Source organism: Alexandromys fortis, unplaced genomic scaffold (assembly GCF_014885135.2).
Source record: "Alexandromys fortis isolate MF-2015 unplaced genomic scaffold, M_Fortis_MF-2015_v1.1 scaffold_63, whole genome shotgun sequence".
Lineage (NCBI taxonomy): Eukaryota > Metazoa > Chordata > Mammalia > Rodentia > Cricetidae > Alexandromys > Alexandromys fortis.
The window spans coordinates 8,106,002-8,160,080 of NW_026067953.1; the positions used below are offsets into that span (position 1 = coordinate 8,106,002).

The 54,079-nt window shown below is 45.5% G+C and overlaps 4 protein-coding genes across 6 annotated transcripts; 2 read left to right on the plus strand and 2 right to left on the minus strand.

The window, feature by feature from the left end:
• Positions 1-12,700: 12,700 nt before the first annotated feature.
• Positions 12,701-27,922, minus strand: Moap1 (modulator of apoptosis 1). 2 transcript variants are annotated; one of them, XM_050151500.1, is made up of 2 exons: positions 27,785-27,922; positions 12,701-14,392 (listed from the first exon to the last, which is right to left on the minus strand). In XM_050151500.1, exon 2 carries the CDS (start codon positions 14,289-14,291, stop codon positions 13,239-13,241), a length of 1,053 nt encoding a protein of 350 aa, XP_050007457.1. In that variant the 5' UTR covers positions 14,292-14,392; positions 27,785-27,922; the 3' UTR covers positions 12,701-13,238. The 2 variants fall into 2 exon arrangements, with proteins under 2 accessions (XP_050007457.1, XP_050007456.1); XM_050151499.1 differs by lacking the exon at positions 27,785-27,922 and adding an exon at positions 14,528-14,686.
• On the plus strand, positions 14,703-16,413 carry Lyset (lysosomal enzyme trafficking factor). Of its 2 annotated transcripts, none has more exons than XM_050151502.1 (2): positions 14,703-14,776; positions 15,652-16,413. In XM_050151502.1, the coding sequence occupies exon 2, from the start codon at positions 15,668-15,670 to the stop codon at positions 16,061-16,063; it is 396 nt and encodes a 131-aa protein (XP_050007459.1). In that variant the 5' UTR covers positions 14,703-14,776; positions 15,652-15,667; the 3' UTR covers positions 16,064-16,413. The 2 variants fall into 2 exon arrangements, with proteins under 2 accessions (XP_050007459.1, XP_050007458.1); XM_050151501.1 differs by lacking the exon at positions 14,703-14,776 and adding an exon at positions 14,783-15,204.
• Gon7 (GON7 subunit of KEOPS complex) lies at positions 24,459-28,060 on the minus strand. Its single transcript, XM_050151503.1, has 2 exons — positions 27,785-28,060; positions 24,459-24,933 (listed from the first exon to the last, which is right to left on the minus strand). The coding sequence occupies exons 1-2, from the start codon at positions 27,987-27,989 to the stop codon at positions 24,839-24,841; spliced, it is 300 nt and encodes a 99-aa protein (XP_050007460.1). The 5' UTR covers positions 27,990-28,060; the 3' UTR covers positions 24,459-24,838.
• Positions 28,061-28,189: 129 nt separating this feature from the next.
• Ubr7 (ubiquitin protein ligase E3 component n-recognin 7) lies at positions 28,190-47,543 on the plus strand. Its single transcript, XM_050151497.1, has 11 exons — positions 28,190-28,398; positions 31,209-31,342; positions 31,773-31,833; positions 33,361-33,456; positions 35,987-36,040; positions 36,482-36,587; positions 38,216-38,424; positions 39,497-39,646; positions 40,138-40,300; positions 42,241-42,302; positions 45,292-47,543. Exons 1-11 carry the CDS (start codon positions 28,249-28,251, stop codon positions 45,382-45,384), a joined length of 1,278 nt encoding a protein of 425 aa, XP_050007454.1. The 5' UTR covers positions 28,190-28,248; the 3' UTR covers positions 45,385-47,543.
• The last annotated feature ends 6,536 nt before the right edge of the window (positions 47,544-54,079 follow it).

The following is a 54,079-nucleotide window of genomic DNA, read 5'->3' on the forward strand; positions in this document are numbered from 1 at the left end:
CTTGCCAGTATCCCTGTGTATCTCCCCAGGGGAAAGGCTCAGTGCCATCTGGATGACAGCCTGTGGTGAATGAGGACCCCACAGATCATACCTCTGTGTGGCCCCTGGCTGCTGGGCGATGGAGGTGCTTCTCCTGGCGAGAACCTGGCGACCCATGAGGCTTTGCCTGCCGGGGCTGCGGAGTTAGAAAGGTGGACCCACCTGGATGCCAGGGCCTTGCCCAGAGTTTCCCCAGCCATCTCTAGCTTCAGTTTTGATGATGGTTACTCTTCAGTGTCTGCTTGATGAGATTTAAAATCACCATGGAAACACACCTATGACGGTGGTGTTTCCAGAAAGGTTTGTCGGAACAGGGAAGACGTGCCCTGAATGTAGGCAGCACCATCCTGTATGCTGGGAGCTCAGCTGGGGGCGGGGGTGAGCTAAGCAGGCATCGCTCATCTCCTCTGCTTCCTGTCTAATGGCTAGTTTCCCCGCCATGACAGACTTTATCCTGACACTGTGAGCCAGAATAAGCCCTCTTCCACAAACTGCTTCTCACCAGGCATGGGGCACACTAGTGAGAAAAGTAACCAAAACAACAGCTTCCCACTCAGCTGAGAGCTGCCTGCCCATCTCACCCTTCTCCCCCCCACACACAGTTTTCTCCCACCCCCTCCCTGCCCTTCTCCCATAACCACCCAGCCTCATGGATCTGTTTTGGGTTGGGGAGAATGAGGAACAGAGCTTAGCTCTCGGTATCTATGTTGTTCTTTGCTTCATACCACCTCTGTGTATCTGGAAATCCGAAAGGGGAAGACCTGGAGAACAAGCGTTGGCCGCCCAGGTGCCCACTTCCCAGCGACTGGTCGCAGGCAAACACACTACTCTCCAAAGGCCAATCAGAGTCCATAAGGAAAAGCTCCCTCCCTATTCTGGGTTGAAACTGTTTGAATTTAAGGACAAAGCAGAATCCTAGCATGGTGGATCACACTTGCAATCCTTACGCTTGGGATGCTGAGGCAGGAGCATCACTGTTAGTTTGAGACAATTTGGGACTACATAGAAATGTCTTTAAAAATATTAATAAAAACAATATAAGAAGCCGGGCGGTGGTGGCGCACGCCTTTAATCCCAGCACTCGGGAGGCAGAGGCAGACGGATCTCTGTGAGTTCGAGGCCTGCCTGGTCTACAAGAGCTATTCCAGGACAGGCACCAAAGCTACAGAGAAACCTTGTCTCGAAAAACAAAACAAAACAAAAAAAAAAGGGACTGGTGAAATGACTCAGCAATTAAGAGCACTGGCTGCTCTTTTAGAGAACCCAGGTTCTACTCCCTGCACCCACACGGCAGTTCACAACCATCTGTAACTCCAGGTTCAGGAAAACCCAGCATCCTTCTGTGGCCTCCATAGGTACTGCAGGTATATGGAACACAGATATTCATGCAGGCAAAACAACCATACACATAATATAAACATAAATAAATCTTTAAGAAGAAGAAGAAGAAGAAGAAGAAGAAGAAGAAGAAGAAGAAGAAGAAGAAGAAGAAGAAGAAGAAGAAGAAGAAGAAGAAAAGAACAAGCTGGGTCTGGAGACAAACCGGAAAGTCAGAATAGAGAGAGAACCAGTGTGGAGGAAAGGAGAGCCCAGAGATGGATGGGCAGGGGATTCTGACGACACTGGTGTGTGTGTGTGTGTGTGTGTGTGTGTGTGTGTGTGTGTGTGCTGTGTGTGTGCTGTGTGTGGGCGCATGTGTGTGTGCTGTGTGTGGGTGTGTGCTGTGTGTGGGTACATGTGTGTGTGTGCTGTGTGTGTGCTGCGTGTGGGCGCGTGTGCACAGGCTTGTGCACACCATGGCACTGGTGTGGAGATCACAGGACAACCTTGTCCTTGATGCTGGCTTGCCTTCCACCTCATTTGAGAGAGTCTCTGTTGTTTTTCTCCAGGCTCACTGATCCACAAGCTCCCAGGGATTCTCCTGTCTCCACTTTCCATCTTCCCAGATAGGTGCTGGACGTATAGACATTTGTGTTATGCATCTGGCTTTTATGTGGGCTCATATCTTTCTGCTTGCACGGCAAGCTATTTTACCACTGAGCCATCTCTCCAGTCCCCGATGCACCGCTTAAATGTTGTGACTACTACCACCAAGTTTTCTTAGGACATCCCTAGCTCCCTAGGGAGCAGACCTGGAAACAAACGCCCATTTGGCCCCTCGTTCTTAAGGAAGAGCAACCCCAGAGAGCAGGGACAGAGGGCAAGCAAGGGAGCTAAGTTGATAAGCAGCAAGTGAGAGAATGCCCAGACTCCCAGAACCACCCTCCCAAGGATACATTTCACCTCGGAGAAACTTCATGGGAAGGAATGGGTAAGGATTTACTCAACTTCTCCCATTGGCCAAATGATTGCTCAATGCGGTATTAATTTCTTATCCATCCCATCAACAGTTGGCAGGGGCAGTCTTGCGGGACTGCTATTGACACCGGGATTTGGAAGGAAGGCTCTAATGCTAACTACAAGGTGAGGCAGTGATTTTCGCTTTTGTATTTTTTTTTTAAGGGTGTATGCTTCTGTTTGGTTCGTTTAGTCTTCCTAGGTAGCCCACCTGGTTGCAGAGTCGCCTTGCCCATTGCTTCATTGCTGGGAATTACAAGCTGCCGTGCCTGGCCTCGGTGACGAAATTTGAAGTGTATTCTGAGCCCGGGTCAGGTAAGACATTTAAGGAGGCCCAAGGGAGAGCAGAAGGCAGCCAGGCCAAGGGAATGCAGAATACCAAAAGCCATGACGGGCGACCTACGAACCGTAAGGACCTACTGTGTTCAAAGAAAGGCAGCTCAGTGAGCATTTACAGAACACCAAGAATTTACCAGAACGTGGCCCCCTATTGTTCAGCAGCCCTGCCCTCTCCCCTTTTCTGGGAACTGAGCCTTCTTACTTCCTGCGCTGCCCCACCCCCACCACACATGGTTACCATAGGAACAACCAGGGTCCTACCATTGGACCGCACCCCTCTGTCCACAGTTGATTGGACTAGAGTGAACACCTCACCGAAGCTGGACCAATCAGAGGCCCGGGCCCTGGAGAATTGGGAAGGTTGGGACCCAGAAAGTGATTGAAGCTTTGCTTGCAGGGCTGGACAAGTTGGGTCGTTGGCTAGGCGGATGCTGGCAGCCAGCTTTTCAGTCGAATGAAGAGAAACGGTGAGAGGTGTTAATGAGGAAGACGCAAGATAGGAGTAATTGTGGGACCTGGTTCCTGGGCGCCCAAGACGTGGCTGCACCCCTGCCCTGGGGCTCTTCAGAACAAAGCCCGCTTTCTCTTTCAGTTGCATGCAGTGGGTTTCTGTGGATTGCAACACAAGTCTTAACGAATACCATGCCAAGTGCTGGGGCTTTATGGATGCATTGGTCTCTGCTCCCAAGAAGGTCATAAAACCAGCAGGAGGGCCAGACATACATAACTAAACATTAACCACGGGGAGGGGGGACGGGGGAGTGAGTGCTGTCATAAAAGGTCATTCAAAGCAGGAGATTGCCCAGGGATAAATGAAGATCACAGATGTAAAGGGGATTTGGAAAAGCCCAGCTGTGTAATTGGCATGTCATTATGAGAATCAATTGCATTTCCCCTTCCACTTAATCGGGAACGAAAGCACCTTCCTTTCCAAAAGATGCGGTCAGATAGTGCCTTTCAGGCTTCTCCTCTTTGGTAGTCCGCTTTCCCAAGGATTTGGGGAACGTCCGGCATCGGCCGGCCTTTGAGGTGAGCTGACAGGTTGTCGCCCTCTCTTCGCCGCCGCTTCCAGCAGCCTCTCCTTGACTCTGAAAAGGGAAGGCCGCTGACTCACTGAAAGAGGTGAATCACTGACTGAGAGCTCTGCGTGATTGACGCACCACCGTCCATTGCCTTGGAGCCTGGGGACTGTGACATTTATCTGGAGAGACAGGTGTGACTCTTGCCAGCTATCCAGTTTTCAAATCACAGAGACCTTTGCAGTGCTCACATAGTTAAAGAAAGAGCGAGGGCACCTTATTGAGATACGCCGGCCCTCCACCTTCTTCACACAGACACCTCTTGGTTCCGCCGAGCATCTCCAATCAGGACGGTGCTCAGGTACAGCAGATGCACCCTGACTTAGAGGAAGGGGACTCCGGTGTCCACCCGATGTCGATCCCAGGCACACTCTGCTGGTTGTCTGCCGTATGCGCTGCACGGTTTGGGCCATTTTATAAGCACGAACACATACACGCGCGTGCACACGTACACACAGGATCAGGCACCAGCTCACACAGCTGACCATTGGATTCCTGGGGACCCACATTGTGGAAGGACAGAACCAATTTGTGCAGTGGCCTCTGACTTTTTTTTTTTTTTTTTTTTCCAAGACAGGGTTTCTCTGTGTAACAGCCCTGGCTGCCCTTGAACTTGAAGACCAAGCTGGCCCCAGATTCACAAAGCTCCACCTGTCTCTGCCTCCTTAGTTCTGGCCCCTGCTGGAATTAATGGCATGTGTCACCATCATGTGGCGCATCCTCGGACTTCTGTAGGCATACTGGACTATGGCATGCATGTGAACACACGTCCACACACAGGAGCAGAAAATACATTCTTAAAGTCTTTAAAAACTGTCTACACTCAACACGCACACATTTCCCCCTCGCCATTATATCTTGAACAATCCAGTTTAGCAACCATTTACACAACATCTGCATTTATTAGGCATGATAAGTAATCAAAAAAATGGCTTATCGAGCCCTTTATATAGCCTGCGTTAAACCGCTTCTAGATTATGACACAGGGTCTTTTCTTGAACCAGGATCCTCATTTTCTCGGCTGTGCTGGGTTCCAGCACACCCCAGTGATTCCTGTCTCCTCTTCTGACAATGCTGAGGCTACAGAGGTGGTCAGTGGTCAAGACCACACCCTGCTTGCTACATGGGTGCTGGGACTGCTATGTGGGTGCTGGGATCCAAATTCAGGACCTTGTGGTTAAGCAGTCAGCGCTCTTAACTACTGGTCCATCTTTCCAGTCCTAGACGTGATCCCCCTGCCTCCCCCCCCCCCCGCCGCAATATCTTTTTTTTTTTTTTTTTTTTTTTTTTTTTTTAAATACTTATTTATTTATTATGTATACAATATTCTGTCTGTGTATATGTCTGCAAGCCAGAAGAGGGCACCAGACCTCATTACAGATGGTTGTGAGCCACCATGTGGTTGCCGGGAATTGAACTCAGGACCTTTGGAAGAGCAGGCAATGCTCTTAACCACTGAGCCATCTCTCCAGCCCCCCGCAATATCTTTGATTTCCAGTGGGTAGAATTATCAGACAGGGAAGCCAAGACTAAGAGGGGCTGGCTGTACTTCCCAGCAGAGGTAGTAAGATCAGTCTGACCTAATCAATTGATGTTAAAGCCAATTGATTTTGGTACAGGTGTCATCTAAAACTCTAAAGTTCAGGAATGCTTTCTTCTTAAGACTAATTCTGAAATTAGGGCATGACCCTCAGGAGTGTAGATTCTATAGCCACTATAGCATTGTGACTTTCTCAAGTTTTCGCTCCCGCTCGTGGGCTAATAACAAGCACTGTTGCAGTGCCTGGTTTCTCAGAGCACTTTCTCTCAGTTAACCTGCAAAATTGTTTATAACCCCAAAGCGTTCTGCAGTCCAGGTTCTTCCCAGACGTCCCTGCATAGCTCGGCCAGCTGTAGCGCCCTGGCTGCTGTGAGGCCTCTTCCTACCCGCTAGAGTGGCGCCACACTGTGGCACCATTTGGAATAGCATGCAGCACCACTAGATTGGGGTGGTATTTTTTTGTTTATTTGTTTGACTTGTGTTTTCCTCTGTGTGCCTGTGGAACTCAGGGACTGTATATGCTAGCAAGCAAACACTCCGTGGCTAAATGTCATTTTCACCCAGCCAGCTTTGAACTGCAGGAATCCTAGCTCAATTTTTTTGTTGTTGCATGACATTCCAATGATGGAGCATCATTTGAGGCTTTTTCCTTATATTTTTTTGAATGTATCCAAAGTCGATTGCTTAACTTCTAGCAAGGTTATAACCCCAGGCATTTCCTTCATAGCTTGACAATGTGAGTTCGCCCAACCCCAGCAAGAAGCGACATGCCATGTGGCTGTCAGGAGGAGCATGGAAAACATCTACTTCAGCAGGTTCTTGTCTTCAGCAGCAATAACAAGGACCTCCTATGCTGAGGGGGAATGTGCCTGAATTTGTAGTGTGTTCCTTCCATGACAAAAACAAGCCTCCCGCCTATGGCAGGCTTTTATTTGCCCGGGGGATGAACTTACTATGCATGAAACACACTTTGAGGAACCCTGGGGGCACAGCACACTCTCAGAGTGTGTTCAGCCCTTAGAACACACCTGGGTCCCATCCCCAGCACTACCTTTAAAAAAAGAGAAAGAAAAGACAGCATATTTTAAGTTTAAAAGAAAAAAAAGGTTGAAAGGGCAAGATGTTTCCCATGTATGCGTATCTTTCGGAATCACTGCACTTATCCCAATGCCTGTGTAAGACAGCTCTATGTCTTGTCTCCAGGATCCCTATGGATTGGGGCAGTGTCAGAGGTCTCAGGCGCTGGGCATATGATAGTGTTCTATCCCCCAGATGAAGCCACTGGGTGTACTGCCTTCTGAGGATCACTTACTAGGAGCTGCCCTGTCTCCATCGTTAGGAAAACACAGCACAGCCTCTCAGAATAAAAAGCCATTTGTGAGAAAATTCCCCTACTGTGTTGTAAGGAAGCCTTGGTCACCCAGTCTGTCCTGGCAGACAAAATCTTGGATGTTGGCACACGGAATGGCATGAGCTGACTCAGAGCCAATAGCTGGATGAGTGATGGGATGCACCTTCAGGGTCTTCTAGCTGAGGCCTGTGACGTCAGGCCACTGGCAAGCAACCCTGCTATGCCCCGGCTCGATCCTGACCCAAAGACACTGAACGATCCTAAATGACTGTATGCAAGTATGAGAGCGGTAGGTGAAGCAAGGTGCAGGGGATGTAGCCGAGCATCGGAGCGCTTGCCTAGCGTGCACAAGGCCCTGGGTTCAATCCGCACCGCTGCAACCAATAACCAAACACACAAGAATGGCACCGTGATGAAACAGGGGTGGCCAGACCAACGGGGGGGGGGGGGGGCGCTAACCCGGGCGTTTCAGTGGAGAGTCGGGAGCTGCGCTCTAGACAAGCTGCTCGACACTGTCACGTGCCCTCCTCTGAATCCATGGTTACCGACAGGAAGAATGCTGTCACCGCCCACCTCTACTGGGTGGCTGAACCGGGAGGGGAGAAAAAAGGTGACCTCAGCTCTGGAGGACAGCAGGGACCAACGTTGTTCCTGGAGGATGGGAACACCAGTCCCTTCAGCTGCCCTGCTCTAAGTTCAAGGGGACCAGGCAGTTGCCCAGGCTGGCCTTTTCTCCTGGGCGGCAGGCCTAGCCACTCCCTAAAAAGGAACCATCTGACCAAGCTTTAGAAGAAAAAAAAAGATGGCTTTTTTTGGTTTGTTTTTGTAATTCATCTCCTTTGTTTCATTTGCTTTATTTGTTCAGCCTCTGCAACATCACACAAATATGAAGTCTTCATTGGAGCAAAGCAGGAATATAACTTTTTTTTTTTTTTTTTTTTTGAGACAGGGTCTCTCTATGTAACCTTGGCTGACCTGGAACTGTCTACGTAGACCAGGCTGGCCTTGAACTCAGAGAGATCCCTCCTGCTCTGGCTGGTCTGGATCTACTCAATGTTCTGTGCAGTTTAGTGGGAATTAAACGACTATTACGACTACCGTTTGGGAAAGGTGGGTGCTTCTGTGTTCACGCCCTAATGGCTGATTGCTCTGGCTGGCATCCAGGGCTTGCTGTTTGCATGTACGTACTTCAAGGATGTATGTATTTCAGTGAACAATTTTACTTATTATTTTTGTTTCGAGACAGGGTTTCTCTGTGTAGCCCCAGCCATCCTGGAACTCACTCTGTAGACTGTCCACCTCTGTAGAGATCAGCCTGCTTCTGCCTCCCAAGTGTGGAGACTCAAGGCGTGCGCCACCACCGCTCTGTGACAGTGTGACAGTTCTTATCACATACTCAACTCCTTTCCCTACCATCTTACCTTACAGCTGTGCATGTGTGCCCTCCAAGACAAAAGATATCCTGCTATTAGTGTGCCAATTCGGTTTTTTTTTTTTTCCAACTTGACACAAGCTGGAGTCACCTAGGAAGAGGGACCCTCAATTGAGAAGATGCCCCCATCAGGCTGGCCAGTCTATGGGGGCATTTTCTAGACTGATGACTGACATGGGAAGACCCATCCCACTGTGGTGGGTGCCTCCCCTGGGCAGATGGTCCTGGAAAGTCAACTAGTAAAGCCACTGCCTTCTGTGGTTTCTGCTTCTGCCTCTGCTGCCCCTGACGCCGGACTGTGACCTATAAATAAGCCCTTCCCTCCCCAGATTGTGGCTGTGTTTGCCACAGCAGCAGGGAATTTAGGCCTCTTATTGGATCTTTTGTTTTTAGATTTATGTATATACATGTGTTTTGCCTGCACGTATGGTATGTCTACCACATGCAAGCCTGGTGCCCATGGAGGTCATAAGGCACTGGATCCCCCGGGAGCTGGAGTTATGGATGGATGTGAGCCACCCTGTGGGTGCTGGGAGACAAACCTAGGTCCCCCTGAAAAAGTAACAAGTGCCCTTAGTACCTGAGCCATCTCCCCAGCTCTGGGTTTAATTTCCCCCTAGTGTCCTTATGTGTTCAAGATCAGCTGCAGACTACCGTGCGACTGGAGTTACCACAACTCCTGCACTGCCTCTGGTCTGGGTTAGTTTTTCAGTACTTTTTTAAAAAGTCTCCAACTGGGCTTCTCTGGCGCAGTTGTCATCATTAGCCTGGGGTTCTGGCTTGGTCACATTGCTCTAGGGGTCCTCGCTGTATCACAGTGATGTCACTGATGTTAGTGCCAAGGTAGCACCTGCCAGGTCTTTCCAAGAAGTTACTGTTGTCCCTTTCCATATCTTTGTTCGTTTGTTTGTTTTGTTTTGTTTTTCAAGACAGGGTTTCTTTGTAGTTTCCGGAACCTGTCCAGGAACTAGACCAGGCTGGCCTTGAACCCACAGAGTGCTGGGATTAAAGGCGTGCGCCTCCTCCGCTGCCACACCACCACCACCACACCACCACGACCACCGCCTAGACTCCTTTTCAAATCTTCATTCTTAGACAGAAGCCACCAAGTAGAGCCTACACACAGAGGGCCAGGACCAGGATATACGTTGCTTCCTGGGGTGGTTTAAATGACAAATGCCCTCCATAGGCTCAGGCGTCTGCACACTTGTCCCCAGTTGGTGGCTCTTTTTGGAGGAATAGTATGGAACTTTGCTGGAGGAAGCATGCTCACGGGGAACCTACTCTGAGAGTTTGTAGCCTTGCCCTACTCCAGTTAGCTCTCTGGACTTCCTGAAGAACTAACTAGTCAGCTCCCTGGTCCAGCCTGCTGTCACGCCCTCCTTGCCCTCGTGGACTCTACCTCTGGAACTGCAGTACAAAACAAACAACACACTTTTTACTATAAACCGCTTCCGGCCAGCATAGTGTTTTATCACACACGCCCTAAAGGGTGAAGTAGCCACAGAAATTCTTCTGTAAGGATTTACCTGTTCTCCCTTCTCTATTTACATCAGCGGCAATGCACAGGTATTGACTTTGGGTTAGAACTAACACCCGGCTGTTTGCTCTGCCGCGGACACCGTGGGAAGGCTCTTCCGGAAGCCCCCCCCCCCAACTCCCCACCTTCCTTTCACTTCTTGAAGCATTTATTTAAACAAAAGAAATTCCCCTTCAAGTCCTAACACGTTAACACAGAATTTTAGTGCCCTTGTGGCTTTCTGTTTGTTGGTTTTTCAAGATAGGGTTTCTTTGTGTTGCCCTGGCTGTCCTGGAACCTCTGTCGACCAGGCTGACTTTGAACTCACAGAGAGCTGGCCTCTGCCTCCCAAGTGCTGGGATGAAAGGCGTGTGCCCCCACTGTCTGGCAGTGCCGTTGTGTTTTTGAAACACAACTGTTTAAAAAGGCATATGTGCTTTTATTATTTTTCAGCTTCATAAATATAAATCTTTTTTAATTTTCTCACTTATATATATTCACCAGATGCGTGCAGAGGAGAACAGCCGTCTGTGGGCTGGAGAGGTGGCTCAGCAGGGAAGGGGACTTGCTGATCTGGTTGACGACCCGCATTCATTCCCAGCATACACAAGGCAGCAAACAATCATGTGTAACTCCAGTTCCAGGGTTCCATGATTCTCTTCTGGCTTCTGTGGTCACACATACAAGCATGTAAGCAAGCATTTATACATTTAAATTTATTTATTTATTTTAAAGCAAAGCTCTCTGAAGTCAGACTGTGTCCCTCTCCTGGCACTGAATCTTCCTGTACCTTAAGCTTCCTGTCTGTAAAATAGAAACTGTCTTCGGATATATTCCTATGAGAAGTTAACAAGATAACATAAAACAGATTAAGATCAAGGACTCTGGGGACTGGAGAGATGGCTTAACCGTTAAGAGCACTTAACCTCTTGCAGAGGTTCTGGGTTCAGTTTCTGGCTCTCATGCTATGGTCTGCTGACTTGGTCTGTCACAAGACAAGCAAGCCCCGTCCACTCCCAACCCCTCCCTTCCTCTGAGGCAGCGGATCTCTGCCTCCTCCAGCCTGCCTGCTCTTTTTGTCCCTCTTCTGAAGACGTGGCTGCTGCCTCTCTCTCTTCGTCCCCCTTCTCCATTTTTGCCTTTCCCTTTTCCCTCCATAACCTACTAAGTAAACTCTATACCCAAACTCTCTCTGCATGGCATATCTGTTTGTCTCTTACTGACCACAGTCTCCCACCAAGGCCCTGGGTGACCCTCCGCTCGTTCCCACTAACTATATCTCTAACAACAACAGCTCATATGGTGACTCACAGCTTTCTGGGACTCCAGCCTTGGGAGCTCCATCTCGCCCTTTTCTGGCCTCCACAGGCGTTGCATAAATATGATGGATATATATCTGTACGCAAAGCTCTCATAAGATAAAAACAAGTCTTTATGAAAAAGGAAGAGCAAGGACTCTGCTAGTAGGCAGCCCGGAAGTAGATCCTGGTCCGTTGCTTTGATAGAAGACTGTTGCGCGGGGCAATCAGCAGGTGTGAAACATTGAAGCGCTGCTAAAAGCACTGCTAATAAGTTCTTTTTCTTTTACTGTGAGTATTCGTGTTGATGGGGCAATTTGACTCCTTAATCACCAGTTGCAGTCTTGCCCTCCCTGTCTTGGCTGTTTTGAGCTAAAGACTGTCAAATAGGCAGCCTGACTATCCTATGACATCATCACTGCTAAAGACTGTCAAATGGGGGCTGGAGAGATGGCTCAGAGGTTAAAAGCACTGACTGCTCTTCCAAAGGTCCTGAGTTCAATTCCCAGCAACCACATGGTGGCTCACAGCCATCTATAATGAGATCTGGTGCCCTCTTCTGGCATGCGAGCATACATGGAAGGAATGTTTTCTACATAATAAATAAATAAATCTTAAAAAAAAAAAGACTGTTGGCCGGTCGGTGGTGGTGCATGCCTTTAATCCCAGCAGAGGATTAAAGAGGATGGGAGGCAGAGGCAGGCAGATCTCTGTGAGTTCGAGGCCAGCCTGGTCTACAGAGCTAGTTCCAGGACAGGCTCAAAAAACCAAAAAAAAAAAAAAAATATATATATATAAAAAGACCCAATGCAGGGGAGGGGATTGGTTATATTATTATCTGTCAAACCATAGACAAGCTACTTCTTTGCCTCATCCCATTCATTGATGGGATGAGGACACAGCTTCTTGGACCAGATCATCGTCAGGTCTTCAGCAGGTCCTCAGTTCCTGGCCAAGGACTGTCCACTTCAGCTGTTGTAACTGAGCCTGAATAAGCCGTCAGGCCAGAGATTATCCTGTAGTTTACTTCCTCAGCTCAGGGTCTCACAGTGTTTCTCACACTGAGACAAATGAGTAACCTATAGGACAGTGCCTGCTGTGTCCTAAACTACCACACAAACAAGGCCGAGTCACAGCTTTCAGGGGTCCACAAGGCATTCTGTAGTGGGAGAACCTAAGGGAACCAACCATGTATCCTAACCTGGAGTACTCTATTGCACTCCAACATGCATGCACAGGGACAGTGGAGAGAATGCCAACCCTGTGACAGGGAGGACAGCCCTATGACTACTTGTTCCATCTTGGGCATGTGTCCATTTCCCCAGGTGCGAACTGAGTTTCCCCATGTACAGAATTTTGTCTTTGGAGACAAGGTCTCGCCACATAGTTTGGGCTGGCCTTGAAAGGCCAATCTTCCTTCCCCAGGTGTTAAGTGCTGGGACTACAGGTGATTTCACAAGATTTTGAGGATTGGAAAAATACAAAAAACCTTATTTTTCTTTTTCCCTCCAAATTCAGTAGTGATGGAGCAGGGCCTACTACTTGCCATCTGTGTACAGTCTGGTTCTTGAACAAGCTAGGTAGTGGTGGCACACACCTTTAATCCCAACACTGGGGGGCGAGGGGTGGGGTGGGGAGATACACGAGTTTGAGGCCAGCCTGGTTTACAGAGGGAGTTCCAGGACAAGCAGGGCTAAGCAGAGACCCTGTCTCAAGGGAAATGTAGTATTTTGGAACCCCAAAGTATAGAAAGATCAAACACAATATTTTATTATTAGCATTCCTTTATGTATTCAATGTAGTAACACCAAGAAAATGGCATTGAGAACCAGATACTTTGACAACATGCCAGACACAGCACAGACTTAAAGACAGCTGCTGCAGACTTAACCTCGGCATTCAATTTTACTTTTTGGTTGCAAAGTATAACTGATTTATTAAGAAAAAGAAACCCTAAATATTGTAGCCAGCCTTGGCTCAGGGTCTTTACCAGAAATGTGACAATACTCAAAAACTACTAAAACTGCTAACTTGGTCATATATGACTATTACACGTTTAAGTGAACTTTGTTTGGTCTGGAACACTGCACTAGTAGAACGACTGATCTTCTGACTGACATAATTATCAGTGTAGAATGACAAGTCCATGCTGGTAATACACTGGGGAGACATTCGATAGGGTGAACATGACAAAGGGTTAGTTACTTGGCAGCACGAGGTGGGAACGGGCTGATCCCTGACATGAATTGCTCCATTGTCTACCCATGACATCTTTGCTGGTCTTGGGTCAAGTCGAATACCCTTCTAATTCAGCCCGAAGAAGTCCTCTTCTTCCTCCTCCTCCTCCTCTGCTGCCTCCTTTTCTTTTATCAGCGTCAGTAACTGCAGTAAGCCTGGGGCTGGGCCACCCTCTGGCAGTCCAAGCTCTCTTCGGACTGTCTTCTGAACTGCCCCAGCAACAATCTGGTCTAGACGGGCCTGATTCACAACTTCTTTCTCAATTACTCCTTTCTGTACCAATTTCTGTAGCAAAGGCTCCAGCCTTAGAACATAGGCAGACAGCTTTTCATCCGTCTTTTGGTAAGTAGTAAGGTATTTGACCTGCAGTGACCTAGGATTATCAATAACCCCAAATATTGTCTCAAGAGTCTCCAGGCATTCAGCAACTGTAATGAAAGGATTGTTTATCTTGAGGGCTCGAATAATTTCAAACGCTGGGCCTCTAAGGCTCTCTATCAACCGCCTTCTTTTCTCTACATCCGACACCTGCCATGTTTTCATTATCTGAGAAGTATGAAACATCCAAGACTCAAATTCTTCTTCACCTGGTCCTGGAGGATTCCTGCCTGAGAAAACACCCAGCTTTTTGTACCTCAGATACTGCAGGGTAGGCTTAAAGGCCGCATCTAATGCCTGTGCCAGCATGGGGGCTCGTATTACAGGGATCATGCCCTGGGCTAAGCTGAGAGGGTCATTTCGATTCCCAAGAACTCTGGTCAGTTCGCCCATCGTCATGCCCTCTCCCGTTAAAAACTCATTTAATTTGCATAAAAACTCATTATCAGCATCAGGAGGCTTAAAGATCACTCTCCAGACACCTCCTTTTCCAGGTATCTCTTTGGGAACCAGAGCACTGGTAGTCTCTACCGCAAGCCCTACTAAGGCCACATTCTTGTTCTCATCCCTCCTGAACATCCTCCCCAGCAGTCTGTGTTCCCCCAAGGGTGCCAGGCCAGCCTGCAAGGCCTCCTCGATTTCTGCCACTCCGCAGGTCAGAGGGATGCCGGCAACCAACAGTGCTTTCCGAGGGCTCATATCCATCCCCCTGCACCAGTCTTCTAAGAGCCTCAGCGTCATGGTGCCAGAATACTGAAGACGTAGTTAGCCCAGGCGGCACCGCCGCCGCCACTCACAGTGATGTGCGCACTTGTCTCTTCAACTCGCCGAGGTCCAGGAGCCTGAGAAGACAGAACACCCACGAAAATTAACGGTATTCGGGCCGCCCTGCAGCGGCTCCTCCGCCCTCCCGCCTCCAGCGCTCGCAGACCCGCCGTTATAGACGCACTGCTCGGATCCCGGGGAAGGCGTCTGACCTTTGAGGGCTTCAGACGAGACCCGGTGCCAGAGCCCGCCTCGCCCGCTGAGGCCAGGAGAGGTTGAGGACCGACTGCTGCAACCACCTCAAAGGACAGACAATCGCCTCTGTCCGAGATGGTAGGAGGCGGTGAGGTCGAGACAGCCTGACGTAACGAGAGGCGGGCACACGTTTCCGGCCCAAGACGGAAGCTCTGACTGAGGCGGCATCCGGGACTGCGAGCGGGCGGGCCACTCAGGACAGGAAGGTGAGACCCGGGACTGCTTAGCTTGGCTGTCAAGCTGGCCCGGCGCTTCGCCGTGTGCCGAGCTCGGGGCTCTGCAGGCCAGATCTAGCGCCGCCTGCTCAGCCCGGGCGCCGCAGTGCTTGCGGCTGGGGGGCGGGCCCGGCTGCCCCGAGACCCCGGAGGCCGAGCATCTCCAGGTGGCTGCCCCCAACCGGGGCTCCCGAGGGCGATGGGGCCCTCCGCCGCGTGACCTGACCAGCCGTGGTCACGCTGAGCTTAATCACTATTAGCTCGTGCTCCCGCCGGCGGCGCTCAGCTTCTCTGAGCTGTGCGACCCAGAGGCTTTCTCTTATGGTGGCTTGTTCTGAAATGCCAAAGGTACCTGACTATTCAGAACTGAGTGACTCTTGCACGCTTGCTGGGGGAACAGGAAGATTTTCGGGACCACTGTAAGTGTCTGAGTTACTGTCTTAACTTTGGGGCTTCGACATTGGTTTAAAGAGTAGAACCCAGTGTGAATGTATGAATAGTGTTAAGTCAGAAAGCATTCTAACTGTCAAGTGCCATGTCCTGTGCGGGAACTAGATAACCCAGATAATCTGAAACAAAGATGTACTGTGTATATTCAAACAAGATGTGATGATTCATTCCCTCTGTGGGGCTCACACACACACACACACATATATATATAGTAGCACTCAGTGTATACTGAAACTAATATTTTTACGTGCTCACAATTGTTATATAAAACAACCACCTGTAAGTTGTTTACAGCTATTAAATCTTAAATATGCTCGTGCTTTCCAGAACTCAAATTTAAAACAAGTGCACTTGGAAGTTGCCATGGCAGCATTACTAGACCCTAACTGTAGTTTTTTTCTGTGTTTACATTGAAGGCACAGAGCATGGAGAATGATGAACTTCCGTCAGCGGATGGGATGGATTGGAGTGGGACTGTATTTGCTGGCAAGTGCAGCAGCGTTTTACTATGTTTTTGAAATCAATGAGACTTACAACAGGTTGGCTTTGGAACACATTCAGCAGCACCCTGAGGAGCCTCGGGAAGGAACCACATGGACACACTCCTTGAAAGCTCGGTTACTCTCCCTGCCCTTTTGGTTGTGGACAGTTATTTTTCTGATACCATACTTACAGATGTTTTTGTTTCTTTATTCTTGTACAAGAGCTGATCCCAAAACAATGGGCTACTGTATAATACCCAAATGCTTGGCAGTTCTCTGCAATCGCCACCAGGCATTCGTCAAGGCTTCTAATCAGATCAGCAGGCTACAACTGATTGACACCTAAAGCAGACACTGACTTCTCCTGATCACAAGACTGCAATCTCAGGAAGTTGTGGTGGAACAGAGACTTTAAAAAATGTGACAAGAGGACTACTTTATCTGAATAATAATGACTTTTTAAGCCCGAGAAACTTCTAAAGAATCATGTTGCTGACTTCAGATTTTGGAAGTGAAATAATAGCTTGTTATTTTGCAGTCTTTAGAAACTTGAAAAAGTACCCGAATTTTTATTTCTAGTCTATGTGCAACATAGTATGACCCAGATTTTTTCCGTTGGGGAAAACAATGAATATTTCCATTGTGTTAAGTGTAAAAGTCTTGCCATGATCATAAAATTTAAATTTTATACATTCACTTGGCTTGCTTCAAAATCCTTCAGACTAAGACACTAATTCATCCTGCTGGAGCTAACTGCTTTCTTGCTTTCGTCTTAAATGGGATGGGTTTAAAATTACTGAGGTGATGGCTACCACATTTCTGTTTTTTTTGGGGGGGGGCGAGGGGGAGAAGAAGTATGGAAAGAGAACCCAAGCCTTTTATTTCTGTTTGCTTTTTGAAGACAGGGTTTCTCTGTGTAATCCTGGCTGTCCTGGAACTCTGCCTCCAGAGGTGCTGGGATTACAGTTGTGCACCACCACAACTGGTGGCTTTTGTACTTTTACCAATGGATTATTATCACATCCATGAGGGCTGTTTAGATACACAGAATTTGTTCTCTCTTTTTGGAGTGGGGGTGGCTACCAAAATGACTCATCTTTTAAAAACTACGTAGGAACTGAACAGATTAAATGGTTGAAAGTCTAGAAATAACACACAGAAGAAATTTGGACATATAGTCCTGTCTGCATCAAACCCTGTGAAAGGTTATCATGTCACAATCTTTCTCATTCTTTTCTAACCCAAGTTGGGCCTTAAAGCCCAAGGATCAAGATATGATCCTTATACATAATCTCTGCACTTGGAACATCTGTGGCTAGTCACTAAAGAGACTTCCTGGGTGAGACCAGGGTATGCAGTGGTGACAATACTAAAACATTTCACACTATTTTATTAATAACCGGGGAATACAGCAACCCTATAAGATAGCAGCACTTTATTACCTATGCTTTGCAGATGTAGAACAGGAAGCAGAGAAGCAGCCTACCATAAGTCAGGTCATCACCCAACACCTGTTTCTACCCCATGCTCTGTACAATGCCTACTGACTCGTACCAAAAATGGAAATGAGTATTAGTGAAAGTTTTTCTCAATTTATATAACTGTAAGCTTTTGTGTGGGGGGAAGAGGGGGGGGTGGACGGATGGGAACAGCTAATGGTGTGCATGCAACACCATGCCTGGCTCAAACTTTAATCTTAAAGAGACTGAACTATAAGCTGGGCAGTAGTGGCATAGGCCAGCCTGGTCTACAAGAGCTAGTTCCAGGACAGCCTTAAAAACTACAAAGAAACCCCGTGGGGGTGGGGGGGGGGAAGGACGGACTGAACTATATCAAAACATCAGAATCTACTTTATGATCTCTCTCTTTCTCTTGAAACAGTTTCTCTATGTAACTGCCCTGGCTATACTGGAACTCATTTAGTAGACCAGGCTGGCACCGAGATCTACCTGTCTCTGCCTCCAGGAGTGCTGGGATTAAAAGTATGTGCCACTACACCCAGCTTTAGGAAGTGGCACATGCCTTTGAACTTGGGAGGCAGTGGCAGGCAAATCTCTGGGTTCCAGGATAGCCAGGGCTACCAAGAGAAATAAGTTACTGAAATAACACATCTTTTGCTCCAGGGAAACAGTCGGACATACCTATTTCTTTTCTTTTGTTTTTTGAGACAGGGTTTCTCTGTAGCTTTTGGAGCCTTCCTGAAATTAGCTTTTGTAGACCAGGCTGGTCTCGAACTCACAGAGATCCACCTGCCTCTGCCTCCCAAGTGCTAGGATTAAAGGTGTGTGCCAACACCGCCCGGCTTGACATACCTATTTCTGCAAATCAGTTGCATCTTTTGCGTGCTATTAGTAGGCACGTTGCAGGAAGTTCTAGAAGCCTTCTACATTAACTCTTCACTCCATTCCTGAGGCAGGTGTTATATTGCCACGAGTGCCGTTTTACAAGACTCTGAAGCATGCAGGAATTAATAACCTGTCCATGGACATGGCAAATGATTGCAAAAGCCATGTTAATTGGAAGAGCCATAGGTAGTATATGGTAGCACATGCCTTTGATAATCTAGCACTTGGGAGGCAGAGGCAGGTGGATTTCTGTGAGTCTAGTCTACATAGTGAGATCCTGTCTCGAAATAATAGCAAAAGTCAGAAAAGCCAAGATTTGAACCCAGGGTATCTGGATTCAGATACGAGCTCTGTACTTACAGAAAAATTAGTACTGAGGTAGTAATATTTAAAAAAAAAAGTCCGTGACAGGGTTTCTCTGTATAGCTCTGGCTGCCCTGGAACTCACTCTGCAGATCAGGCTGGCCATGAACTCAGCTGGCCTACCTCTGCAGGAATTAAAGGCATGCGCTACAACACCTGGCTGATACTTAATATTTTTAAGGCAAATTATTTTAACTACTCGTTCAAGTAGGATTAATATAGTTTTCCAAATGTAGTTCATTATTAATGTTTAGCTTACAGGGTTAATCTGCTTTTTAAATTACATTTGCTCATCTCTGAGGGTACACATGTGAGGCTGGATGCCACAGTGTAAATGTAGAGGGCAGAGGACAACCATGGCTGTGTTCTCTGGTGCTGTCTACTTTGGTTTTGGAGACAGGGTCTCTCTCTCACTGACCTGTAGCTCACCAGTGGCTAGGCTGGCCAGCCAGTGAGACTTATCCCAGGCTCCACTGGGAGCACAGCCTGGCTCCCCGACACCCTTTAAAAAACAGAAACAAAAATGTGGATTCTTGCAAACAAGTAATTCTGCAAGCACTTTACCAACAGTGCTACCATCATTTTATCTGCACTCCTCCCTTGAAGTGAAATAATCACATTTTAGTTTTTCATGAAATACCCCCCCCCAATGCTGGCACAGAAATAGGTAACTACAGAAATGTCTATGGCATTTTATTCACCATTATACATTTTTGACTCCAGAGATGTTCTAGTTTTAAAGTAAAAATCTCCCGAAGTATAGAATCTGATTCTACTTTATAATCTTTATTTATTTATTTTTTTGGTTTTTTCGAGACAGGGTTTCTCTGTAGCTTTGGAGCTTTATAATCTTTAAAAGGAATAAAGTTTGTCTTTGGTGGAGTATGATACAAAGTGCTCACGTGAGTAACTCACTGCTCCTGTGACACAAACACATGTTTGTATGGCATGTTGGTCTTTTCTTAAATACCCAGTGCTAATGACCTAGCATCTTCAGCCCCTAAATTCCTGGCAGAAGCACTTACTGTGATACTTCATTATTCATCCTTTCATCAAGTATGCACCACCATGTGACAAATCCTCCCACATATGAAGTCCTAGATGACTCTGGACTATGGGTGGAAATCACCATGCATTAATATTTCTTTTGTTGTAAAGTGATGGGGAGAAAAAAAGAAAAAACTCACACACAAATAATGTCAAGGTCCATGGAGGAGGCCTCAGGTCATTTTGTCTTAAATACTTTTCAGATGCTTCCATTAGGGCTGAAAAGAACTGGTCCACGGTGCTTTGGTGCTTTCATGTAGCATTCACTGAAGAGTCAAGTTAGAGCTGTGCTTATCTTTGGAACAGTAACAGCAAATCTGTACAAAGTTCACTCGAGTCATCTGCAAATTTACCTACAATCCTTAACCAGGTCTTGATTCTAGATTTACTTTTTGGAGTTTCTGACACTGCATCCTTGACATACTTTCTTCAGCTGGCTTTTAAGTCAGCACCATCATTTCTGATGGATGTTCCTTAGTTGCCTACTCATTCAGGAGCCATGAGCCAAGAGGAGCAGCCACAAGTGGTCAGTAGCTGCATATATTGAGTGGCTCCGTTCTAGATAATTCCTGTTTTTTCTTCTTCCTCTTAGCTGTTTGCTGCTGCATGATGATGAATCCTTTTGGGGAATCTCCTCCAATACTACGTGTTGGTGTGCTTCAGGTCTCTCTTCTTAGCCTGTCATTTCGTCCAGTCTTGTGGTTTTAACTGCCCTTCTCCAGAGTTACTTGAATTCCCACCACCTACTTGTTGCTTTCTGAAGTGGACTCTCCCTAGGTTACCTTGGATGGTTTTGAATTTGATCCTCTTGCTGGGATCACTTGCATGCATGCACCTCTACACCCAGTTTCACTTCACTGCCTGCCTAGACTTCATACATTTACTAAAAGGCTCATGAAATTTAACCTGCCGGAAACCAAGCTGCTAATGTCAGCCCGCAAAACCTGTTTTTCAAGTCTAGTACCAGGTACACAGTTCAAGGACAACCTAAGTCAGGCAGCAAGTTCGAGGTCCAGTCTCAGGCTGGGTGTAGTAGCCACACCCTTAATTTTAGCATTGGGGAGAGGCAGGCAGTTCTAGACTGAGTTCCAGGACAGGCAGGACCACACAGATAAATCCCATCTCAAAGAAGTCCTAATCAGCACCCCATTCCTTCAAGCCATTCCCCACTCTTTTTGCTCAATTCTGCTCCAGCCACACTACCATCTTTTCCTTTTCTGAAAGTCTTATACTATGTAACTCATAAACTTAGGATCCTCCTGCCTCTGCCTCCAGAGTGCTGGGATTACAGACCTGTGCTTCCTTGCTTGGCTCTAATTCTTGATTTTGGAACATTTCAGAAATTCCCGACCCAGGGCCTTAGTGCTCTGTGTTTTCTTCTAACTGTGGCTCAAATGTCACCTTAGTGAATCTCTCCAACTGCCTAACTGAAAGAAAGCATTCTTCCCAGTTTAACTTTTCCCTACAGTACTTACCTATTCTCACACGATCATATGTACATTTCCTCAAAATCTTGGATTTTTGTCATGTATTGTGATAAGCCCTATGCTTACAATAGTAACTGGCACACAGTAGGTGCTCAGTATGTATTCATGAATGTATACATCTCATTATATATACTGTAAAAATCAACCTAATTCATTTTCCCTAGAGAGCAAAGTCAAGAGCTAATATTTACTATTAAGCCTGTGGCCTAATCTATCAGGTGTTCTAGGTTAATCCAGCTTTTAGATCTCAGGATTTAGTGATATACTCTTCAAGGCCAAGATTTAAACTGTCCCTCAATATAATTTTGTTTTGAGTTCTTGTGATATCAGTTGGCTTAGAATTTTCCTTATTGGTGTTGAGTAAAAAAACATATACTAGTTTTTTTTTTAATTGAGTGGATGGCTACAGTCCTCAATAAATTTGTTTCAGTCATAAAATTATAGTTTCTTAAGCCACCCAATATGTACAAAGTCCAAGGGCTCTTAGAACTACATAAGTTTCAGTCCCTGGTGTTCCAGTACCGTGGATCAAGAAAGCATTCATAAACAACTACCACCTCTACCAAAACTCTGGCTAGAGTAAATTTCTATTTAAAACTATACTCCAGTAGCCTGTTGATATCTCAATGTGAGATGCTACTTTTTAAGATTTAAACAGCTTATTTCTAGAATTCACTGTTTCCTGAACCACAACTTTAAATAAAGCAGTTTTGATCCCAAAGGTCACCAGAGAACTAGAATAGTTACAGTATTTTTATACTTGGAAGTTAACACACTGGTTTAAAATGACTGTTTTCAAGGTTAATCCTAGGCATATATAATCAACCTAGAACCTCTACTCTTCTTTATTTGATGGTACCCTGCTTCGTACTTGACCCAGTTCTCCTAACCTATACAAAAGTTGCAATAAGAAAGGGGGTACTGGCCTTCTCAAAACAAATTAAATACACAAGGTGCATGACTTTAATCCCAGCACTTGGGAGGCAGAGACAGATGGGATCTTTGAGTCTGAGGCCAGCCTAATCTACAGAGAATTCCAGGACAGCTAGTGCTACATAGTGAAATCCTGTCTCAAAAAACCAGAAAATATAAAAAGACCCATCAAACCTACAACTCAGAACCCCAAAGCACTATATAAACACAAATACTATATTGAAATGTCTTTATTAAACAAAGAAGAAAATATAAATATTTTAGGAGCAAGTTGAGCTATCAATTTAAACTATTTCTTTTTTTAAAACTGCACGTTCATCTGTGTACCATATGAGGAAGTCAGGTCCCAAGGATTGGAGTTACAGAGGGTTGAGAGCCACCATATGGGTGCTGGGAACTGAACCCAGGTCTTCTGTAAGAGCAGCCAGTGCTCCTAACTGCTGAATCACCTCTTCAGCTCCCTTAATTTAAACTATTTAAAATATACTATTTTAAATTATATACAGGCAAGTTTTTTTCTTTAAAGGATTATGTAAATCTAGAGATACTTGAATATTAGGAACATCATTAAACAAGTAAGAATCTCTGGCCATTAGTAATTTTTCCTAGTTGAAATTACCTTAGAGTGCTTAGTGGAATGTCCATGCTCCAGGAAAAACAGTTTTAAAATGTAAAGTGTGTAAAGTGAGTGTCCTTAGTAACATCAAGTGTAATTTCAGGTATTAGAACATGCAAATTGCAGCTGTGCATGTTAGCACAGCACTCAGGAGGCAGAGGCAGGCAGATGGTCGAGTTTGAGGCCAGCATGATCTAAGGAACAAGTTCCAGCTAACCAGGCTACATGGTGAGAGCCTGTCTTTAAAGCAAATGTTCTACCACAGAAGCACATTCCCATCCCTAAAGACTATTTTCATTTTTATTTTGAGATACGGGTGCAAACCCAGTGCCTTATGCATGCTAGACAAGCACTACTACCTAGCCTCAAAAGTTACACAGTAAACTGGCAGAAAACAATCATTGGCTCTGTAACCTAAGGCAAATAACTACTCTGAGATTTAATTAATCTCTGAAGTAATAAGCCATCTAAGATTCAATGAGGCCCAGAATATGTCTATAATCCCAGCACCTAAGACATAGATGCAGGAAGATCACAGATTTGAGAACAGGCTGTGTTACATTCAGGGAGTTCTAGATCAAACTTCACTACATGGCAAAACCTTGTTTGAAGAAAACAACAAAAAGCCAGGTATGATTGCGCAAACCTGTGATCCCCAACATTCAGAAGTAAGATATAGCAAGTTCAAAGCCAGTTGGACTATGTAGTGAATTCCAGGTCAGACTAGCCACATATATAGCAAGACCCAATCTCAAAACAAAATAGATATTATAACTAAAACAATTAATCTAGAGGCTGGAGAGATGGCTCAGCTGTTAAGAGCACTGGCTGCTCTTCCAGAGGACCCAGGTTCTATTCCCAGCACCCACATGGCGGCTTAGAACTGTCTGTAACTCCAGTTCCAGGGGATCTGACACCTACACACCAATGCACATAAAAATAAAGTCAAATAAAAAAAGAGAGAAAGAAAAAGGTCAGCATGAGGACCTATGGTAAAAAGTCTAGTCAACCCCCCAAAAGAATTATTCTAATTTCATTAGGTACTTGTTGCATTTCAATTGTCAAAACTAGGAAAGATGCACTGTAAATTTAAAAGTCTACTCTGGTTCCAATGATAGATAGCAGAAAAATACATACAATGTATTTTAGGAATTTATATTTTTAAAACTATTCAACAGCTCCTTTTTGACTAAAAGAATATGCCTACAGGAAATAGCTAAATTGGAATCAATGAATTTTATTGACTTGGGCCTCATTTTTATTCTTGTATAGATGTATACACACGCACACAATATTATACTGCTCTCATCAATTCTTTCCAATAGGATTGTCTAGGACAGAGTTTTTTTGTTTGTTTGTTTTGGTTTGGTTTTTGAGACAATGTTTCTCTGTCCTGGCTGTCCTGGAACTCATTCTGTGACCAGGCTAGCCTCCAAATCACAGAGATCTGCCCGTCTCTGCTTCCCAAGTGCTGGGATTAAAGGCATGTGCCACCACCACCACCAAGCAGTTTTTTTAAAGCTAAAAGATGCGGACGTACACCATTAGATTTAATGTTTTGTTTTGTTTTTCAAAACAGAGTTTTCTCTGTGCAGCCTTGGTGGTCCTAGAACTGTTACGCAGACCAGGCGAGGCTGTCCTTGAATTTGGAGACCCCACCTGCCTCTGGAGTCCTGGAATTAAAGGTAAGCCCATTACCACCCAGTGATTCAAAGGTTATTTTATTTATTTTATCATTTATTTATTTGTTTGCTTGTTTGTGTTTTTCAAGACAGGGTTTCAATGTGTACCTGTGGCTGTCCTGGAACTCACTCCATAGACCAACCAATCTGGCCTCTAACTCAGAGATTCACCTCCCTCTGCCTCCTGAGTGAGTGCTGGAATTAAAGGTGTGCGCCACCACAGCCTGGCCTCAACACTCATTTTAAAGGAGAACACAAATCTAAAAAATTGTCAATTTAAATTTTATTCATTATGAATGGTTCCATTCTATTTTTGAATGAGAAAACAAGACTTCATTCCAAACATTTATTGTACTTTTCTTTGTTTGAAACAGGAAGTTCTCCTTGTTACAAACTTTACCAAAGAAAGAAAACAAATGAGTTCCCCAACTAAATCAAGGGTCTTCTGCAAGTACTAGCACATGATGATCAGGAAATAGTAGTGCTCTGATGTCTTGATCTATTTTTATTTGAAGCAAGGTCTTGACATGTAGCGCAAGCTAGGCTCCAACTTTGGATCCTCTGCCTCAGCCTCTGAAGAAGCTGGGATTACAAGTGTACAACATCTCACTCAATTTATTAGCAGTCTTAATTTCATAAAAGCTATTGCTAAGATGTTGGTTTAGGTCGTTTTGCAGATGGTCCATCTGAGTTAGTTCTGCTACCACTGTTATTTTCATCTTCTGCATCATCTTCATCATCACCTTTTAAAATAAATGTTTGTTGTGTGACATTATGTTTAGTGGTTGAAAGAAATACAGATAGGTAAAGTGATATGAGCCCATTTCCCTTTGGAGACTAAAAACCATGCATACCTCACATTTTCTAAACTGCAGAAGCCAGTGGATGGCTCAGCAGGTAAAGTAAATACAGTGCAAGTTTGGTGACCTGAGTTCAATCACTGGAACCATGGAAGGCGAGGAGAGGACGAACTCTATACATATAACATGCTACCCGCATACACACAATTAAAAGAATGCTTATGTTTTACCCTGGTGCTGGGCATTTGTATTATTTCCATTTTATAGCTATTAATCAACAGTGCTGCTACAATCAGTGTATTGAGTTTTGGTACAAACATATTTCCAGTTAACTGTGGAGGACTAGTGGTGTAACTATGTGGTATTATGGTTAAGTTTTTTTGAGGAACTCTAAGATGGATACAAAATTTTATACTTCTACCAATAATGGCCTCTAATCTCTTCACATCCTAGGTGATTGCTAATCTTGGTTGTCAACTTGGCTACACCTGGAACTGAAACCCAAGCAGCTTGACCCATCTGAGGAATTTTTCTCGGATTATCTGAGGTTAGAGACTCACTCAACTGGCCCACACCTTCTGGTGGCAACCCACGTGGAAAGTAAGGAAGAGGAAGCCTTTGTTATTTGCCCGCTTGCCTTCACTCTGTTCCCCTTACGAGTGTTAGAACCTGCCTACTTCTTCTGGACTTCAACACAGACTGAAAACTGGCAGTTCTCAGAGCTTCCCTGAGACTGTAGCACCAGATTAGGACTGCTGAGACATCCAGTCTCAGAGACTGAACTTTAACTGGATCCTTGACTTTTCTGTCATGAGATAGCCATTGCTGGACTACTAAGACCACAAGCTGCAAAGGCACTCATATATATATATAAAATCAGTTTTTCTCTTTTAGAGAACCCTGACTAATACACCTAGCTAATGCATTTTATTGAATTTTTTTTTGAGACAGGATTTCTCTGTGTAGCCTTGACTGTCCTAGAACTCAATCTGTTCTGTAGACCAGGCTGGCCTCAAAATCACAGAGATCCACCTGTTTCTGCTTCCAGAGCATTGGGATTAAAGGTGTGCACCACCACCATTGACCCGCTTTTACTGTTCTTTTCAATGACAGCAATATCCATATTATAAAGAAAACTACAGTGTACCTTCCTCTGTAGAAGAGCTGACTCCTTAGCTCAGGGTAATAAAATATCTATTTTGTTGATCAAGATTAAAAATAAATTTAACAAAGGTCAGGTATAGTGGCACATTTCTTTAATCCTAGCACTGCTGAGGCAAATTCAAAGTCAGCAGGTCTAATAGTTCCAAGGACAACCATGGGTACATAGAGACTGCAAAATGTTTTTTCTATTAACAAAGTTGGGGCTGGAGAAATCAGTGGTTAAGACCACTGCCTGCTGGGCTTTGATGCCTTCTTCTGACCTTAGAAAACACCACAGAGAAGTGATGTTCAGACATATACCCACGACAGGCAAAATACCCATCTCTGAAAAAACAAAAACCCGAACTAGTAGTTAATTTCTACAACAGCAGGGGGGTGGTGGTGAAAGTAGGAGCCAGAGGAAGGGAAGGGCTGTGGTTACCCGCACAAGATGGCAACCTTAACATTCGATCCTGGAAGGGAAAGAGGCTTATGAGCCTCCCCCCTCCCCGCCGAGTTTTTGGCAGTTAATAGTTGCTGGGGGAGGAGTCGACATTTTCTTCGATGGTGTTGTCACCTCGGGTTGCCCAGGCTCCCGGAAATAAACACCCACCCACCCAATCTCATACAAATAAACCTGGTGAATGGCAACAAAAGGCAGGAAAGAAAGGATGAGGGAGGCCCTGTTGAGAAGGGGTTCAAGCAAAGGATGAAAGACTGTCATGGAAGGAGAAAATAACCACAATGCATTACATGTATGAAACCATCCATTAATTTTTTATGGTTTATTTAACTTTATTTTATGTGCATTGGTGTGAAGGTGTCAGATCCCCTGGAACTGGATTTTCAGACAGTTGTGAGCTGCCATGTGGGTGCTGGGAATTGAACCAGGGTCCTTGAGAAGAGCAGTCAGTGCTCTTAACGGCTGAGCCATCTCTCCAGCCCCACCATCCATTAATTTAAAAATACAAAAAAAGCACCAGGCGCTGGTAGCGCATGCCTTTAATCCCAGCACTTGGGAGGCAGAGGCAGGCGGGTCTCTGTGAGTTCGAGGCCAGCCTGATCTACAGAGTGAGTTTCAGGACAGGCTCCAAAGCTACAGAGAAACCTTGTCTCGAAAAGACAAAACAAAACAAGAACAACCTTCTTCTTCCAAAACAGCCACGAGAAAGGACTTTCTGAGGATTAAGACTCCCTACAACAAAGTCGGTCTCGACCCTATGAAACTGTTCCCATTCTGTCAAACATGTTTCTAATTTCACACCAGATAAAACTCCTTTTTGCCTTTCAACACCCAGCTCCAACGTTCCTCCCTTTAGATCTTCCTTCCAGCTAGCAACGGTTACAGACCACCCGCCACACGTTCCACTCTCCCACGAGGTCTACCTATCTCAACCCTTTGCGTCCCCCAGGAGCGGAGGCGTCGGGAGGACTGAGTTCGTCGTCTAGTCCCTAGCTCAATGCTCGCCACGTTTTTTTTTTTTTAATTGTTGTTGTTTTGGCTTTGGTGATGAATGAAAAGTCGTGAGGACGAGGGACAGAAAAACCAGACAAAGAGGCAGCGATCCCCGATCCCTCCTCCTCCCTAGGCTGCCCTTCACACAGGCTGCCCAAGCCAGACACCCCCCCGGCGCCCCGCCCCCGCGCTCACCATCCACAGCGTCCTCCGTATCCGCTGTCGCGCCCTGCGCGTCCCGCTCCACGAGGGGCCCGAAGAACTCGGCTACCAGCTCCTTCATCCGGGCCACACCCGCCGACAGGCTCTGGAGAGGGTTCGCGTCCCCCGACGCCTCACAGGACACTCGCAGTCGCCGGGGCTCCCCGTCACACCCGACGTACTCGCCCGTCAGCTCCATGGCGACCACTTAGCTTCAACAGCGCGCCACAGAGACTCGCCACCCGGAAGCGGAAGCCCACCCCACGGCCGGGGCGGGAGGGAGAGGCGGGCAAAAGGAATGACTTCCGATTCCCGGGATCCGCCCCGCCCATTTTCTTCCGTCTCCTTCTTTGGGATTGGCTGCCTGGCGCTCAGGCCCCGCCTTCTCACGCCGCCCCTGGCGCTCACTTTTCCCGCCTCCGCCTGGGCCGCACAGCGGAGCTCCGTGACAGTTGAGGATGGCCGGAGCCGAGAGCCCCGCCGGCTGCCAGGCGGAGCTGGAGCCCGTAGTGTCGCTGGTGGACGTGCTCGAGGAGGACGAGGAGCTGGAGAATGAGGCGTGCGCCGTCCTGGGCGGCAGCGACTCGGAGAAGTGCTCCTACTCGCAGGTGCGCGCGGCCCGGCGGCTCCCGCCGCTCTGCCTGCTTCCCGCCTGCCGCAGCCGGGCCGGCTCCAGGGCGGCCCTTCACCCCGGGCTCCCACACCCCCGACCCTGCTGCCCTTCCACCCTCAGCTTGTTCCCAGTAGGGCTCTCCTTGCGCCCTGCCGGAGGCACTCTGCAGGCTCCTCGTTGTCGCCTCTTGGTGGCCTGCTTTCCACGAGCTCATCCTCGTGACCTCTCTAACCAGACCTCCTTCGCCCCACTCCTCCCACTCCTGCAGAGTGTTAATTAGGCGCCAGATGGAGAAAAGCGGCGTTAAAGAAAAGTGGGCCGAATTTGAAAATCTGTCGGTGAGGGTGGGCTGCTCCACGGCTGCCGTCGAGTTTAACTGCTAGCTGGTGTGTTTTTCCGGTTAAGTTCCGTGTGTACGTGCGGTGTCGGAACCAAAACATCAGGTGACTCTGGAAAGCCCAGAGAGAAAAGGATCAGTTTGGCGTTTGTCCAGTCTTGTGAACAAGAGTTGGAGGGCCTGTGGTGTGTTTAGTGACGCTTCCCGTACATCTACGTACAAAGGTGGAGAAGGGTGGGTAGGAAGGAACTAGCGGGATGAGAATTGGTGGAAGGAAACAGGCCAACCGTGCCCGTGGGTGGAGTGGAGGACTGAGGAAGGAGGCAAGGAACTTTGGAGTTATTGTGTGGTGTGGACTGAAGTCATAATACTATTTGTCTTCCTAAACCAACTTGGGTTTGGACTGCAAAATTGTTGGTTGTTGAATCATCTTGCATCCCAGAAATAGTCGCGGATGGTCACTGGCATTTAAATCAAAGGATCGCCATGAAAACACTCCCACTTCCTTGGGAGAAGGAAAGAAAGGTCCTAAATCTGGGTGTGAGCTGTTTATTAATACCATTATCTTCATAAAAATGTGTTAACTAGGGACTGGAGAGATGTCTCAGCGGTTAAGAGTGCTCTTCCAGAGGACCCGGGTTCAATTCCCAGCACCCACATTAGAACAGTCAATTGTCTGTAACTCCAAGATCTGACACCCTTCCACAGACATACATGCAGACAAAACAGTAATGCACATAAAATAAACATAGATTATTTACAAATAAGTAAATTAAAAATATATATTAGCTAAAAATTTTTGTTGTTGGAGATAGGGTATTATGTCGAGCAGACTTGCCCTGAATTCCTCATCCTCCTGTCTTCACTTCCCAAGTACTGCTGGGATTGCAAGTGTGCATCATCATGCCTGGCTTAAGTTTTTTTTTTTGTGGGGTTTTTGTTCTGTTTTTTGAGACAGTCAAAATGTGTGGTTCTAACTAGCCTGAGTTCATTACGTAGGCCAGGCTGGCCTTGAACTAGCAGAGATCCACCTTCCTCCCAAGTGCTGGGATTAAAAGCCTAGTCTTAAATTTGTTGTTGTTTTTAACAGTCATATCTTTAGAAATATAGACAGTTTATAAAATTATTATTTTATGTGCATTGGTGTGAGGGTCTCAGGTCACCTGGAACTGCAGCTACAGACAGTTGTGATCTGCCATGTGGGTGCTGGGAATTGAACTCTGGTCCTCCAGAAGAGTAGTCAATGCTCTTAGCCATTGAACCATCTCTCCTCTCCAGCCCCTAGATGTGTTGTTCATAGTTCCCCCCTCCTGCCCCCCCCCCCCCACTAGCTCTTGTAGACCAGGCTGGCCTCGAACTCTTAGAGATCCACCTGCTGGGATTAAAGGTGTGTGTCACCACTGCCAGCCCTAGACTTTTTTTTTTTTTTAAAGATTTATTTTTTAATTATTTGTGTGGGTATGTATGCAAGTGTAGGTGCCCTTGAGGCCAGAGGAATCTGATTTCCCTGGAGCTGGAGTTCCAGGGGTTGTGAGCTGCCCAACATGGACACTAGGAACTCAGTGCTAGCTCTCTGCAAGAGCAGTATGTGCTCGTAATCTCCGAATCATCTCCCTAACCTCAGGCTGATTCACTGATGTGTCGGGGGAGAGGGCATGTGTACCACAGAACATGTGCAGACATCTGAGAACAACTTTGTGGAATCAGTTGTCTATGCCACCTTTATGTGGGCTCTGCACATGGAATGCTGGTTTCTAGGCCTACACAGCCAGTACCATTACCCATAGAGCTCCCTCACTGGCCCTGCTGTTTTTGTGTTGAAGTAAAACAGATATCTGTAGAGTTGGACTGGCAAGAGGGCTCAGTGAAGCACTTGCTGCACAAGCCTGAGGACCTTTGCCCCATCCCCACAAACCACAAAAAGCCAGGCATGTTGAAGTGTGCTTGAAATCCCCTCTCTGGAGGGGCATGTGCCTCCTCACCATTTCTAAGTGTTAACTGTTTTTCCTTTAGCTTTTAATTTCTAAATATTTTAAATTTACAGATAATCTGAAAGAATAGTAGTATGAATATCTGTAACTTGTATATGTATTGCTTTTAATCACTTGTCTCTATTGAATATTTCGCCTTTTTTATTCATTACTTGACAATAAGTAGTGGACATCATTATACTATTCTCCTAGATGTTTTCCCATTCAACTCCTGCAGATCAAAATAGTTATGTTTATGGATCGACTATCCTCTTTGGTAGAATTAAAAATGTGGTATTACTCTCCCAAACCTATATAAACTCACCTTTATTTTCTTGTGTTAAATGGTTAAAAGTATCAACTTACTCACTGATTTAAACTTTTTATTGCTATAAAAGAAAAAAATACATAACAAGCATCAGTATAGGTCTGGTCCTTTGTTGTATGACTACATTTTCCTTTTTTTTTTTTTTTTTTTTGTGGGGGCTGATCATTCAGGGCTCAGTGAAGAGACAAGCACTGTATGCCTGCAGTACCTGCACACCAGAGGGAGAGGAACCAGCAGGAATTTGTCTAGCTTGCAGCTATGAATGCCATGGAAGTCATAAACTATTTGAACTATACACAAAAAGGTAAAGTAGTTTTTGCCAAATGCCTTCTAAATGTTTAGATTCTTTTGCAACCACAATGCCTACTTAATCCTGCTTTTCATTCAGAGTAATTGCATGTTGGTAAGATTTAGTATGGGAGGGAATGGTTTTTCCATAAGACTTAAATTTTAATTATGGTTACTAGCTCACACTACTTGTCTTTTCCTTTTGTTATTTCATTTGTTTGTATGTGTGAGAGAGTGGTAAAGACATTTGTTTTTTATGTGTAGTGGTATCCAGAATTACAGTCTTTTGTTGCTTTTGTTGGAAAACTTCAAATAAGATACACAAACATCAGAAAGGCCATTTAGATTCTAGAAGCTAGTCAGAAAGGGAAGCTCTGTTTGGTACTAAAAGAGTAGTTAATTTTAAAAGGAAGCTTAAATATATGTTCTTCCTCTTTTCTTAATAGAAATTTTCGTTGTGATTGTGGAAACAGCAAGTTTAAAAATTTGGAATGCAAATTATTTCCTGTAAGTATGCACTGTGATTACAAATGTACTTGGACCAGGGGCTGGAGAGATGGCTTCGCGGCTTAGAGCATGACTGCTCTTTCAAGGATCCAGTTCAGTTTCCAGCATCTACAACTACCTGTAACTCCAGCTCCAAGGGATCCACCCAATTCTTCTGGATTATGTAGAAACCTGAATACACACACACACACACACACATAAATAGAAATAATTCTCTTAAGTGCACTTAATGAGCTAAGGTTGGTATTTACCAAAGTGTAAAAAAGCAAAATATTTATTCTTGAACATTTCACTTTTATTTGTTTGGAAAAACTAAATAGCCCATTGAGAATCTACAGCATACATTGCAGTTAATATTAAAAGTCTAGGAGGAGATGTTCTTGAAGCTGATTGAGTTTTATTTATTGAGATCATTCATGTACACTGAGGCTTTTAGAGCAAAGCATGTGGCTGGATGAAGAGATACGGTAAGAATCTGTCTGCAAAGCAAACTAAAGCTTTGCTTTCAGAAAAGTTGTAGGAAAATTGCAGATGAAAGAGAAAAAGAAGGGGCATGCCAGTTTTCATTAATAATTGTTAAAACTTCATGTTTTCTCCTTTAGGATTAATTTTTGATAGTTTTTCTCCTTTTTGCCCCCTAATAACCTAAAAGTCTTGTCTTTTATACCTGCATTTAAAAAACTGTCGTGAGGTTTGGAGAGATGGCTCAGCAGTTGAGGGCATGTACTAATCTTCCAAAGAACCTGAGTTCATGTACTAATCTTCCAAAGAACCTGAGTTCAATTCCCAGCACCCAACTTCGATGGGTTTCAACTGCTTCAGCTCCAAGGGGATGTAACTCCTTTAGCCTCCATGGGCACCTGCACTTGTGCACATACCTGCATGCCCCCACCCTCCGCCCCATAATTAAAAGTAATCTTTAATAAAAAAAAAAAAGTCTGGGCGAAATCTTTAAAAAAAAAAAAAAAAAGGCTGGGCGATGGTGGTACACACCTTTGATCTCGGCACTCAGTAGACAGAGGCAGGTGGATCTCTATGAATTCGAGGCCTGGTCTACAGAGTGAGTTCCAAACTAGCCAGGACCACACAGAGAAACCCTATCAAGGGGAAAAAAAAACAAGAAGTGAAGACAAATGTGGCCACCCTGGCCTACATGTAGTCAGTTATAGGACAGAGAAACCTTCTTTCGAAAAACCATTAAAAGAAAATGTCTGCCCAGATCTGTGTCAGTTCAATAAACTGACCGTGTATATGATTTTTATTTAATTTGTTGTATGAGTATATTAAATAAATCATAAATCTCCCAATTGCTGTGAAGAGGATAGAGAAAATGTGGGGTTTTTTTTGGTCTCTGTAGCTTGAAAAAAGTATTTCTGTAATAATAAACTTTCCTTTTGACTTGAAAGTTTATGACTAGCTTGTAGAAAGATACTTAATGCAGAGAGAATTATTAATTCAATTTTTATAATGCATGAGATTGTATCTAATATTAGATCATAATATGTACTGAAATGTACTCTCTTTCAGGACAAATCAAAGGTAAATTCTTGCAATAAGTACAATGACAACTTTTTTGGATTATACTGCATTTGTAAGAGACCTTATCCTGATCCTGAAGATGAGGTAAAGAATCAGAAGTTTAAAATGTGGCTCTCAAACTGCTTTAGAACTGAACTGTGGTTTTTGTTGTTACTGTTGTTTTGGATTTTTTTAATTTAAATATCATAGAAATGAAATATTGGAGAGGATTTTCTTGAGGCCAAAACTCCTCTCTCTCAAGGTCCTCTTCCACCCTCAGGTATTTTCTAAGAAATTAGTTTCTTTCCTTTGTGTAAAACAAGTATGTAGTAATGAGCTATGGGCCCTTTCCTGCCGCCCAGCTCCTGGCTGCCTGGCTAGCTTATGCCCCAAAATAATTACATGGAAACTGTATTCTTTTAAACACTGCCTGGCCCATTTTATCTAGCCTCTTCTGGCTAACTCATATCTTGCTTTAACCCATATCTAATAATCTGTGTAGCACCAGTCTTACTGGGAAAGATTCAGCATGTCTGACCTGGCTGCTTGCTCCATCGCATCTGCCCTGTAGAGCAGTGGCATGGCGTCTGAGCTCATTTCCCTTCTTCCCAGCATTCTGTTCTGTTTACTCCACCCACATGTATTCTAACCTATCAGGCCAAGCAGTTTCTTTATTAACCAATGACCTTCCTCCATCACAAGTAAATATGTAAACAGGCTTCGTTTTAAATTTAAATTACAGTATAAGCAACATCCCAGAATTATTCAGTGCAAAGTGCTTTTTTCACCAGTTTATTGTGGATCAGCTTCCACAGTAAGCAGGATACAAATCCTGCTTTAGTTTTAGTACTCTGGAGGTAGAGGCTGGAACACAGTCATAAGTTCAAGGTCAGCCGACCCACCTCATGAATTCCAGGCCAACCACGGCTATATAGGGAGACCCTTTCTCAAAAAGAAAGGAGGAGAAAATAAATACAAGTCTGCCTTATAGCTGCCATAGTCAGTTAGCCTAGCTTTTGTAGTAGAGCAGCACTGTCTAGATTGTCACTAAAAAGCCTTCAGTGAACATTCATAGGTTCGTGTGTGTGTGTGTGTGTGTGTGTGTGTGTGTGTGTGTGTGTGTGTGTCACTGTAGGTGTTACATAAAGGCATAGCTGTTGGTGAGTCCAGGGATATTTGTAATTAAAATTAGGATCATGTCTACCAAAAGGATTCAGCCAATGGTAATATTTTGGTAGTATTTTTTTTCTGTGTGTGTTTTTTCTTGAGACAGGACTTTTTTTTTTTAATGGTTTTGTTGAGACAGGGTTTCTCTGTAACAGCTCTGGCTGTCCTGGAACTCTCTGTATAGACCAGGCTGTCCTCCCAGGTGCTGGGATTAAAGGCATGCACCACCATTGCCCAGCTAGGACCTTTTTTTTTTTTTTTGTGGAAAAAATGTGTAAGGTCCTGAGTTCAATTCCCAGCAACCACATGGTGGCTCACAACCATCTGTAATGGGATCTGGTGCTCTCTTCTGGCATGAAAGCATGCATGCAGGCGGAACACTGTATATTTACTGTGAGTTTGCGGCCAGCCTGGTCTACAGAGTAAGTTCTAGGACAGCCAAAGTTGCACAAACCCTGTCTTGTGGGAGAAAAAAAAATTTTTTTCTTTTTCCTGATCATGAATGAAATTACACAGCTGCTATGAGTTAGAGGGATATCTGCAATGGTCTCTGCATTGGCTTTCCGTGTCCTTAATGTTTTGTTTGTATATTTCTTTTAAGGTTTATTTATTTATTATGTATACAGTGTTCTCCCTGCATGTATGCCTAAAGACCAGAAGAGGGCACCAGATCTCATTGGGAATGGTTGAGCCACCATGTGGTTGCTGGAAATTGAACTCAGGACCTCTGGAAGAGCAGCCAGTGCTCTTAACCACTGAGCCATCTCTCTAGCCCTTTCTTTGTATATTTACTGATCTATAAATATATACTTCATGTATATAGAGGAATTAACTTCCACCTTTCTGACCTTTTAATCATCTAGGACCATAATTATTGAACCAAATTACATATAAGGGGAAATTAAAAGCATCTTTAATAAATATCTCTTAAAACTAAGTAATTTCACGGATGGGGTAAAATGTTCCTTATAGTACTTTTGAAACAAAAGATTCTCTGTGTCCCAAAAAAAAGCAATAACTTGAGAGACAGAAGGAAAAGCAAAAAACAAATTGCTCTATTGAATATCTTATTTATTTATTTATTTATTTATTTATTTATTTATTTATTTATTTATTTATGCCTCTTAAGAAAACACCACAGTAAAGGGACAGAAGCATTTTAAGATGTTAACTGCTGGTATGAAAACCTAAGATAAGGGAAAATCATCCCCCACAGCGTGTGTGTGTGTGTGTGTGTGTGTGTGTGTGTGTGTGTGTGTGTCTCCTAGTGTTGGATAGGAAGGAACTTTGATAACTGCTTGCAGACTGCTTCATGGAGAATGGATTTGTCCTCTTGACTGCTCTCACACAGATGGGTTTCTCACAGAGCTGCTAGAGAATTACTCAACTCTCTAGTTCTGCTGTGGGCCAGATTTTCTTCCATGTCCTAGAATTCAAAACAATCATTAACAAATTTTTTTTTTGTCAGGTTCCAGATGAGATGATTCAGTGTGTGGTCTGTGAAGACTGGTTCCATGGCAGGGTAAGGAAAACTTTGACCTTGTAAGTTGTGTCCCATGGGACATGATGGACATGCCATTCACTCTAACACTGTGGGGGGGTGTGTGTGTGAAAGATCAGGAGTTCAAGGCCCTCAGCTATTTGAGACCCTGTCTCAAAAATAAATAAATGGGCTTGGGAAATGGCTCACTGGGTTACTGAGCACATCTTTAATCCTGGTATGCAAGAGGCAGAGCTAGGCAGATTGCTGTGAGTTCAAGGCCAGTTTGGTTTATGTAGTACTTCCAAGCCTGCCAGAACTACAAACTGAGACCCTGTCTCAAAAAAATATTCTTCTGTTGTACTTGACATTTCCTTTGATAGAGATATGATCAGTGTACTTTCACAGTGTCTGTTTATAAAACAACAGGCATTCTAGGGGACTTGGAGATCACAGGAAACATCTGGTTTTCTATATCCACAGCATCTTGGTGCCATTCCCCCTGAGAGTGGGGATTTCCAAGAGATGGTGTGCCAGGCTTGTATGAAGCGCTGTTCTTTCTTGTGGGCTTATGCTGGCCAGTTGGCAGGTAAGTGTTTCTGTGAGGTTGATGTGACAAAAATTTGTGCTTGTGAAATGTGTGTCTTTGATCAGAATTTTTAGCTGCTTTTTTAAACTGGACTTTAGGGGAGGTATAGAAAATATCCAGCTATGTTCCTTTTCCACACTTTGCTTTTGGATTGGGTGAGAGCCTACCAGGATTAAATGTGAACCTGAATGCCAGGATGCAGAGTATTGATAACAACCAGCTAGAGAAACTGCGGGAGGTAGTATTTGCACAGAGTCTTGAAGGGTAAATAGAGTTAAAGTAAGCAGTTAAACGTAAGACATGTTGGCATCATAATTCTTGGGTTATAACAGATGCCTTAGACCTGACAATAATAGATAACTATTACAGTCAAGGTCTGTGCCAGATGTGAAGGCTGTGTAACAGCCCTTGCTGTCCTAGCTCTACCTGTCCTGGAACTACCTGCCTCTGCCTTCCGAGTGCTGGGATTAATGACATGCACCACCACCTCCTGGCCCTAATCACCTTCTAGAGGCCCTATCTTTTAATACTATTGCACTGGTTGACTTTTAGCATATGGATTTTGTGAAGTATATGTATCCCACCTGTAGCAAATGGCAAAACAGCATATTATGTGGGTTACACACCAAGAAATGGAATAGAAGCAAAAGCCATCAGGGTGGGGGTCGTCAGTGTGATACATAACACATTTTACTGGTGTGCCATCTAAATTTCTAGTCCTCACCTTCAAGGATTTTGATCATAGAAGCTGTAAGCAGCATAGCTGTGCCTGTGCTCTCTTCCTACACTGGCTGACACAGTCGCAGCTCTTTCTGTTCTTTCTCCTTCAGAGTATAGCTCAGTTCCTGCAGACACTAGAGCTATAGGTTTTGCCCATTGGGATTTCTTTTTTGCTTTTGATTGTTTAGTTGTTTGTTTTGCAAATCCAGACCCTCACACATGCTAGGTAAGATCTGTCCTCTGTCCCTGTCTGTTTTTTCAGGGTAGGGTCTCTGTCACCCAGGCTGACCTCAATCAAACTCTCTGTCTTCATGTTTTCTTTTTTTGTTTTTGTTTTTTTTTCTTTCGGTTTTTCGAGACAGGGTTTCTCTGTGGTTTTGGAGCCTGTCCTGGAACTAGCTCTTGTAGACCAGGCTGGTCTCGAACTCAGAGAGATCTGCCTGCCTCTGCCTCCCAAGTGCTGGGATTAAAGGCATGCGCCACCACTGGCTGGCTTTCATGTTTTCTTAGTTTTCCTCTTTCCTATCGGATGCTTTAACCTAGATTGCAAGCCCATTACCCACCATTAGCTCCTAGACCCATCCTTTCTGACTCCCTCTTCCCAATTAAACACTTTTGTTTTCCAGAGCTGTCTTTTCTTGTTTTTAGTAAAATCCCTTCTTACTGTCTTGTTTCTTTAGTTAGTCCATCTATAGTGTATTCCTTAAAGTTCTTATGTAGTGACTAGTATTTTTTAATGAACCATTGATTTGGATTAGGCAGGCATAATGTTAAAAAGTAGTGCTAATTCCCTGGTTATTACGGAGACTCGGGCTGTCTTTTTTTCTAGTCCAGATATTTTAGCAGAATGTGTTTTCTTGATCTGAGAGGCCAACAGCTGTGCTGTGTTTGTTTTGTTGGACCTACAGTCACCAGAGTGTCTGCTGAAGATGACGGACTGTTGCTGAATGTTGATGGCGTGGGCGGTCAGGAGGTTATCAAGTCTGAAAATGGAAGTCACCAAGATAACACCCAAAAAGAGGATGTTTCAGAGCATGGAAAGGATGCTGGCAAGGAAGTTAAAGCTGAGCAGAATAATGAGCCATGTGCCAGCTCTAGTTCTGAGTCTGACTGCCAGGTAGTGTATGGAATTCAAGCCACATTCAAAGTGAAACTAAGGGCCAGGGTGGTAGCATGATCAGCAGTGACCGCCCTGAGTTTGATCCTCAGGGATGACGAGAGAAGGGTAGAGGTGGCTCAGTTGGAGAATTGATTGCATATAACCGTGAGGACTTTAGATCTCTAGTACCACATAACGCCTTTAAACCCAACACTTGGGAGGCAGAGGCTGGTGGATCTCTGTGAGTTTGAGGTCAGCCTTGTCTACAGAGTGAGTTCCAGGACAGACTCCAAAGCTACAGAGAAACCCTGGCTCCAAAAAACAGCCACACTGGGCATGATGGCACACATCTTTGATCCTAGCACTTAGGAGACAGAGGCAGGAAGATCTCTGTGAGTTTGAAGCTGGCCTAGTCTACATAGCGAGTTCTAGATTAACCCAAGCTGCATAGTGATACCCTGTCTCAAAGGACAGCAAAGCCTGGTACAGAATGCACCTGAATCCCAGTGCTGGGAAGCTGGAGATGAGATGATCCCTGGAGTCGACTGACATGCATTCTAGCCAATCAGTGAGAGACCCTATTTCAAAAACTAAAAAATGGAGAAGTTGATTGAGGAAGACACTTGAATGTGCATGGCCTTCCTTATGCATGTGTGTGCACACACAAAAACACACAACTGGTTAAAAGTGATGGCTGCTGTTCCAGAAGACCTGGGTTTCAACTTCCAGAGCTCACATATTGCTTACAGTTGTCTGCAAATCCAGTCCCAGGGAATAATCAGATGTCCTTTTCTAGCTTCCATGGGCACCAGGCACGCACAAGTACACAGACACACATGCAGGCAAACACTTATACACATGCAAATAAAAATTTTTTTCAAACTTAAAAATACAAAAACTCAGCTGGGCGATGATAGTGCACACTTTTAATCCCAGCACTCAGGAAGCAGAGACAGGCAGATCTCTGAGTTTGAGACCAGCCTGGTCTACAAGAGCTTGTTCAGGACAGCTAGGGCTGTTACACCGAGAAACCCTGTCTCAAAAAAACAAAATACAAAAATTCACACTCTAGAACTTAATTTTATTTCAGACCGTTTTTAAGAATGAAAAAACCAAAACTGAGCTGCAATCTGGCTGCAGACTTCAGGAGCTTCAAGCCAGTCAGTTTGTGAAGAAGGATGTTGCTACCTATTGGCCCCTGAACTGGCGCAGCAGGCTGTGCACCTGCCAAGATTGTATGGTAAGTGTCTGGTTCCACTTGGTTTCTCAGATTATGCACCACACAGTTTATTCATGGATTTATAGAGGAGTCCAGGGAAGCCGAGTTTCTAAAGCCACACTTGTAGAACAAGTTCTTGTAGAGGATAATCGGAATTATGTGATACTTTCTACCAAGTGTTAGTAGATAACACCAATCTGTGGCTGGAGAGAGGGGGCAAGAGTGCTTACTGCTCTCTCAGAGGACCCGGGTTCAGTTCTCATCTCCCTCGTGGTGGCTCATTCACACTGCATAGACCAAATCTCCTGTGGAAGTTGGAAGATTTCTGAAAAAGATCCGGGCCTAAAGTATAAATTTGTCAGGCAACTTCGAAACTCACAATTTTCTAGGTGTGATTAAAAAATGAAAAAAATTGTTATTCTCCTGAATCTGACTTTCTCTAAATGATGTTCTAATAGGGAAACTGATTTTCTTTCTTTCATTCTTTCTTTCTTTCTTTTTCTTTTTTTAAGAAAATGTATGGAGAACTAGATGTCCTGTTCCTGACAGATGAATATGATACAGTTTTGGCTTATGAGAATAAAGGCAAGAGTGAGCAGGCCACCGAGAGACGGGACCCTTTAATGGACACCCTGAGCAGCATGAACAGAGTCCAGCAAGTGGAGCTCATCTGTGGTGAGTACGTTTATAGTGTCCTTCACTGAGCAGGAGAATGTCTAACGTAGTAAACATCTGCTCTAACTGTGCATCAACAATAGTAGTCTGCTGCTATCACCAACGGCTCACTAGCATTTCGTGCTAGAATAATGCTTAAGATCACAGGATTGTGTCGCGGATAATGCGGTGCGGATGTGTGTGTTCATGCGGGTCTGTGAAATGAAGACTCAGATACTTGAGAGTGAACTTAGCTTCTGTGCTTCAGGGGGCTCAGTCTTGGTAAATTGAAGCAATTTTCCCTTCGCCTCTTTGCATTTTTATTTTTTGCTATATTTATACTTATCAAGCAGATTTCCATATGCTTAAAACAATCTGAATGAAGTTTCCGAAAATAAAATGCCAGGTGCAGATAACTGATTCATGAGATTTCCTCTTAAACCAGGGTTCTTTGAGACAGGGTTTCTCTGTAGCTTTTGGAGCCTGTCCTGGAACTAGCTCTTGTAGACCATGTTGGCCTGCCTTTGCCTCCTGAGTGTTGGAATTAAAGGCTTGCCCCACCACCGCCGGCTCTAAAGCAAATTTTGAATATGCTTTGTATCTATGGGAAACTCTCAGACAAGATTCACAAAAGGTATCTGTAACACAAAGGATGGATTAGGGACTGAGTAAAAACTTGAGAGCTAGGCCAGATATGGCCCAGTGGGGTGTCATGGCTAGTGGAGGTTGCTTGCTATCCCTCTGACTTTATGCCAAAGGGTTGCCAAAGGTTGTGGTGGTACACCTTTAATCCCAGCATTTGAGTGGGGGGGGGGGGATAAAGCAGGAGGGTCTCTGAGTTTGAGGCCAGCCTGGTCTACACAGTGAGCTCCAGGATAGCCAGGGCTATGTAGAGACTGTCTCAAAAAAGAGAGAAAAGAACAAATTGCAGCATGTATTATTTTAATTAAGGGTAGATACCTGAATACAGAATAATAGGAGAGTGTATCATCCTTTTAAAGTAATTTTCATTGAACATTGTATCTGACCTTGGGAAGCAGGACAGCTTTTTGAGAGGTCTCTCAGGGTTGCTTGAATGGTTCACAGGAAGCTGCTAGAAGGGGAGAAGATACCCCTAAGTCCAGCAGCTCTGGTGAGGTCAGTGTTTCAGTCTCAGCCACTTTCCACTTGAGTCCATGACCTTGGGTCCTTTTTATAACATCCATCATTTCTCTTTTGTGATCAGTTAATTTTTTTGCCTTTATTAGACTAAAGACTGTTGAGTTTTCTTAGTAGACAAACATTAGGCTTCATTATGATATTTTCATATGCATGTAACACTGTTCTTTGGGTGTGTTTATGTGTGTGTGTGTGTGTGTGTGTGTGTGTGTGTGTGTGTGTGTGTGAGAGAGAGAGAGAGCAAGAGAGAGACCTTGAGACCCTGACTAAGAGTTTTTCAGTGATAGGGGTGGTGAAGAAATTCCTCAGCTGTGCGAATCTATGGAATCTATGCAAATTTCAGTGAGGCTTGGTTTAAAGCTGCCTGGTGGGTCCAAGGTTACTTGAGGGCCTAGATTGCTGAGAAACAGGAAGCCCTACCAAAGTCTTTTTGGAGAGAGGCTATTTCTGGTTGTGTTTGTTGTTTGGTTTTTCAAGGCAGGGTTTCTCTGTACAACAGCCCTGCTTGTCCTGGAACTAAATCTGTAGACCAGGCTGGCCTCAAACTCAGAGATCCATTTGTCTCTGCCTCCGGAATGCTGGGACTAAAAGGTGTGCGCAACCACCGCCTGTGTTTGTTTTTGTTAAACATTAAAGACCCAGATAGCAAAATGAAGGGAGGCCAGAGTTAAGTGGGAAACAAGTTTCTCTGGGTTTTAATTAAAAACATTGGTGTAGACTGTTAATGAACTTGGCCTATCAATGGCAGATGTTTTGTTTTAAAAGTGTAAGGCCTGTCTGAACTTTTTGTTGTTTTGATTTAGAATACAATGACTTGAAGACTGAACTTAAAGACTATCTGAAGAGATTTGCTGATGAAGGCACGGTATGTAAGAACCTTAATCATAGATAGCTTTGTTAGTTTAGAACAAACAGCTCATTTTCTTTAATGTTAAATTGTGCAGCCAGGCAGTGGCGCAGAGGCAGGTGGATCTCTGAGTTCTAGGACAGCCAGGGCTACACAGGGAAACCCTGTCTCGAAAAGCAAAAAAAAAAAAAAAAAAAAAAAAAAGGGGGGGGGCAACCGAAATTGAGTACTGGGAATTTTTTTTTTTAACTTTTTTGTTTGTATTTTGAAAAGGGTTTTTCAGTATAGCTTTATCTCGCTTCAAATTCTCCAACTGTCTGTATCAGTCTCCCTAATGCTGGAATCACAAGGATGAAGCCCTTGGTGTGCACTGCTGCTGCAGTCCTGGTCCTCGTGGATGAGGGAGGTCATGCTTCTGGTTTGGGGCTGTGATACTGCTTCTGTAAAACAAGTTGTGATGTCAGACGCTAAAAGTCTTGTCCCAAATGGTTCAGGTTTTGTTGTTGAGACAGTCTCAGTCCGCAGTGGTGATTAGCCTGGAACTCTGGGGGGGGGGGGGAGGTTAGGCTGACCTTGAACTCACAGAGATCCACTTTTCTTGGCCTCAGTGCTCAGCTCCATTTTGTTGGTTTTTAGAGGTAGCCCTGCTTGTCCACATCCTGTGGGTTACAGCTGTGTTTTCTTTCTTTGCCGCAGTCTCTACTTGAGCTTCTTTCTGCTAGAACTGAACTGTCTCATGGGTCCATTGGGGCGTTAGCCTCCTGTGTAACCTGTGCATTCTCCAGATTCTCACAATCTCACCCTGGTGTAGTTTGTGGTTGCCGTGTTCTTTACTAATTTTATCATCCGGTTTTAAAGGGGGTTTATTATGGGCTAGAGAAATGGCTCAGAGGTTAAGAGCACTGGCTGCTCTTCCAAAAGTCCTAAGTTCAATTCCTAGCAACTACATGGTGGCTCACAACCACCTGTAATGAGATCTGGTGCCCTCTTCTGGCCTGCAGGCATACATTCAGGCAGAACACGGTATATATAATAAATAATAAATCTTAAAATAAAATAAAATTTATATAAAAATCATATTAGAGGGACTGTGAAGACTGCTTAGCAGGTAAGAACTCGTGCTCTGCAGTTCTCATGGACCTGAGCTAAGACCCAAAACTTACGTGAAAAGCTGGCATGATTGCACACACCTGTAACCCAGTGCTGTGACAAGCAGAGCAGGAAGGATTGCAGTACTAGAGGATAGATAGTATTTTCTTTTTTCTTTCTTTTTCCTTTTTTTTTTTTTTTTTTTTTTTAGGTTGTTTCTAGTGTAGTCCTAGCTGTCCTGGAACTTGCTCCGTAGATTTGGCTGGCTTTGAACTCAAATATCCACCTGCCTCTGCCTCCCAAGTGCTGTGATCAGAGGCATACGCCATCACTGCCTGAAGATAGTATTTTCTTTTTTCTTTCTTTTTCCTTTTTTTTTTTTTTTTTTTTTAGGTTGTTTCTAGTGTAGTCCTAGCTGTCCTGGAACTTGCTCCGTAGATTTGGCTGGCTTTGAACTCAAATATCCACCTGCCTCTGCCTCCCAAGTGCTGTGATCAGAGGCATACGCCATCACTGCCTGAACATAATATTCTCTTTCACAGCTTGCTGTCACTGTCTGTAACCCTAGGTTAGGACAGAGCCTTCTGCTCATATGTGTTGGAGCACTCTCTTCTGTCCCTCAGCCTCCTTGACCCACCATCCATTTTTCTACCAAGAAGCATATGTGTTACTTTGTATTTAAAAATAGACTAAGAAAACGGGGTCTTGTGATGGCTGCAGTAGAAGCAGAGCTGGGTTGTCCCAGTTTACCTTATTTTGATCCGTGTTTTTCCTTGGTCTTATTTTTTATTTTGTTAGCGTTACAGACATCTTTGTATTTGATGCTTTAAATCCATTGCCCATTACTTAAAGAAGTGCCTCCAGAACATGACTTGGGTTTTGAGGATTTTTTTTTATCAACCATTTTTTCTGTTGATACAGCAATAGCAGTCATCTTTAATTTTAGACTCAAGATACACAAGTTTTCCTCTCTCCTTCCCTCCCTCCCTTTCTTTTTTCAAGATATCAGTGCAGAAGAAAGCACAAATCCAAGCTAGGCATAGTGGTACAACACCTTTATTCCCAGCATTTGGGAGGCAGAAGCAGGGTATCTATTTGTGTTCTGAGCCACCCAGGGTTACATAGTGAGACCCGGCATCAAATAAAACAAGAAAGCACAAACCTAGAGTTGATCAGACCTGAAGGAAAGCTGTGCTGACGAGCACATGCAGTGATGACCTTAGGTCTCAGGTCATGTGTGCCAGAGCTCTGTCATGGCTCAGCTGATTATTATTAAGACTGTACCAGGAGATTCATAGACTATAGGTCAGCTGATCGTCAAGTTGCCCTGTTAGGTGGGTGCTGCTTTTATTATTTTACATGTGGAGATGCTGGGGTAGGTAGTGCAAGCTGAGTTCTGAGTCATTCTGTTCTGCTGCCTGGGTGTGTGACTGAGTGGTCATCCATGGCCTCAGTGCGCATGTCTGTAAACAGATGCTGCTGTCTGCTCACTAAGACCAGAGGCTTCTGACCCATGTGGTTCGACTGGGGATTTGTCCCACTGCTGTGCAAGGAAAGCAGTGGACACAGTAATGACTACCACAAGTTGTAAGTCTGTCACTCTTGTCTGTGACAGCCTGTGAGATCATTGCATAGCATACTGTTTTCCGCTCTGACACTTGCTAGCTTAGGTGTGGACAACATGGTTTCCAATGGCAGTGAGCTTATTCACAAGTAATCCTCTGCAATTTTGTTTTTGTAGTTTTTGAAACTGGGTTTCATTATGTAGCCCAGGCTGGCCTTGAATTTGTGACTTTCTTCCTGCACTAGGATTGCAGACTGTGACCAGGCCGCTGGCTCTGGAATGTTTGTGAGTGTCTGACCTTTTGTCACTGCTACAGAACGTGCTCCCTCTCAGACCTTGGCTTTTCATCAACAGGTTGTTAAGAGAGAGGACATTCAACAGTTCTTTGAAGAATTTCAGTCTAAAAAGAAGAGGAGAGTGGACGGGCTGCAGTATTACTGCAGCTAGAGGGAGTGCGTGCTTCCTCACTCAGATCCGTGGAAATGCCCCTGCTCCGGAGTAAAGAGACCTGTGTCACACTTGGTCCCCTTCCCATCTTCCTGTGGCCTCAAGCTTCCTTCTCCTTAACAGTAGCCACAGTGTCTCAACAAGCATCCTCGATGACTCAGCTAAATGCACCTCATTCCACAGACTTCAGCCTTCCTATCCGGGATACCCAGGGTTTTTGCTTATGTTTTAAGAAGTTTGATTTGATCTTGGGAAAGCAAATTGGTTTCTTTTTTAGCAATTTTTCTATGACTCCCAAATATGTGTCAACAGAGCTGTTGCCTTCTGGGTCCTCTCTCTCTTGCAGGTTCTCTTCCTGTTAGCCTGAACTTGCTTGGGGGATCATCCCCTCTGCCCCCATGATCACGGTGCCTTGGGTCCCAGCTTCCTCAAGCCTGTTCTGCTTCCTGAAGTTTGGTTGGGGCTTGAAGGGATTTGGTAACTTTCTCTGGACCAGCCTTCAGAGCACTAGGGCTGCTGTGGTGTCTGTCTGCTGTAGGCAGGGAGGTTTACTTGTGGTGAGACTGAGGAAGCAAGCCTTTGTTCTGAATGTCGCTGAGGAATTTAGAGTCAAGTTTCACCAGCGTTCTTTTGGCTCAGACATCAGCGTTAGTACTGGAATGCTGGAGGGCTTACAGGGAATCCACCCTTATCTGAGTCCCTTTGCTGCTGCCTAAAATGACCAGATCCCACCCCGTGACATGTGGGTGCTTTACCGAGTCCTCTGCTTTCTTACATTATCAGGGATATGCAGAAGCATGTATTAAAAAATGGACCTATTTTGATACTGTTGTGTGTTAAGTTATTTTTCCCCTTGAATCTGTGCTGAAGGCGAAGATACTGACTGACCTTAGTGTTGGTGAGTGGGGCAGTGACACTGTCCTGGAAAAGAGACTGAAGAAGATTCCAGACAAAGCCCTCAGCTGCACACATGTTGAGTTTTTGTATGGAAACAGTGAGTGTGCACAGCTACTTCCCTCCTGAATGAAGTCTGAAAATCCTCACATAGATCGTTGTATAAAACTCTGTGTTTGGGGGCAGTCTTTCAGGTGCTGTGAAATCTTTTCACAGTCTATGTGGAAGACATCTTTTGATCTGCAAAGCCCTAAGCTTCCCCCCTCCCTCCCTCCCCCCAGAGGAACAAGGTCTTCCGTAGCACACTGTGAGGTACATTAAAGGCATTTTGGGTCACATAGTAGTATGGATATTTTTGTGTGTGTGCAGCAGTTGTATGCATGAATGCTCGCTAATTCCTGGACAAGATGAAGGGGCCTACAAATAAGGCCTCAGGAAATGGCATGGCCCCTGTGCTGTAGCCTGTAGCCCCCTAGTGACAGGTCCTGTGAAGCTTGTTGTGCAGAGCTGGAAGGTTCCTGGCTGCAGACAATGCCTGTGTGCACTGAGCTAGCCTCCTAGAGAGGGCTCAGTTAAAAACCTCAGGTGCCTACAGCCTGGGCATCTTCTAAGTTTGAGGATATTTTGAACTTGAGAGTTGCACTTTCCATGTTCCATCATGTCCTCAAAATTTGTATCTTCGGGGGCTGGAGAGATGGCTCAGCGGTTAAGAGCATTATCTGCTCTTCCAGAGGTCCTGAGTTCAATTCCCAGCAACCACATGGTGGCTCACAACCATCTGTAATGAGGTCTGGTGCCCTCTTCTGGCCTGCAGGCATACACACAGAACATCATATACATAATAAATAAATAAATATTAAAAAAATTTGTATCTTCCCAGATGTCCGATTTACTACCAAAAAAATGCTGTCTACCTGTGGCAGGTCAGAACCATGGCTCGGCAGCAGTATTAGTGAGCAGCAGCAGTTCAGACGCCCAGTGCTAAGGGCTTGTCTAGGAAAGGCTCTCCACTTAACCAGAAAACCTCTTTTTGTACCTGTTCACAACTAGTTTCTTACTGACTTGGCCTGTCTCTTCTCATAGAGATGGCTTGGGCCAACATGTGGCAGTTGATATTAATGCATGTTTTATGCAAAACAAAAATGTGATACTAGTTACTTTTAAGGAATTCTGGCATTGTATGTACATTTTTGTAGAAATTACTATTGGACTTAACATATTTCAATCAGGTTTCTGTAAAGTCCAAATTAAACCAATTTAAAAATGATTGATTTTCTGATTGTTCTTGATCCTGTTTTATTTTTGTTTTGTTTGATTTTGACTCTTTCTGGTCCTGTTTAAATCTACCTGGCCTCCATCTGCCGGTGGGAAGAAACTAAGCACAAGTGTCTGTTCACAGCTTTCCTACCCTGGGCCCTGGGCCAAAGCTGGCGGCAGTTCATTCTGTGTCTGCTAGTCTATAAAATTGGTCCTGGGTCAGGGAGACCTGCTTAGAGGGGTCAAGAGAGTTTGCCGCCCAAGTATGATCCAAGTTCAAATCCCCCAAATCTAAGAATGGTTGTACTCCCATGTCTGTAGCACAGCAATGGTGGGAAGGAGGATGTCTGGGGCTGCTAGCATCGGTCCAAGTTCAGTGATGGGCCTGCCAACAAGAAAGACTGGGAGAGTGATGTGCCCCATGGCAAGTTAAGTGAGCTGCTTCTGTAGCTAAAACCCTGAAGAAAGCGTCCTCGGTGCCAGGAAAACTGGTTCTTGTCCCTTAGAGGACTCTGGTGGTGCAGAAGGGGCAAGTCAAAGAAGTGGTCTAGCAGGCCTATGAAAGGCCAGTGCTGTCTGGGGAACCACCCTGGAAGAATTCCCAGGAGCCAATGTGATGGTCATAGTCAATGTCACCTTGAAGCTGAGACTGCTGATGACCCGTTTTCACCAGAAAGCAGCATAGCAGCCCCGTGCACTGTAATAGCTGCCATGTGGCAGCTTCCAGTTCAGTTCCAGCTTGATTTCTGCTTCTAACCAAAACGTGAGGGGACACTCCCTTGGTTTAGAAGATGAACTTTTTTTTAAAAAATAATTTATTTAACTTTATTTCATGTGCATTGGTGTAAAGGTGTCAGATTCTCTGGGACTGGAGTTACAGACAGCTGTGAGCTGCCATGTGGATGCTGGGAATTGAATCCAGATCCTCTGAAAGAGGAGCCAGTGCTCTTAACCTCTGAGCTATCTCTCCAGCTGCTAGAAGATGAACTTAGACTGACATAAAAGATTTGATTCTTTTCCAACATCTAACCCAGGGAAGTTTTTCTAAACCTCATAGAAAGCCTGGTTACAGCCCAGCTTCCCCATGTTATATCCAGGGACAGGAGGTGATCTCACAGGAAAACTCAATGCTCAAACCTCATAGAACAGACAAGGCAGATGGCAGGAGGTGGCAGGGCTGAGAATCAGGGGGAGAGGAAAGGGGTTGCTGCTTTCCATCAACCAGCTTGACAGCAAATGGAAACAGCCTGCTGCAGAGCCTAGAGCTCACAGCTCAGGTGCAGCCTCACAAGATCTGAACTACAGCAGGGAGCAGAGAGCCTGGGGCCCAGAGGAAATAGATAGGGCATGCACCCTAAGGAGGAAAGAAGCCCGAGCTAGCTAGGGGAGGATGCGGGAGTGAAGTCTGGATACAGAGGTTAACGGCCCTCAACAGTCCCGAGAGGGGAGGAATTCCCTGGAGGGGTTGGGCAATCACCCCAGGATCCTGGCCGCGACAGCCCCTATGCCCAGTTCCGCATGTCCCTCTGGCAATCACCCCAGGACCCTGGCCACGACAGCCCCTATGCTCAGTTTCGCATGTCCCCACTGGGATGTCTATGCCCTCATGGTTGTGCTTTGGACTGGGTACCTGGTAGAGAGCAAGTGAGGAATGTCCTGTTCTTCTACCACGGCCCAGGGAGCAAAGTGTCAGTAGGGCCTGAAAGGAAATCAGTTCAGTGACTGGGGGATGCTGTCTAGGTGACACAATTGGAAGGAAGGAGGGTCGCTGATGTTGTCACCACTCTACCATACAAAGCACAAGAAGCACACAGTGTTTTCAGATGACCCGAAGGGCCACCTACAGGGTAACAGTTTCTTTACAGACCTCCCATGTCTTGGGAGACTCCTCACCTGCAAAACTGTGGCTTCTCTGACCACAGCTGTCACTCCGCAGAGCAAGGGAAGGGACTCACAGAAGACTATGGCCCCTGAGGACTGCTGAAGTGACTGTCAACTAAAGTACCTGGTGGGGGCTAAGCCAGAGGCCCCATCATGACTCACAAGGGGCTGTTGACTCCTGGGTATAAGATGGGATAAAGATCCTAACGAAGTCTTTGACCAAAATTTATTTATTTTATGTGTATTTGTGTTTTGCCATGGGTGTTGGGTCCCCTGGAACTGGAATTATAGACAGTTGTGAGCTGCCATGTGGGTGCTGGGAATTGAACCTGGGTCCATCTGGAAGAACAGTCAGTGCTCTTAACCACTGAGCCATCTCCCCAATCCTATGTAATAGGGTTTAAGGGCACAGGTTGAGGCGGGATAGAATTTGTAGGTAGAAGCCTCCATGGTTGTTGAAGCCATTAAAATGAGGAGCCTCTAGCCCATACTGAGCCACATGAAAAGTGAGGACGAAAGGGCTTGGGTAGACGCCAGACAACCAACACCAACATGGGTGCTAGAGGCAGGCTGGGGAAGTGGCTAATGAGACAGAAGGAAAGCAGGGCAGTGCCACAGAGCTGTGGGCCTCATGGTGTCTGGTGGCAGGCGGAGGTAAGAGGGAACAGGCCTATTGAGATTCGATAATCTCTAAACTGACGAATGAGACTAAGAGCTAAAACAGATGGGCCTCCATGTTCTCTGAGGAAGCTGACTGGATGGGGTAGCCTTCTCCGGGTCGTGGACCTGCTCTAAAGCTCCAGATAAGACCCGCTGGCAGAGCCTCCCTAGCCAGTGAGGGGAAGATGGCACGGTGCTGAGGGCAGGAGGGCTCCCTAGTGGCAGGGGATGGAAGTGTAGTAGGGCAGAGGACAGATGAGAGAGGTGGGGTGCAGGGCACAGGTGATCACGGCGACATTGAGGAGCTGTGGAGGCGCGAGGGGATTGCAGCTGCAGGACTCATGGGAACCAAGAGAAGCAGGAACTGTGAGCAGATGGCTGGAGTGCATCAGAGGGGATGCCCTGGAAGAAGACGGGTCTGGCTCCAGACCCAGAAAGGCATCTGTCTCCTGCAAAGGTCAGGGGATGACTGAGCTGGAGGCTACACAGGAAGATCTCTGAAGTTGCTCTGGGTTGGGTGACGTTGTAGCTGTGGGGCTTTCTTCAGTCTCCCATAGCTGAGTTCAGCACATGAGACAGATGTTGTCAATCACTTGCAGCTCAAAGGCCAGAGGTTGGAAGTGGCTGACAGCTCTGGGTGGGCTGTCCTGGAGGGGACAGGAAGAGGATGGAAGTCAGCTCCACAGAAGTTAAAGGAGAGTATTAAATGGAGAACTTGAGAAGGCATCGCTAACAGGAGGAGGGCATGGTGTGGTGAAAGAAAATGGCCCCTAAAGGAGTGGCAGTATTAGGACGTATGGCGTGTTGGAGGAAGTGTGTCACTGTGGAGGCGGGCTTTGAGGTCCCATATATGCTCAAGCCACACCCAGTGAGACAGTTTACTTCTTGTTGCCTGCAAGCCAAGATGTCGGACACTTGGCTATTTCTCCAGCACCACGTTGCCCCATACATGATGATAATGGACTAACCCTCTGAAAATGTAAGCCAACCCAATTAAATGTTTTCATTTTGAAGAGTTGCGATGGTCATGTGTCTCTTCCCGGCAATAGAAACCCTACCTAAGACAAGTGGGCTGAGAGTAGGAGGGAGCGAACAGGTCAAGGTGGAGCCCTTGGGGAAATGGCTGTTCCCGCTGTGGCCATCAGGGCTTGGAATGGGAGGACATGAGAGAGGCTGAAGCCAGGCCTTCAGTGTGTGAAGGAAGTGGCAGGGTGGAGGAGGTGACTGTAAGTAAGTAGGACAACTACAAGGTGTGGGATTAGGGGCCAGCCACCACCTGATGCCCTTCCTGCATCCCAGTCAGAGTACAAGAAAGTCCACTTCCCGGAGAGCGCTGGGAAGTGAGACGTGAGACCGTGACCTCAGTTAGGGCAAGAGGGAAATGGAAGGCTGGGGAGAGGCCTGGGAGGCTGAGGTGGGGGTAGGAGGGATGGAGCATCTTACCTGAACCCAGGACTTCAGGGGCTGACTACAGGGTGCTAAGAACATAATATCAGATACACTGAGGAGGGGCAGGAGACTCTAGGACATCTCTGGGGTCATTACTCTCTGACTAATTGGGGAATCACCAGGGTCTTTGGTAGGTCTATCAGAAAACAGAGAAACAGGAAGAACAGTTGTTTTCACCGCAGACATCTGGGAGACATTATATCAAATAGAATGTTCCAGAAATGGAAGATATCTATGTAGCTGGAGAGACTGCACAGTGAGGAATTTCAGGAGAATGCAACAGGGTCCCCTTCTCCTGAGGGCAGGGGAAAGATGGTTTATCATGAAGGGTGAGCTGAAGGTCACAAGACCCACGTGTCAAGTCTATAACCAGTACTTACTAAGTAAACCACACTGGGGATGAGGAAGCTGGGGTTGGGTGCTTTGCCCTAGGCAGCATGATCAGTACGCTGCAGAGAAAGTGTCCCATAAGGGTTCTCTGATGAACCTTACCTCTGGAGGCTCTTCTGCCAGAGCATCCCGGCATCCCCTTCCTCCCCTTCCTCCCAGCTCTACCACAAGCCAGCAGCGGTCACTAGCATACTTGCACACCAGGCTTCATAGTTCCCCACTGTTTTGAGATGGCACTAGAACCCTAAATCTGAGGCTGTCCACAGGATGTGGCTCAGGCTATTGGGGAGACTTCACAGGAAGACAAGCATCGTATGCCTGAGGGAGTGGTCAGGTTGGAACGTAAGACTGGACAGGGCTCCTAAGAAATCCCAATGATACGATCAGTGTCAGGCCACTGGGAATGCTGGGTAGTTAATATGTTTGGCAGATGGGAAGGCAGAACCCTGCAACCTATTTTTACCCTTTCTGTCAGAACACACCTCTCAAATCTGCATGAGTAGTGTAAACTACAAGAAAACTTGGGGAGAGGAGTCTGGGGACCTTGTGCATGTGGTCCATGGGGGTAGCCAGGAAAGGCAAGCTACTGGCAATCTGGATAGGACGACTAAGCAAAGGGACCCAAACCCTAGAAATTACCAAGGGTCTCAAGTAATTGTAGTAGGGGATGGTAGTCTGGAAACTAAGGACCAGTGATGTGCCAGGCATCTGGGACAAGGAACAGTGGCAGATGGGCAGTAGTAACATGGTGTGCCTGGCAAATTGCCTCTCAAGTACTTAGGCTTCAGGTCATAGATGAGGGTTGCTGTCAGTTGCTATAGAGATCCATAATTCTCAAAGAGCTGACAATCAGTGACCATTGCATGGTCACTAAATAAGACATCTATAGTACCCCTCCAAGGTGCAGGGATACCCCATTCTTGGAATGCTGTGGAATACTAGCTTCTGGGTATCACAAGACTGCCAATTTTCCCCCCCAAGGTTCGGGATATTTATTTATTATGTATACAATGTTCTGCCTCCATCCTATGCCTACACACCAGAAGAGGACACCAGATCTCATTACAGATGGTTGCTGGGAATTGAACTCAGAACCTATGGAAGAGCAGCCAGTGCTCTCAACCTCTGAGCCTCTCTCCAGCCCCTGCCATACTCTTGAAACAAAACAAAACAAAAAACCAAATAGAAATGAAAACCATTTTAGAAGGAAGAAAAATGTGCTGACTTCTGAACTTGAAGAAATTAGTATGGAGAAGGTGAACTCTTACGTGAACAGACAGGTGGCTCGGTGGTTAAGGGCACTGGCTACTATTTCAGAGGACCCAGGTTCAGCTGCCAGCACTGACATGGGGCTCACAACCATATGTAGCTCCAGACACCCGGGATACAGACATACATGCAGGCAAAACACTCATACACATAAAATAAAATTTTGATAGAGAAATTGTGCTGAGGGCGGGTGAGATGACTCAGTGGGCAAAGGTGTTTGTTGCCAAGCTTGACAAGCTGAGTTCAATCCCTTAGTCCCACAGAGTGGAGAGAGCTGACTCCTAAAAGTTGGCTTCTGGTCTCCATGCATGCACCATGGCTCACGCATGCTCAACAGACACACACACACACACACACACACACACACACACACACACACACACACACAGAGCAATGAAAAAGGATGCTGCTGAGCTGAGCTCTATGTTGACAAGGACAACCTCCTTCCGAGTACGGCCTAAGTGGATGGTGGTCTCTGCTGCCAGGCATTGCTGAGCAGGTATAAAGTGACTTCCACCCAGCTGTCTCTGACAGGTACCTCCTTAACCCCGGTTCCTCCAGTCTCCACCCTCTCAGCTGCTCACTAAACCATCTACCCAGTCACCTCCGTGTTCTCACCTCCTGTTGAGACTTGCCTGCCTACCAGTCTTGCCAGCCCTATTCTTCCCCTAGAGTCATCCTCCTAAAACTGTCTAAGCAACAGCCACTTCTGAGGAGTGAGGAAGTGATCTTTAGTCTTTTCCCTTGAATTTGAAGAGGTAATATAGTCACGTGGAGAGGAATGGGTACTGACGCCTACTGCTGACCTAATGACCTGAATTTGATTCCCAAGAGGAAGGAGAGGACCAACTCCTATCTGCTGTCCTCAACCTTCTCTAGCTTACTGTGCTGGGCC

Excerpts from the sequence above, each read along its gene's own strand:
- Ubr7 (XM_050151497.1), top strand. The coding sequence starts at position 28,249 with ATGGCCGGAGCCGAGAGCCCCGCCGGCTGCCAGGCGGAGCTGGAGCCC. Across the intron at positions 31,343-31,772 it reads TTTGAACTATACACAAAAAG|AAATTTTCGTTGTGATTGTG; the intron begins GTAAAGTAGTTT and ends TTTTCTTAATAG. Across the intron at positions 42,303-45,291 it reads GATTTGCTGATGAAGGCACG|GTTGTTAAGAGAGAGGACAT; the intron begins GTATGTAAGAAC and ends TTTCATCAACAG.
- Moap1 (XM_050151500.1), bottom strand. The coding sequence starts at position 14,291 with ATGACGCTGAGGCTCTTAGAAGACTGGTGCAGGGGGATGGATATGAGC.
- Lyset (XM_050151501.1), top strand. The coding sequence starts at position 15,107 with ATGGTGGCTTGTTCTGAAATGCCAAAGGTACCTGACTATTCAGAACTG. Across the intron at positions 15,205-15,651 it reads GGAAGATTTTCGGGACCACT|GCACAGAGCATGGAGAATGA; the intron begins GTAAGTGTCTGA and ends TTTACATTGAAG.
- Gon7 (XM_050151503.1), bottom strand. The coding sequence starts at position 27,989 with ATGGAGCTGACGGGCGAGTACGTCGGGTGTGACGGGGAGCCCCGGCGA. Across the intron at positions 24,934-27,784 it reads TACGGAGGACGCTGTGGATG|GTGATGATGAAGATGATGCA; the intron begins GTGAGCGCGGGG and ends TTATTTTAAAAG.